The 72,089-nt window shown below is 41.1% G+C and overlaps 1 protein-coding gene and 2 long non-coding RNA genes across 7 annotated transcripts; 2 read left to right on the plus strand and 1 right to left on the minus strand.

The window, feature by feature from the left end:
* Window positions 1-228: 228 nt before the first annotated feature.
* On the minus strand, window positions 229-40,406 carry LOC105480022 (leucine rich glioma inactivated 1). Of its 4 annotated transcripts, none has more exons than XM_024792485.2 (8): window positions 39,810-40,406; window positions 39,338-39,409; window positions 20,612-20,683; window positions 20,445-20,516; window positions 7,873-7,944; window positions 5,134-5,303; window positions 4,687-4,851; window positions 229-637 (listed from the first exon to the last, which is right to left on the minus strand). In XM_024792485.2, the coding sequence occupies exons 1-8, from the start codon at window positions 40,022-40,024 to the stop codon at window positions 600-602; spliced, it is 876 nt and encodes a 291-aa protein (XP_024648253.1). In that variant the 5' UTR covers window positions 40,025-40,406; the 3' UTR covers window positions 229-599. The 4 variants fall into 4 exon arrangements, with proteins under 4 accessions (XP_024648253.1, XP_011736764.1, XP_070925573.1 ...); XM_011738462.3 differs by having other exon boundaries at window positions 229-1,418; window positions 39,810-40,405; XM_071069472.1 differs by lacking the exon at window positions 39,338-39,409 and having other exon boundaries at window positions 229-1,418.
* LOC105480019 (uncharacterized) lies at window positions 8,863-38,752 on the plus strand. 2 transcript variants are annotated; one of them, XR_011607731.1, is made up of 5 exons: window positions 8,863-9,504; window positions 22,013-22,721; window positions 34,248-34,398; window positions 35,012-35,252; window positions 36,489-38,751. It is a non-coding gene; the product is annotated as an uncharacterized lncRNA (long non-coding RNA). The 2 variants fall into 2 exon arrangements; XR_011607730.1 differs by lacking the exon at window positions 8,863-9,504 and having other exon boundaries at window positions 21,534-22,721; window positions 36,489-38,752.
* Window positions 40,407-40,444: 38 nt separating the features above from the next.
* LOC105480054 (uncharacterized) lies at window positions 40,445-47,139 on the plus strand. The gene is made up of 3 exons (XR_986263.3): window positions 40,445-40,689; window positions 40,868-41,021; window positions 42,032-47,139. It is a non-coding gene; the product is annotated as an uncharacterized lncRNA (long non-coding RNA).
* The last annotated feature ends 24,950 nt before the right edge of the window (window positions 47,140-72,089 follow it).

Here is a 72,089-nt window from a genome sequence, read left to right on the forward strand (position 1 = left end):
ATGACCTTTGGAAATACCTTTGAATGTTAAAAATCATCTGATCGAGCCACATATAAACCTGGTCATAAATTATGGGTAATCAATATCAGATTACCCATAATTTTATCTTCATTCATTATTCACACTGTAAATCCTTGATCCAAATACAAAGCTATTATATAAAACTATTTCTTCAACAAACCAACAACAAGAATAAAACAGCTCCTGTAAATAATTACCTTTGGGATATGAAAGAAAATGTAAACATTTTATTTGGCAGTTGTTTCTGAACACATGAATAAATAAATGGAAAAGTACATATTAATATTTCTTTTTGGAGTAACAGATACCATTAAACGCTTATTTACACATCTTCACTGCAAAGAACAGTTACACAATTAAATTTTGTCTTATAAAAGGTAACTTCCCACATCACTGGACTGGACAGTTAAGGATGGAGATACTGGTAGTGCTTGGTTCTAGCAGTCTCAATGTTTGAAAGGCATTCATTTGCAAGTGTAATAAGAAGAGTCATCATGCATTGAGTTCATCCGGGTCATGTACTGTAGAAAATTTCTGATGGCAGCCACAGAATTTGGTGTCTCATGCGCTTAAGTCAACTATGACATGTTTGTAAATCTGTGTATTTCCCTTAAAACTGGAAGCAAAAAGAAAATTACGCTTATTAATGGACACATGTGTGAATGATCTTGGTGCCTGAACATTTAATTCCTGAAATTTCACAAATTTGGCTTTTTCTGCATCCCAGTTATACACTTGAGTAAAGGAGTAATCACTTCCAAGAATTGCATATTGGTAATTATTTATCTGAAGAGGCTGGAACACCATGGATCCTCGCGACGGCATCCTCTGAATATCCTGGAACGAGGAGCCTCCCCATTTCATGACTTTGGAATCACCAATGAATCTTGTCAAGCAAATGTACACGTCCCCTTTCACTGAGAAGTGCTTCACTGCGTACACATCCTCCATGTTAGGAATGTCAGTTTGGTTAGTGAATAATTGTGTTGCTTTGTTCCACTGATAAATTACAGGACGCTGGGAACTACTGGACAGAATTAAATGAGGCGTTCTGAGTGTCTGAGGTGTTCTGACTATTTCTAGATATTCCACATCAGTGTCCCTGTACCACGCATGTAAGGATTGATGGGAGTAGAATCCGTTTCCGTTCCATTTGTAAATGGTAGTAAAACCAGCTTTTGAACTGTCAGCAACAACAAAGTACCAGTTGTTTTCAATCTTGAATGTTTCAATGTCATTGGGTTTTCGGATTTTGAGAATTTCAATATCCTGGATTTTTATGAATTTATTTGCAAAACTGTCTCGCTTATAGATGTGAGAGCCACCAAACAGCTGGGCCACAATAACATAGAGCTGAGTTTCAATGACTATAGGCTTGCATACTACAGTGGATGTGCCTGGGAAAAGACAAAGGAGAGGTTAGTTGTGTGGCCATCCTCTTTTGGAGCATGTAAACATGCAGGCTGGGGCCATACAACTTCCACCCAAATCAGCCTGAAACAAGAGATCTCCTTGGTTGATTAGGCAAGGCTGGTCTCCAAAGCCCAATGGCAGCAGTGTCCTGAAGTTCTGTGCCTTTGTGCCTCGTGGGGCCTTGTTACCAACAATTGAGTTGTTTACGTCATATCCAGCCTGCTCTAGACGTTCAGGACACACAGCTATGGCCCGAGTGTTCTCTTATTTCTTGCAGAAAGAAAGCATTACTTTCCCTGACATATTCTGAGTTAATCATAACTCTAATGAAAACTACTGTTTACTGAGCATCTATTATGTGCTTTCTCAATTTACCTCATTAATTTTCCCAACAATCTTAAGAGATAAATAGTATCTCTTTTTCCACATGAGTAAACTGAAGCTCAGAGAGGCTGTTTTGGTAGCAGAAAGCAGAGTTGGGGATTCAAAGTCAGGCCTACCAGCGTGTCTATGCTTTTAACCCAAGCTGGGGACAAGTTAGCTATTCCAGGACTTCAAATTTGGGTTATCTAAGATCTTAGGTAACCAAAGGCTAGCATTGTGGTCTGGGTAGCCCATGGCTCTACTGTAATTGTTTTGCTCTAAGTCTGAACTGCTTCCTGCTCTAGAATAACTCGCCTTTCTCCTGCAAAGAAAGGAGATGCCACTTTTCACTTTTCTGGAGCTTTAGGTCACTGGTGGCAGGAGTGAAGAGAAGGAAGAGGGATGTTTAAGAAAATCGAAAGATGGGGGCAGCCATGGGCAATGCTCCTGAAAGTTATTTTGGGAAATCACAGAAAATGATGTGAGATCTGTCAGTGGCCTAGCTTGATATCCTTTGGGGAAGAGTTTGATACTTATCTGACCTGTGAGATTCTGATCTCACAGAAGGAGTTTGGCTCTAGAAAATCCAGAGACAGCTGGGCAAATCTGGGCTTTAGGCCTCTTCTGACTACAGCTCTAGTGCGGGGCAGAAAGTTCTACATTAACTCTTTCTACTAATTGGCTTCATCCATAGGCAAGGTAGTCTTCTTTGTGACTCTTTTCAGGGCTAAACTGATTGTATGATCTTAAGGAAATCATTTAACTTCTCTGAGGCTCAGTTTTCTTTTCTGTACAATGAGACTTTAGACTAGATTAAGGATGGCCACCAGATTCCAACACGTACCAATACTGATTGGCTCATTGACTGTGATTGTCTGGGGAACTGTGTTGAGAAGGATTCTGTGGCCGTGTCTGCACTCTACATGAACGATTACCATGATGGATTAGTGATGCCTGTCTAGAGTGAAGGAAGGGATAATGACTGAGCATGGGACACATATTTGTCATCTGCTATGGTTGGAATGTTTGTGTCCCTCCAAAATTTATGTTGTAGTTTAATCCCCAGTGTAATAGTATTAAGAAGTGGGGTGTCTAGGAGGTGATTAGATCATGAGGACTCCACACTCATGAATGGAATTAGTGCCCTTGGAAAAGGGCTTGAACAAGTCTGTTAGATCTTTTTTTGCCCTTCTGCCATGTTAGGACATAGAGAAGGCACCGTCTTGGAAGCAGAGAGTGAGCCCTCACCAGACCCTAAATCTCCTGGTGCCTTGATCATGGAGTTTCCAGCCTCCAGAACTATGAGAAATAAATTTCTGTTCTTATAAATGACCCAGTCAAGGTATTTTTTGTTACAGCAGCAAGAAGGGACTAAGACATCATCCTAGACAAGATGCTCTGAGGTGCCCTCTGAAATTTTGCAGATGTATGATTTATTTCTCTTGTAAGTGCTCATCTAAAGAGCCATTCAAAGAAATTGATGAACCATACACAAGTAAGAAGAGCCTGGTTTTGACTGCACAGAACCCTGCTATAGTCCACTGGAAAACTTATGGGGGACTAGGGAAACATGACCTTCTTCCTTCAGAAAGGAGGATTCTAAAAGAAAGGAGTTTCTTTTAGATTATAAAATGGTCTCAGTTTGGAAGGGATCCCTTTATTTAAGTAACCCCAGCCTTGAGCAAGCCCCAGACCTGTCTTGGTCCTTTGAGCAATGAGGGTGATGGCTACCAGTAAAATCTCTCATGACCCTCCATGCCTTATCTAAAGGCTTACCTTTTATGGGGAGGTGTGAGTGCTCTTGAGAGCAGATTTAATGGTATTAGAAGCTAAAGCTGATATTAAATATTGTAGAGGGAGCCCTATGTTCTAACTAATGACTTATAATTTTAAAAATTATTAAAATGGGAAAGAGACTTAAGAGATCAGCTAAGTAAGGCCAGGCAAGGTGCTTCATTCCTGTAATCCCAGACCTTTGGGAGGCCGAGGCAGGTGGATCACTTGAGGCCAGGAGTTTGAAACCAGCCTGACCAACTTGGCAAAACTCCATCTCTACTAAAACTACAAAAATTATCGGGGCATGGTGGCGCACGCCTGTAGTCCCAGCTACTTGGGAGGCTGAAGGACAAGAATTGCTTGAACCCAGGAGGCTGAGGTTGCAGTGACCCCAGATCATGCCACTGCACTCCAGCCTGGGCAACAGAGTGAGACTCCGTCTCAAAAAAAAAAAAAAAAAAAAGAATTAGATTCCATGGCCAAATTAAGGGTGAAAAATACGGGAAAAATTTCCTCACTGCAGGACTTCTCGGATTCACAGATGCATGTATTATGAATCTACAAGACCAAGATATGGTTCACGAGTTTATTGAACCACAAAATCCTTTTTGTTACAAGGCATACATTAACATTTTGTAGAAGAAATGTTTGTGTAACAAAGTTTGAGACTTAGTGATCTAAAATTACCTTCTTATCTTATAGTTAAGAAAAAGGGGTTGGGGGTATCCGTGAGTATGAGCGGCTCGCCCAAAGAGACTGTGGCAGAACCTGGACTAGAACTCCTGATTCACCATCCAATACTTTTCTTTGAAGAAAAATAATCAAATATTTACTGATTATGTATTATACTAGACCCTATGCTAAGTTTCTTGAATATGTGTTCACATGATCTTATTAACAACCCTGTGAGTTAAGTATTAATATTATTCCCATTTTACAAGTGGGGAAATTATGGCTTAGAGAACAATCCCAGGTCATTTAGCAAATGGTAGAGTTGAAATTCAAATGACGTTAGGTCTGCTAAAGCTTTCCCCTATACCACTCATCTTTCCTTGTTGCCCTTGGCTGAAGTAATTTAACTTCCCACTCAAAATATTATTAGGCTTTTCATACCTGTAATGTTGTCATAATTCCGGAAGGTCTTTTCCACATGGTCCCATTCAAGGAAAATGCATTTTCCAGTAAAAGGCTGAGCGATGACTACATACTCATCATTCAAATAAGAAAAAGTGTCTATGGACAATGATTGATAAGGCAGGTCTTGAGACTTTGCAAATTCTGCAAAAAGAGGAAATGATAAATAACTGTGAGCTAATACCTCTTTCCTTGGCTGGATCTCAAATATTCATAAGGAATACATGTATTTCAGAGAATAGTAAAATGGCCATTTTACTTTTCTTTTAAACGCATAAAGCATTGTCAATGGTTCATAATTTTTTAAAAATTAAATTGCTCAGTTGGTTTTTAAGATATAAAAAATATCAGTTCCTGCATACGGAAAAAAAAAAAAGGTAGCTCTTATTTTAATTTTATGAGATGGAATGATGATGAGTACATTACCTGTAATGATGCAATCGAAATCCTTGGAGGAGAGACTATTGATTTTGCGCTTCTTGTATTCTGGGGGGCCTTCACAGTAGATGTCTTCAACAGTTGCATTGGTGTGGCCAAGCCATTCCACTAGCCATTTCAGTTTACAGTCACAATTAAATGAATTACCCCTCAGGTCCCTGAAAGACAAACTTCAGCTGCTTTTGCTGTACAAGGGCCCTACCCACACAGGAGAGAGTTCTACATGAACAATTAACATGTGCAGAATGACCTTACCCAGCTTTACATCCTGCCCTATAACCCACCTGGAACCTGACTGACCACTCACTTGGGGCTCAGAGACTTAGCACCATGCACTTGAAGACTACCCAGTCAATGGAACCTCATCACTTACTCCCTCTTGGATCCCCAAGTGGCTTAGTCTAGGGCTGTGCTGTCAATAGAAACAGTATATGAACCATAAATGTAATTTAAAATTTTCTATAGCCACATTAAAAAAGTAAAAAGAAGCAGGTATAATTCATTTTAATAATATGTTTTATTTAACCCAGTACATACAAAAGATTATCATTTTGACACATCATCAATATAAACATTATTGAGATATTTTACATTCCTTTTTTATACTAAGTCTTTGAAGTCCAGTGTGTATTTTATACCTATAATATATCTTAATTCAGATGCTAAATTTTACCAGAAATAGGTGATCTATATTTAGATGTCATAAAATTCATAATTGAAAAAAAAGATGTATATACCCAAATTGTTCCAAACATACTTAACATTTTCCAATAATTGAGCTGAGAATCAGCTTTTAAATTTAAATTTAACTGTTAAAAAATTAAGTAAAATTTAAAATTCAGTCTCTCAGTTGTACTAGGAGCACATTTTAGGTGCTCAGTGACCATAGATGTCTGGTGGCTACCCTATTGGACAGCACAGGTCTAAAGGACAGAATGTAGTGATTATTGTAATGTATTTAATTAAATCAAGTGAGCTGTTTGCTTCTGTTCTTCCTCACAGACATAATTAATCCTGATCCTCTTCTGTGGTCTACAAATTCAGTTTAAATAGGAAATGACTTTGACACAGCAAAGTTAGCACAGACATACAATCGCTCATGCCTGTAATAAGTTATACAGCATAGACCATTTACATTTCCACATATGACCCCAACTCACCAAGTTCTCTGTGTATTTGCATTGCTTCTGTTCAGGAATTCCACCTCCTTTCCTGGTCACATAGAATTCTTAAGATAGGTGCTGCCTACTCTTCACACCGCACATAAATAATTTTTAAACGCCCAAACATTTAAAAATGTTTTTTAGAGGATACTTTCAAGAAAGCCAAGAAATCCACTAAAAGGCAAGTTGGCATGGATCCTTGTACTTCTAAGATAATTCTTGATTTGGGCATATTAGAGTAGGTCCAAAAGGCTAAACCCATCTTGGGATTCCCTGGAGAGACTGAGCCAATTTCAATATTTTTTTGTTTTGTTTTTCACTAGTGTAGGGTATAGACTGACACAAAAATGGGGTAAAGGATCCCCAATGAGCTACATCCCACGTCACCCATGGAGTGTGTTCTAACTTCCAAGACACTCCCAGAACTGACCTAGTCTCCCAGGAGAACTCTGACCCACACTAATGAGTGGCAACCTTTCAGGCTAGTGTAAACCAGAGAAGATAACTATGGTCTGTCCAGGACTCTCTTGGAAGAATCCTGATTTGGGCGTTCTCTTGGAATTAAACCGTCATTCAGGAATTGAGGTAATAGACATGGAGGAGGGGCTGGGGAAATACTGCAAGGAACAAAGAAAGTTTTTCATTAGGCTACTGATTTGAAGTTAAATACTGGGCTTGGAAAAAAGTACTTGACTCAGATTTTCTTTTTGTTTGTTATTGGAGAAAAGTTATTTTGAATAGATAGTCTACAGCAAAGTACCTGAATACTTTTTTTAAAAAGCCTTTGTTTTCATATATCCTTTCATTTGTTCCTGTATTCCACCTTATGACATTTAAATACCTTTCTAATGTTCTGGAAGGCAAATAATGAAGCTGAATTGCTTTTGAGAGGTTTAGGCATATATTACTTGCTTTGCTTACAGCAAAATGTACAAATTCCTTGCAAAGATCTTTCACTCGGAGGCTTAAAAGTCAAAGTTTGAAAGCTCTTTTGTTTGAAAAAGGGTCAAAAATAATTAAGTTCATTCCCTTCCTGGGGCTTAAGCCAAATTCCTGGGGATTAAGCTTAGAGTTGTTGTTCAGTCTAATGAGAAAAAAGGCAAACTTTTCTCCCTTCCCCCACTTCCTGCTCCATTTCTCTGTTGACTGACCAACCCAAGGGTGTAACCTTTCATCTTTATTCTGTCAGTTTCCCAGACTCCTTTATGTTTTCCCTTTGTAGCCCTATTTCCTGGACCTCATGAGAAAAAAGGGATCTTGAAATTTCTAGCCGGGTCTCTTCCCACCCTGTCAAAGTCCCTTACCATCGCTCCCTGCCATATAGACACACACTTTGTCAAAGGAATGCCTGGCTGCCACATATTCAGAATTTCCAATGATAAATATCACAGAAGACTCAAATGTTAGTCCATGTAAATTTAAATTTTTAGCCAGTTAAAATTCAGATTTACAAATCCTAATTTTAATTTAAAAGCCAATTAAAAATTCTAATAATCAATACCAGGCTTCCTTGTTAATGACTGCAAATTAATTAATTGTTCATTGATTTCTTAGGTCCTCTTACACATTTGTTAAAGAATCCAGGCCTTTGAAAATATCTTTTGGGAGTGTCTGGAGATTGTTGTTTGCAAGGCTCCTGGAAAAAAAAAAAAAAAGGTGATGTAAACTGTAGTGATAAATTAAACAAAGGCATTTACTGATAAAGTTTAGTTATGAGTCTCTTTTGTCATTTCCAGCCTACTAAATGACTTGTGGTCCTTTTTTTACTTCTGAAATACTACTCAGATTCCTGCTGTTGTCCTTTCAGTTCCTAACCTGTTCACTTCAACACCCACTCTGTATTTATTTATTTTTATTTTTATTTCTTGAGACAAGAGTCTTGCTCTGTCACCTAGGCTGGAGTGAAGTGGTGTGACCTCAGCTCACTGAAACCTCTGCCTCCCGGATTCAAGTGATTTTCCTGCCTTAGCCCCCCTAGCTGGAATTACAGGTGCCCACCACCACACCCGGCTAATTGTCGTATTTTTAGTAGAGACAGGGTTTCATCATGTTGGTCAGGCTGGTCTTGAACTCCTGAGCTTCAGTGATCCGCCTGCCTCGGCCTCCCAAAGTGCTGGGATTACAGGCGCACTCAATATTTAAACAACATTTTATGTTGGTTAAAAACAACAATGATTCCTGGGCATTGATCTTTCCATTTAGAACAGAACACGGGAGAGTCACACTCTCGGACACTCAGTCTAGGGGATATCTCCCAAATGATGACTAACCAAACTGGTGAGTGTCCATCTCCAAAATGCCCCCTCTCCTCCCGCCTGGGCTGCCCCTTCCTCCTCGCTTGCTCCGGAGAGCAGCCAAACCTCCAACCCACAGTGCCAATAGCTCTATCCCTTCCCCAGCACATCCTTTCTCCTTTCCGAAGCCCACGCCGCCTTTTCCTTTCTAGCTCCATTCATTCCACCTCAGAAAAAAGTTTTCTTATAAATACCTATCCAACTATTCTCTTTAATCATCTCCCTCTTTCTCCTTCTTCTGGTTCTTTTCCTGTGACCACAGGAATGATTTTCCCTTTCCCTTTCTATTTGTTCTTCCACAAATCACTAGAATGATTCTAATCAACGTTAATGAGTAAAAAATTGTCCTGATAATGCCAAGAAAAGGGAAATGTGTCCCTAGTACACAAATATAGCACAGTACTAATGCTGTATGACTGGGGAAGGTCACCAGGTAGTGTAATTTTCTATTTTTAACCAGCACCATATATATATATATACACATGTTATAAACTTTTCTTAGAGGTTTTTTTTTTCACAATAAAAATAAAAAACTAAACTAAAAGTAAAGAGCCCATACCATTAGCCTCTAAACCCTTGAAAATTCTCTCGACTTCCCTTTAAAACATTCTCAAAAGTCTATGTCTTCTACCTCCACTAATTAAATATAAGATTTCTCAAGTGCAAACATTCAAGATTTTTAGAACTTATTTTTAAGTTAGTTACGTTGTTTTTCTGGGTTTTAGAAATTACTACTAGTTTGGAAAATGGTTCTCAAAGAACCTTGGAATGTAAGAATAGGAACTGAGTCAGAACGTTCCATGCTCAATGGTGGTCCAATTGTGACAAAGAGCATGGCTTTTGGAGTGATTCTGAGCTACGTTTGAATCCTGACTCCAGCATTTACTGGTTGTGTGACTTTGGTAATGTATCTTCTTGGAAATTCAGTTGTTTCATTTTTAAGTGAAGATAATAATACCTTATCTTATAAGATTATTGGAAAAAGAAAATTAGATAATCAAGGATGGTGCAGGCATCTGTACTACTCTCAGTAGAGTGGCTGGCATCAGAAGAGGAGAATGGCTTCTGTATGTACATTGTCCAGGAAAAAACGTTTAGAAACAGACCATACGAATGAGCTGCTATGGCTGTCCACATACAGCAAAATTAACAAAATACCACTAAGGAGGACTATTCAAGAGAATGTCTCCATAATTCATCTTACTGACTGGTGTTTGAATGAAGAGATTTTCTGATGTCTTGGACCAGTCCAGAGTCACTCCCCATGTTATGTGTCTCAGTTTATTTTCTGGCATAATGTGGCTTAAAGTTATCATACTAACTTCTAAGTGGATGTCCCTTCCTCTGAAGCTGGCAAAAACTGCAACTGGCTGCAGGGCATAAATTTAGAGGAGGTTGAGTCACAGGACAGTGGGCATGCAATGATTAAGCAATCAAATCCTGAATTACTACTGCCAATAGGGCTACACAGGAAAAGGCACTGTGCTTGTCTTACTGTCGGAGGGGAATTCTTTTTTTTTTTTTTTTTTTGAGACAGGGTCTCACTTTGTTGCCCAGGCTGGAATATAGTGGCGCGATCACAGCTCACTGCAGCCTCAACCTCCCTGGCTCAAGTGATCCTCTGGGCTCAGCCTCTCCAGTAGCTGGGACAACAGGTGTGTGCCACCATGCCCAACTGAGTTTTTTTAATTTGTAGAGACAGAGTCTTGCTATGTTGCTCAGGCTTGTCTTCAACTCTTGGGCTCAAGCTATCCTCATGCCTCTTCCTCCCAACGTGCTGGGATTACAGGTTTAAGCCACCTACCCTGTGGGATTCTTTTAAACAATGGGTGAATCTGGAAATTCTACTTCCTGCCCAAAGGAGCAGAGCTTTAGGCCTCACATGATCCATGTGAGATAACCACAGAACAGATGGCAAAACAGAGCTGCAGACTCCGAGCTACCGGGCTTCCGGAATGGAGAGGCAGTATTTTTGCATGACAAGATGGAGGGCTTCTTATTCGCCAGAACTGTGAGATGGGGCTGAGAAAGACAGGCTGGCCCGATGGGCTGTGGGATGAGGCATTACATTTCCTGACAACTTCTTGTGACAGAGGCTCTTGCCTTGGGAACCAAAGGGTTGGGGAGGCAGGGGAGTCAGAGGGAGAAATGGTGGGTGGATTCGCTGAACCCAGTGTCAACCCTTTGCTGCTTCGCTACCAAAACTTCAATGAAATCCTTGCCCACAATGGACTGCTCTTAGAGGAGAAAGGATGAAGCTTCATGTCTAGGTTTGGTGAGTGATGGGCATGAGAAGGCTGCCTGGATTCACTAAGAGAAGCAGAATCAAGAGGAAGTAAGATTCAGACATGACAGCGGGGCTTCCAGACACCCAAAGCCGGGGAGCTGGAGTTCAGATAGCTTCCCTAAGTCTCTGGGAGGTCCCAGTGACATCAGGGTACATTTGGATAAAAGTAAAGCAGGCAGTGGGATTTGGGCAGAGAACGACTTAGGAAAGCAATGTTGACAGAGCCTGAGAATTATTCTGCAAAAAATGTAACAGGTTGCCAGGGTGCGGTGGCTCACGCCTGTAATCCCAGCACTTTGGGAGGCAGCGGTGGGCGGATCACCTGAGGTCAGGAGTTCGAGGCCAGCCTGGGCAACATGGCAAAATCCTGTATCTACAAAATACAAAAATTAGCTGGGAGTGGTGTGTGCCTGTGGTCCTAGCAACTCTGGGAGGCTGAGGTGGGAGGATGGCTTGAGCTCAGAACTTGAGGCTGCAATGAGCCATGATTGCACCACTGCACTCCAGCCTGGGTGACACAGTGAGACCCTGTTCCAAAAAAAAAAAAAGATATATATAAAGGATTGTGTAAATAAACGATGGTCCATATGTAACATGGAATACTTTGTAGGAGACTTTAAAAATGAGGTAGGTCTCTATGATTTAATATGAAGTGATACCTAAGGGTAGAGTGTCATCTCTCTGGAGCAAGAAGGACAGATACATGTCTGTGGATACACAAAGAAAACTCTATCAGAAGATACAAAAACTGTTGATTGAGGTTGTATCTTGGCGTATGGTTACCGGAATCTTTCACTTTCCTATGTAAATACATATTTATGTTGTGCATTTTTATCATCAAGCATGTATTATTATTTTATAATCAGAAGAAACAAAGAATAGAGTTGACTTTTTGAAAGGATCCTGTTACTGAGTACTTGTACATAAATATGGTTCTGTCCAGTGAGGGTTCAGTCATTCAAAATCAATCATTTGGCTGCATTCATCAACTTCCAAAGCTACCTACAGGGTTAGATTAGGAATTACTGTCACGGCCCGAACTCTGGGGCCTGAGTGGTCAGATCATGCAAATGTCTTTCACAAGACCTCCTGCAGGAGGGAGCTGCCTGTTTTCTAAAAAATTCCCATGCAGTTTCAGGCCCTCACCCTTTAGGGAGATTGGGGCTACAAGGCTGTCCAGGCTTGAAGCCATTGCTATGGTTCTTTGCCCCAGCTTAAAGTCAGCTGTGATGAGGGTCAGCTGTGATGAGGGTCTGTTGCCTCCACAAATCATCATGGGCATCTGAGGGCTTCAGGGAGATTCACTGCAGGAGAGAGCTGCTGAGGGCTCTGGGGCCAGGGGCACCAGGAAAAAAAAGGGCAAGTCACGTGACATTCCCTGAAAACTCCTCAGCATTTAATCATAAAAATGGGGTAAATAGCATGAGATCTGGTGGTTATCAGGGAATTTAAACAGCTAGAGAGACTGAGATAGCACTCTGTGGGTCAGAGTTAAGGTTATTTTAGGGTTTATATTAGGATTATTTGATTCTTCAGATTCCACCTCTGCACTGAGTTTTGCTACCAGAAAGCAAAATACCTGGATAAAATTTTTGCAGTTCTGCCTTCATCCCACTCCCAGCTTCACAGAGTAGTGACTTAATATTATTATTAACTTTTCCTCAACAGAAGCTCTCATTGCTATATGTGCTATGTGTTTGTAAAACTGGTTGTAGCTATTCTTTCCTGCATCACTTAGTGTAGTGTAATGGTTTAAGTGCCAACTTCGTCCAAATCCACCAGGGATTAAATTTGAACGTCATCACTCTTTGGAATGTGTCCTTAGCCAACTTAATTTAACCTCTCTGGGTTTCTGTTTTGACATCTGCAGAACTGAGTAAAGGGTATGAATTTCACTTAGTGTGAGAATTAACACATGTAGTTACTAATATTTTTATACACGTATCTTTGTAATGGATTCCAGGAAAAACTGTATCTGCAGGTGAATTTTTAAACCTTATGTGTTAAGACCACAAAACTAATCTTTTTCTTTGTTGTTATAGTCATTAAACAGTGATATTAAATATCTAAACAGGCCGGGCGCGGTGGCTCACGCCTGTAATCTCAGCACTTTGGGAGGCCGAGGCGGGCGGATCACGAGGTCAGGAGATCGAGACCATCCTGGCTAACACGGTGAAACCCCGTCTCTACTAAAAATACAAAAAATTAGCCGGGCGAGGCGGCGGGCGCCTGTAGTCCCAGCTACTCGGGAGGCTGAGGCAGGAGAATGGCGTGAACCTGGGAGGCGGAGCTTGCAGTGAGCCGAGATCGCGCCATTGCACTCCAGCCTGGGCGACTAAGCGAGACTCTGTCTCCAAAAAAATAAATAAATAAATAAATAAATAAATAAATAAATAAATAAATATCTAAACACTTTAAAATATTCACTTCAGGAAGCCGAGATCGTCTATTCTTTCTTCCTCTCTTAGTCAAGGATAATCCTATGCCTTGGTATTCTTAAAAGTTCCATCTTTTACTTTTACTGATACACATATACACATACACACATATATACACATACTACATATGCACATATATATGTGATAATAATTATTTCTTCGCTTCAAGAAAAACTGGAAAGTACAAAAATTATTTTTTGAAAAAGGAGAGAAATAATAATTATCATAGGAGAAGTAACCACTGTTAAGATTTAGTCATGTTTTCTTCTGGCCATTAATGCAGAGCCCATCAAAAGCAAGGGATTCTGGAAAGCCATGTTGCTAGTCCTGCCCTCCAGGGTGTCTAGTCCTTCTCTTACCTCCAGAGTGTCATGACCTGAGAGAGTGTCACCCTGAATTGCGGTAGGGGACCCTCCTTCCTCTGCAAAGATCTGTTAGCCAAGGGTGAGGGTTAAACAGAGCTGAATTTTAACACTAGATGTAAGAATTCTTGATTCTTAGGAATAGGAGGAAGAAAAATTATGAAGGACAGAGAGGCAAGGAGTCCCAGGTAGCCACCAGAGTTGTCAGGAAAAAGACTTTCTATATGGTATGGTTTAAGGAGTACCAGGCTCCTGCATTGGCCGAAGCTGACCCCTTGCCAGTCAGACTCACTTTAGGGCCCAGAACTCAGCCACAGAGTACAGGGGTGAGGTGAACAGGGAAGTGGATATCTGAGTTTGAGCTCTGGCCGTTCCCTTTTCTATAAAGTGAATGATCACTGGGTCAGAACAATCTCCAAGTTCTATTCTTGCTCTTAAATCACATCTTTGTCATTTTCACTGAGAGGCTTATGGCTTCATCTTTAAAATTAATAGATGACACTAGGATAGGTGATACTTTAGGCCACATACTTAGGGGTCAGTGTGTTACAACAGGCTTTTCCAGGAGATGGAGATCGCACTGGGTTGCACCAGAATGTCCGACTGGGGTGGGGTGGAGCTAATTGGGACAGGGGTGAAGACACAGTCAATGAGAGACTTGAGGAAACATTTATTCAATGTTCCTTTATTTCTAGGATAATTCTGCAATGAGCACTGGAAGGATTGTTCTCTTTCCATTATCTGTAGGTCTAGCATAGTGCCTGGCACAAAGTAAGCCCTCAATAGATACTTTTATTTATTTATGTATTTATTTATTTTGAGATGGAGTCTCACTCTGCCACCCAGGCTGGAATGCAGTGGCGCTACCTCGGCCCACTGCAACTTCTGCCTCCCTGGTTCAAGCAATTCTCCTGCCTCAGCCTCTTAAGTAGCTGGGATTACATGCACGTGCCACCATACCCGGCTACTTTATGTGTTTTTAGTAGAGATGGGGTTTCACCATGTTGGCCAGTCTGGTCTCGAACTCCTGACTTCAAGTGATCTGCCCGCCTTGGCCTCCCAAAGTGCTGGGATTACAGGCATGAGCCACCACTCATGGCCTAATAGACACTTTTAAATGAATGAATGAATGAGACAGGCTGGAGTAGATGAGAGGAAGCGTACATATGGAAGCGTACATATCTAGGCAAAGAAAAGAGCAGAGGATGCTCCTTTGAAGTCCCCTGTGCCAAGGCACTGAGGGAGAAAGCTCAAAGCCCCGTGAGTGACTAGTGCAGTCCCCACCAGCTGGTGTGGACCCCCTCAGGAAGGACCCTCCCTCCCCACAGCCCCACTGTGGTAGAAATCCCAAGGCAATGTGGAGGCCCTTTAAAGTGTGCCTTCAACTAACCACCATTCTCTAGGTCCTGATTCACAGTTTACCTAAGAAACATTCTTTAAAACAACTGAGATATTGCACAGCTCAACGTCTAGTTACCTTGAAACTGGCTGAGTAAGGTCAAGTGTTCTCAAAGGCAGATGGCCATTCCTTCTTGACAGAAATGATGACCATTTCCTGCCCTTTGGTGTTTTCATCGTTTACCCAAGAAAACCTCCAATTTTGACTGTGGAAGCCACTGGAAAGTCTTCTCTCTGAGGCAACCAGACTGGCTCAAACACCACATTTGTTTCAGTGCCACCGGGCTCTTCTGCTAAGAGAGCATCGCCCACAGCCATCTGGGGTGCATCCAGCCCCTCTGCAATGCAGATTCTCAGCTTGGGTTTGTGTCTCTCTGAGCCTGAGGCGGTGCAAGTGCAGTTACTTTAATTTCATAGAAAGTGTTTAAAGGGGATATATACACTCTAGCATTTAGAATCTTGATTCAGGACTAATGGAGGTTGTGCAGTGAATTTTAGTTTATTCCTACACAGTGGTGCTTACTACATACCAGACCCTGTTCTAAGCACTTTGCATATATTAACTCACTTAATCTCAAGACCTTAGGCACTAATACTCTTAATTGCCTTGTTATTCCTCATCCCATTTTAAAAGATTTTTATTATAACCCCATTTTACATGCCCAGTCTGTAGCATAGTGAAGCTAAATGGCCTGCCCCAAATTCCACAGCTGTTAAGGTGCAAAGCCGAGGAATTGATCTGAGGTGGAGAAAAGGGCACTTTGAAGCCTAAAGCCTTAAAAAGGAAACCAATGGTTCAGATAAATGCCAGCTTTATTAATAAGCAGTAAATAATGGAAAATAAACTTGACCTATTGAGCTGGCAGAGAGACAGTTGAACCCAGGCAGTCTGGTGGCAGAGATCACCCTCTTAGCTGCTACATTGCACTACCTCTTTACATACATGGCAATGTGAAGGCTAAAACAAAGCATCCTATGCAACTGATTGGGAATACGCAAGCATCCCGAATTTGGGGACTGTTATATAGTTCTTTGTACCCCCTCAGTGCTGAGCAACCATTGGATACTCTACAATACATATAGATTGATGATAATTTTCTCCAAATATTTATATATATGCATGCAAACAACGCTGGTTCCACTGGGCCTTATCCACAGTGACACTTACATGGCACACAAAGCAATCATTACTAAAGACTCGTGGGTATTACTAGAAGCCAATACATAATGTTTGAAGACTTTGTCATCATTGGCCATAAACTAATTTTTATTCAGAAACTAATTTTTTATTCATGTTTTCCTGATTACCAAAATAACATATATTCACCAGAAAAATTTAAATATACAAACGATTGCTAAAATATACAAACCATTAAAACATTAAAGTGAAACATGCATAACATTAGGACAATGATTCAAAATAAAGTAATTGAGAATCTCAGGATTTGACAGGCTTTGAAAGGACTTAACTTTAAGAAGTCTCTCTGTCTTTTTAAGGGTTAATTTGTACGGTTTTAAGAGTTAATTTGCAGGGAAGGGGGGATCTCGCCTGATAGCCAGGTATATATAGTAACTTTTTTATTTTTATTTATTTGTTTATTTTTATTTTTATTTTTTCTTTGAGATGAAGTCTCGCTCTTTTGACCAGGCTGGAGTGCAATGGCGCTATCTCAGCTCACTGCAAGCTCCACCTCCTGGGTTCATGTCATTCTCCTGCCTCAGCCTCCCGAGTAACTAGGACTACAGGCGCCCACCACCACGCCTGGCTAATTTTTTGTATTTTTTTAGTAGAGATGGGGTTTCACCGTGTTAGCCAGGGTGGTCTTAATCTCCTGACCTCGTGACCCGCCCGTCTCAGCCTCCCAAAGTGCTGGGATTACAGGCGTGAGCCACTGCGCCTGGCCTATAATAACTTTTAAGTTGTCCGTAAATGTCTCTTAGAAGAGAAATCTACTGACATCTCTGTATAAGAAGGTGAGAAAGTGCGTTGTTCCTCTAGGCATGAACTAAATTTATATAAATGCACAGGTAAGGGAGTGGCTTTAATGTTAGGCCAGAGTGGGAACCAGCTGGACCTGAAAGTATACGTCTAATCCCAACTATCTGCATTTTGAGATGAAGTATGTGGGTAGGGTTCCTGTTTTCAGGATCTTTTCTTTCTTCTCTAGTCATATTTCCTCCTCAAATCATGTCCCATGGAAGGATCCAGCCAGCTCAATAAAAGCTATCTGGTCCTGCTCTAACTGACACAGTGGAGATAGCACCGGACGTCTCATCAAAGACCGTGGGAGTTATCTGGCTTTACCACTTAGTAACTGGGGAGCAGCTTAAACCCATGGTGTACCTCCACTTGCTCTTTTGTCTGTGAACATAGTGCTACTGCCCTGTCTCTTTCATGGGGTCATCAGGAGACTATGATGAAGCCAAGAATATGAGAAAGCTTTGTAACCTCTTCCTGCAGCACATGCAGGTCAGAGGGTGAGGTGCTAATTCCTCACAGCTCGAATGTTTGCCTTGATTGGGAAGGATTGATCTGAGGTGGAGAAAAGTGCACTTTGAAGCCTAATGTCTTAAAAAGGAAACTAATGGCTCAGACAAATGCCAGATTTATTAATAAGCCATAAATAATGGAAAATGAACCTGACTTACTGAGTCGGCAGAGGGAAATTTGGGTTTCACATCCTCCCTACTCCATCTCTCCTTGAAAGACAGAAAGGAAAGAAGGAAGGAATAAAAGAAGGAAGGAAGGAAGAAAGAAAAGAAAGAAGGAAGGATGGAAGGAAGGAATTGTACAGTGAAGAATAGCATAATTCAAAAGGAGAAGATAACTTGGGGACAAAGGCCCTCAGTGAGAAAATATTTGTCCAATTTCTCTTGCTAGGCTGAGCTTCTCTAAGGTGGGACTAGATCTTACTCATCTTTGTAGGCCCTACTCCTTGTAAAGCATGTGTCACATCCTAGAAACTATTTAAGATGAACCATATGGCATTGCCATTTTTGTAGATAAAAAATAGCCTAACATTGGCAATGCCATATGAGTCAACCCAATAAGTGTTAGCTAAAGATGCAAGAGACCTAAGGGTCATATTCATTTAGCCAACCTTAACCCCTGTTCCCTCATAACACCTTCCCACCTCCAGCAGCAGCTCAGAGACGTGGGACTTCTCTTTCACTGCCTGTAAGAGTCGTGCCTCTCTTTGAGGGCTGCCCTTGGTGTTCCTTGAACCTGAAATTTTCTGGATATTAAGTGTATTCTGTACCAGTCTCTCTCTCTTATGGGCTCCATACTGCTAAAGAAAGGGCATCATTAAGACCCACATTTAAATTCCCATTTCATTTGATAAACATAATAGGTTCCACTAAACAAAATGGGTGTCCTACACTAGGATGTCAAACAGACTTTTTTCTTTGCCTTTTTCCTCTTCCCCTTCCCTTCTTCCTCTCCTTTCCCTTCTTCTCTCCTCTCATCTTCCTTCCTCTTTTTCTTTTTTCCTCCCTCCTTTCCTCTCTCCTCCCTTCCTTCCCTCCCCTCACCTTCTCCCTCCCTTCCTTCCTTCCCTCCTTCCTTCCTTCCAAGACAGGGAAACATTTTTTCCTGTTCTGTGCATGAAGCCTGAGGGAAACCACAGGCTTTTAGGCTGGAGAGGAGACACAGCTGAATGAATTGGGCAAGTGAAGCTCATATCTGGGTTCCTCAAAAGGACACCTGAGTCCTACATCCTCCCTACAGCTCTCATGATGCTAAGCATTGGACAGAGGCCATGTGGATTGGGATGTATGTGAATCTAGTGGATTTCAAGTTGAGGTCATGAACTTCCATTTCTCCTTCCATATATTTGCTTCTTTTGTTTAATTTTGTCTGAAAAATGAGATTTGGCAGTGTTGGGCTCTGTGATAAAACTGCATAACATTTATTCTGTAAACAGCCATCTTTGCATCATATCATGTCATTGACATGAAGAGTCGTATTGCAAACACTGTTTTTTTATTATAATAACTCTGTACAGAAGCCTTGAAAGGTATGATTTTGTAAAATATGTCTGGTCATTAGCTTCTCTTTGCTACAAAACAAGCAGCAGGAGAGAAAGGGGCCTGGTGGAGGCAGAGGGACAACCGCATGGACACGCTGGAAATCAGGCTCAGTCAAAGGACAGGAATTTTTGTCTCCTTTGTTCCCTGCTGCATCCTAGGGCCTACAGCAGAGCTGGGAATGAAGTATGATGAGAGAACAGGTTAAACTTGACAGAATGACTATGACACTTGGATCTCTTGCATCTGTATCTAGAACTGATAAGATACCTATTAGGTAGGTTGAGAAACAGCTGTTGAAAGGATGAAGAGTCACTGCAATTCAACTATTAAGTAGATGTTCTCATAATTCCATAACTGATCAGCTCATGAGGCATCTATCCCCTCCAAGACTGTTTCCTCATTTCTGAAAAGGGGATTATTGTGCCTGTTTGGCAGGATTTTTGAGAGGATTAAATGAAAAGTGATGTAAATGTTAGTGCCTTTTCTTTCTATGTGCTTCCAGTTTCCTTAAAATAATCTATGTGTATGTAAGAGTGTGTATGTGCGTGTGCATGCACGTGTGTGCCTGCGTGTGTGTGTGTGTGTGTGCGAATGTGTCTGTAGAGGGTGAGGGAGGCTAGAAGAAACAAGTTGTTTGGGTCATGTTGTTCAGGGTTTCTCAACCTGCCCACAATGCCACTTTAGGCTGGATAATTCTTTATTGTGAGGGGCTGTCCTATGCAGTAGATGTTTAGAAGAATCCCTGCCTTTTACCCACTAGATGCCAGTTACATCCCCCAGTTGTGACAACCAAACATGTCTCTAGATATTGCCAAATGTTCCCTGGGAGACAAAATTGTTCCCTGTTAAGAACAACCGCTGTTAGCTGTAATCACCCATTGAATAATTAAATATTTCACTGATAAACAAGTTGATCGGGTAGTATGAAGACATCGTCTGTGGCTATATTATGTTTAAATGTATATAAAGTGAGGGCTTATAGAGGAAAAAGAAAAGCTGATATCAAATTACATAGTCAACCCATAATGATCCATGAAGCAAGTAATGATGTAGATAATAAAAAAAGTTACTTCAGGCACACAATTTCCCTGCATTAGATTGCTTTTCTAATTATGGTTGATTTAGGATACAAATATTAATAGTAATCAATTTCTTGAACACCCTCTGACAGATGACAGGGAAAGATGGCAAGTGTGCATGGAGAGAAATCATTTGGGTTTCTTAAATTTTTATGGACACTCATAAAGTAGGTGCATTAACCACAGGTGATCAAACTGCATTGTCCATTAGCAAGCTTAAAAAGTAATAGCAATATTCATACTTACAAGTGAATTAATGACTTTAGTCCCCGGAAAGTATGTCTTGAAATTGACTTGATGTTGTTGTTTTCTATGAATCTGCAATAAGTTATAATATTTTTTGTCAAACAGTTACAGGAACTTGAGAGTACTTGTCCTGAATCATCATGTTTAAAAAAAGCTTTTTTACTTACAAATACTCTAGATGTGGAAGACCAATAAAAGCATCATCACTGATCACATCAAAGGAGTTCGATGTGAATAACCTGCCCAGAAAAAGTACACAATGAAAATGGTGAAACTGACAGATTGTCAATCTTGGCTGCTTTTATCTCTCAGAAAAATGAGTGGGAGTTGTATACAGAAAAATGTCTGCATGGCTGTCTGCTACAGTGTTAGTTATGCAGATAATCTATGCAGCATTCTTTTACTCCTAATCATCTCCTCACCAAAGGCTCATCAAGGGGTGCCTGGTGCCCCACTCCTCACAATGACTGCCACCTGCCCTGGGTGATATTTTGAGATACAATCAGAGCACCCAAAGCAACATTTTACATATTTTCATGACAAAGGCACTAACAATCTTTCTACTTGTTCTAGAAACCTCTGGAGTGTTCTGACTGGCAAAAACAATGGTGCTTGGGGTTTTGAGCCTGGGAAACCTAAAAAAATTAAGCTGCATGCCCAGTTATGCTGTGATATCTCATAATAGACAGGCAGTTGACACTGGCTCCATGAACACCAACCAGCCTCCTCCTTTGCAAACAGACTGAAAATGGGAAACATGAGGTTCGGGAAGAGTCTTAGACCCATTTTATCACCGAATAGTTGAAACTTTTACTTGGACAAATATATTTGCAATTTCAAAATCCACAAGGATTTGGTTTTGAAATTACTGATGAAAAAGAACATCAATCAGCCATCCCACACCCTGTTGAACTCCTTGGAGAACTGAATGAGAGGCTTAAAAGAGGTAGTTTTAAGCTAAACCGTACAGCAATATATTATATTATGTCATAATGTAATAATAATAATAGTAATTCTGTTAGTAAAGCTTATCACTTTTACTTTGAAGCCGGGGATTAAATATAACTACCACGAACTAGCTCACTGAATTCACCTCTGAGCCTGTGAACTAGAGGAATTAAAACTAGGAGATCTCACTTTCTGAACATTTATGAGTCATCTGTTTGTCATCTGGGATTGCTTCAAATAATCAGAGGAGGGGGACAGCAAGGGGTTAGAGAAGAATTGGCACGAGTTGATAATTTTTGAAGCTGAAAGATGGATACATAAAAGTGAATTTTACTATTTTCTCTACATTTATATATACTTAAAATTTTTCATAAAAATGCGGAGAATGGGGGATAGGAATGAACCAACCAAACAAAAGGAGATGATTTCTTGCATTTCTTCCTAAACTATCAATCCTAGAGTGGTGTTGGATTGTCTTCTAATCCCTTATGCCTCTAATGTCATGGCTTTGTACGCAGATAATTCACTAGGTTCTGAAAAGCCAGCACTGATGAATAGTGATACATGTTAGAATTCCATATTACTAAAACAAATTCAAAGCTGTATGATTTCCATCACAGCTTTGGCAATTGTGTCTTTTCTCACTTCATGGTTCTGGAAATCAAGAAGATTCCTCAGCTTGACTCCAAGGTAAGCTAACATCCAAAGGCTTCCTTAGGTTCCAGACTTTCATTGCATTCAGTACAGGCAGCATCAGTGGTGGAGAGAATGGAATAAGGCAGAAATTGGTATATACAAATATTATACCTCTCACACTCACTGATTTGAAAAATGGCCCATGGACCATGCACTTCATAATCTCATACTCCAAGTTGCCAGAAGAAATAGTTTCCATTGCTACTTCCCTTTATGTTAAATCAGATGCAGGACAGAGTGGGAAATGAGTATCAGTGGGCAGAACTTGCCCATGCATGTCACGGGAAGAAAAGAGAGGATTTCTGCTAGATTTTTTGTCTGCTTGTTCATTTCTTATCCCTAGCACCTGTGATACAGCACCTGACCTATAGTAGACATTGAATAAATATTTGTTGAACAAAGAGGAATTCACTTTACTTTAAATTCTGATCCTTACCAAATTACTGGATTAAATGTTTCTTACAGCAGGAATTCGCCCTTATTTGTTTTTGTGTCCCCAGTCCCGAGCACAGTTCCTGGAGGAATAATGTTTGTTGAACTACATTTCAAGGACTAAAACCTCTGGTGAGAACTACAAATGCATATGCAAAACTATGGATGAATATTCGAGGAAAGGAGCCAAAACACAATAAAGTACATCCTATATGATTATACTTATATAAAGTACAAAAGCTAATGTATGCTGCTAGAATCAGGAGAGTGGTTACCCTTGGAGGCAAGGAGCAATTGGGAGGGAACACAAGGGGCATCATTTGGGGTAAAGATAATACTGAATTTCTTGACCTGGGTGCTGTTTACAAGGGTGTTCACTTTGTAAAAAGTCATTGAGATGTACATTTATAACATGTGCACTTTTTCTTTACATATATTATACTTCAATTTAAAAGTTTCTTATAAAAGCTAAAAAAAAAAACCCCTCTGGCTAAGATAATAATGAATACCATAATCTCTCAATTCTAAATTCAATTGTAGTTTCTATGGAAAAAGATGTATAAAATTAGACATACATTCTAAAGATAGTTGAGTGGGCTATCCATTTGATTATCCTACGTATACTTAAAAAGACTCCTACATCATATTCTATACAGAGGATGAAACTCTGACCCTTAATTTGTATGGATTCTTCTAAATATGTTTGATTTCATTATTATAATTTGTTATTGAACCAGATACGTTAAAGTATTCCACAGTCTCTATTAAGGGAAACTGTGCCCAACCCACCCCACCTACACAAAAAACAGAACTGGGGCAGACCACGGTGGCCATGTTTTACACTACACAACCTCTGTCCCTTTCCACAGAGTAGTCAGTCTCTAAACCAACCAGCATCCCATGGCCCAAGCAGCCTGGTTTAAAAAGGTGAGTTGGGCTAAGATGAGACCCTTGTTGGGGATCTGGAATTGGCCGACTGAGAAGTGCAGCCACCTGGTAGAGAAGCTAAAGGATAAAGGATGCCTTAGGGTTGAGTTGGATCCATGGTAGGCAAAAGTATGTGCAACGAATGCTTGGGAGAGTGCAGAATGGTCGTGGAGACCTCACCAAGGGAAGTTTTTTGAAGACTGGTATGGGAGAGATACCTAGATCTGTGTTGGAACCTGAGCCAAGGCTTCTGAATGCTGCTTGCTCTTGGAATCACCTGGACAGCATCAAAAATACTGATGCTTGGTTCCCACTCTCGGGGATTCTGGTAAAATTCTAAACCTGGGGTGTTGCCTGGGTTACTGAAAAGCTCCCTAGGTGACTCATATGCAGCCAGGGTTGCACATGGTAAGCTTCCCAGGTCAGTCAAAACACTGTCCCCTTTACCTGTGGTGACCAAGGGGCCTCTGCTCCTTGCAGCAAGTCTGCCTGGAGCAGTTGCTGTGGGGCGTGGAGGAGCTGTGGACTTTCTTGTCCCTATAACTCCGTGTAGCCTAGAGTCTGCAATAATATGAGTTGGAAGTGACAACTATCCTCACAACAGCAGCAGCATCATGGAGGGGTTTCTGAAACCAACGGACCGTCCAAATGACCTCGTTACTCTGAGCCACAGATCAGTGATCTGGACCCTGCAGGCGTGCCAAGCAGTCAGCCCGTGGGTTTGTGCAGAGGTGGTGCAGAATTTGCCCTCTGCCCCAGTTCCATGGGAACGTTGGAGGTTTCTCCTCTTTTTTTAGGGAAGCATTTTCCTAAGAAGCCAGGCATTTTCCCCTAGAATTTTGGTGGAGGTGGACACAGGGGTGTGCCTGATCTGTCTATACCCTCCCCCAAGGGCTGTGCACTTATTAATTCAGTAAGACAAGGGGCTGTGGGAGGAGAGGGGAGGATTTTTTCTTCAGCAACCACGGGAGTATGTTTCCTTACCAGAAGGGAGATTTAGAAAAATCATTTATATGAACTGTGGATTCCAGGCAGGTACTAGCTTATTCTTTGAATAATGATCTTTGCCTTCATAATAGCCTACATGTCATAGACTCCTGCCTGGATTATCTTATTTGGTCTTTAGAACAACTCTGTGAAAGTAGTAAAGCAGGTAAGATCTATTTGACAGAAGAGGAAACTGAGGCCCAGAAGGCTACTAAACGCTTTCCTTGAGGTCACAAGGCCCAAGACCCCTGGTTCAGTACCCGTTTCCACACACTGGGTGACCTCTCAGCATAGGTCTCAGGTCACATAATGACATAATAACCATGTTCTGGCGAGCAGCCATAATACCACCACTCAGCTCATATGGATTTAAGAGAAGTAATTAAACAATAATGCCTTTCTTAGAGGAATTAATTAATCAGCGTAAGCAGTCTTAAAATCACATCCAGATCATATCAATCTGTGTTTTTCAAGTAGAAAGTTTAAAAATTTTGAACACACTTTGTGAGGTTTTTCCAGTTTTTTTTTTTTTTTTTTTTTTTTTTGACAAAGTCTCGCTCTGTCACCCAGGCTGGAGTGTAGTGGCGCGATCTCGGCTCACTGTAACCTCCGCCTCCCTGGCTCCAGCAATCCTCCCACCTCAACTTCCCAAGTAGCTGGGACCACAGGAGCACAACACCAAGCCTGGCTAATTTTTGTATTTTCTTTTTTTTTTATAGAGACTGAGTTTTGCCATGTTGCCCAGGCTGGTCTTGAACTCCTAGGCTCAAGCGGTCCACCTGCCTCGGCTTCCCAAAGTGCTGAGATTACAGGCATTAGCCACCATACCCAGCCTTGAATACACTTTGGTGAATTCTGTTTATAAATAATATATGCTCATTGTAGAAATTCTGGAAAACACAGAAAAGCTTAAAGAAGAAAATGAAGTGCACCATAATCATACTACCCAAAGACACTGATATGCATATGCATAATACACATATGGTATATACACAAATGTATTTCTAAAATTGACATCATATTATATTATTGTGTGTCCTTTTCATTTGCTTATTATATCATGAACAATTTCTCATGACAATCAAGTTTTCAAAAATACAGTTTCCATAGATTAGTAAGTTTTGTATTATGGATATATCATGATGTAACTTTTTCTTATTATTGATTCCAATGTTCACTATTATAAAAATGATTATAACCATCCTCATATATAAATATTTTTCCTATCTCTACTTGTTTCCTTATGATAGACTTAGGATAGATTTCTAAAAGTACCATTATTAGATTATGGATGGTTTTTAAATCTCTGGTTCTTCACTGCTGACTTGTACCAAATTACATGTCCAACTCTGAGTATGGAAATGCGTATCTGACCATATCCTCACCAACATTTAAAATTATCATTTTTATTTCTTTTTCTATGAAATCATGTCCTTTGACTCCTTTTGTTGCTTTCTAAGCACTTTTTATTTATTAAGGATATTACTTAGTCTTCTCCTAATTCTTTTGATGCTGAAAGTTTTTTCCTACTGATTACTGATTTGCCTTTTCATTAATGATTTTTAACATAGAGAAGTTTAAATTTTTATTTAACAAAATATATCAACTCCTATTATGTATTATTTCTTTGCTTTTAATTTTTTTTTTTTTTTTTTTTTTTTTTTTTTTTTTTTTTTTTTTTTTTTGAGACAGAGTTTCACTCTTGCTGCCCAGGCTGGAGTGCAATGGCATGATCTCGGCTTACTGCAACCTCTGCCTCCCGGGTTCAAGTGATTCTCCTGCCTCAGCCTCCCGAGTAGCTGGGATTACAGGCATGTAATCCATGTAATCCACCATGGCATGTAATCCACCATGCCTGGCTAATTTTTGTATTTTTAGTAGAGACAGGGTTTCTCCATGTTGGTCAGGCTGGTCTCGAACTCCCGACTTCAGGTGACCCACCCTCCTGGGCCTCCCAAAGTGCTGGGATTACAGGCGTGAGCCACCGCTCCCAGCCTGCCTTTATTCTTTTTTTAAAATCTTTTTTTAATCTTTTTTTTAAATCATGAATTTAGGGGGTACAAGGGCAGTTTTGTTACATGGATATATTGTGTAGTGGCGAAGTCTGGGCTTTTGGTATAACCATCACCCGAATAGAGTGCAATACACCCGTTAAGTATTGCATCATCTCTCCCTTCCTCCTACCCCCCACCCTTCTGAGTCTCCAATGTCTATCATTCCACACTTTGTGCCCATGAGTACATATTATTTAGCTCCCACTTATAAGTGAAAACATGCAGTATTTGACTTTCTGAGTTATTTTACTTAAGATAATGGCCTCCAGTCCATCCATGTTGTTGCAAAAGACATGATTTCATTCTTTAAATATCCTTTCCTGTCTTCAGATCAAGGAAATACTGCCTACATCTTCCCCTTAACATTTTCTTTTTAGCTCTTAATACATTTGGGACTTACTTTTATGTATGGTGTGAGGGAAGACACTGCCTTGTTATTTTCTAAATATTTACCCAAATTTACCCAAAGCTTTCTGTTGAATAATTAACAGAATTTACAGAATCTCCCCTACTCAAGTGTGTGATATCCTTCAAATGTCTGCCACTTTGTTTTTTTGTTTGTTTGTTTGTTTTTTGCTTTTTTCTGGCATTTTCCAAGGATCAAATCTTGGATTTATTTTTTATTCCCACTGTTTTCTAATTTATTATTTTATCTTTTCTTTACTGCTTTTCTCCTGATTTCCTTAGGATGCTTACTAAGTTTAGTGCTCAATCATGTACTTTTATTCTTTCTGAATAAAAAACGAAAGTATTTAGAAAATGGAACTTTACCTTGTGTAATGCATCCAGTAAGTTTTGCTCCATACTCATCTCTTAAAATTGCGTATTTCATTTCAATGGGAATTTAGAATAATATTCTTAAAATTCCCTGTAATTGTTTTTTTTTTTAAGCTTTCATAATTTCATTATTAATACTAAACTGGGATCAGAGGATGTGGCCTGTAAAATGCTAACACTAAGCTCTAATTCCTCCAGATTCCGCTGTCTATAGGGATGCGTCATGACTAAGTGACACTTTCACACTAAGGCCATAAAGCTGTTAGGGGATTCCTGGTTGAACGGAGAGGTAGGACACACAGAATTTACTTCAAAAGGAACGGAAAAGTAGGCAGCAGGGTTAGCATGGAGCTCAGAGTTCAGAGGGAACTCAGGGCCAGCAACAGAGAAGTAAATGAAGAAGCAGAAGATCTAAGAACGAGGATATAGCTACAGGGGGTCAAGGTCAAGGCTGCCCAAATTCCAGGTGAGAGGCCAGAGACGGGAATGCATAAGAGCGAAAGGACTGGGCAGGCTCATGTGTTGGTGCTAAGTCTGGTGCGCCACTGAGGTGGTTGCCTGTCCTGGGGCCTCACCTCTCCAGAGGCCAGGGAAGCAGCACACTGAAGAGGGAATCAGGAAGCCTAGGTCCTAATATAAAATAGACCATAAATTCTGTGTCCTAGAGCATACCACTTCTCTCTATGTTGTAAAGCAAGGAGACTAGACTAGATCATTTGTGAGGTCCCTTGTAGCTCTAAAGATGTATGAGTCTATCCTTATAGCACTGCAGCCTTCATTCATGGAAGAGTAGGCATGTGGAGTCTGGGGAGCGGGGAGGCGGGTCTGCAGATGGCTGAATAGTTGGGGGAAGGGTGACTCCTGCTGAGAAAAGTTCCCATTGTCTCAAACTAGACTGCTCATTTGGTCCCGTGCCAGGCACCCTGGCTCTAATGACACGTACTTCTTCAGACCCTCTCCAGTCACCTGTAATATCTTGATTGCCATTAGAATTGTATCTGGCCCATCAGTGGCCTGCATCCCATCTTCCAGCCTAGAGCAGGTTTTCCTGGCTATGGAGGGAGATGATCTAGGGGGCTCTTCCAAATGATTCCCAACTCCGTGAAAACCACTCTGATTAAGAAGGGAGAAGTGAGTAGCCAGCACCTGGTTGTCACTTGGAGAATGAATTGATTGGATTCAGAATAGAGAATCAGGTTTCTAAGCTTGTAACTGCCAGTTACAATTGTATGTTTACACATTAAGTAGGTAAATCTGTTTCATCATCTGTTAAAATAGGATTGAGGATGCAAAAAGACTTCCTGGATGATTTTAAAAATTATGTGAGGTAATGTGTATGAGCATATCTCCAATGCTCCTGCCAAGGAATAGCTAAGCAAAGAGCACAGACATCAAATGTCGGAGCTGGAAGAGCTCTTAGATCTAGGAAAAGGACACGTGTTTTACTGCAAAGGAAACTCAGGTCCCGTGAGGATGTCACCTGCCCCAAGAAGACTCTGATTGACATCTTCTAGGATATTAGGTAGGACATGGACAGTGTGTACAAACACGAGTGTGCACACTCCCAAGTGAACATGGGTTTGTTTGCATATGTATATGTAAATGAAAGAGCACAAGATGCACAGGTTACAGCTGTTAGAAGATATGGAGGGACAGCTGCAGGGGCTTGCCAAGTTGTTTAAAGCTGGCTTTGCTTAAATGATTCAAACCCTTTGGTTTTTACTAATATTCTCCTTTATCCAAAAGAATAGGGCTGGTTAAATGATAATTAATAATAGGCTGATGATTCACTTTAGTTAAATGCACACATTCTAAGTGCATGTGCCATGTGAATAATTTACATTTGAATATTTTAAAATATGCTCCTAATACAGAAAAGCATTAAAATTGGAAGCATCACACAAGTACATTATTTGACAGTTCTTTTTGACTCTCAATCTTGAAAATTCAGCTGATCCTTAATTAGATTACCAACTCTTCAACCTGGATTGATTGGAATGACCTAAATTTGGTTCCACACTAACCTGAGGGTGGGGGGCACTCCAGAGAGATACGTAGTCCAACTCCTCTTTTTACAGATGAGGAGACTGAGGCTGGCAGAGGTTAAGTGACTTAACCAAGGTCACATCTTTTGTCAGTGGTGGGGCTAGGATTAGGATGTGGATTTTAGATTTGCAGGGATGTCCTTGACATGCACACTAGCAAACATTTGAGCATGTGCCCACTCCGTTTTGAGTGGTAACCCCCATTTGGTAATCCCCAATTCTCCTGGGATTATCTCTCATCCCAGGGCAGTGAAAACTCTTCTCTTCTAGGAATTGGCACAACTAGTCAGCAGCCCACCCTCCCCGTGTGTTTATAAAATCACCCTGGATCTCCCCGGTCCTGGAACACCAAGGAGAAGGGCCTACTCCATGCCAGCCCTCATCTTCAACAGTTTGACATCTGATTTTAATCCTCAGATGAACACTAAGATGTAGGTTTTATATTCTCCACGTAAGAGATAAAGAAAACCAAGGTGAGGGAGGTGAAGTGATTTGAAGCTTGGAAGTGGCAGAGCTGGGATTCCAGGCTAAGGCTTGTTCTCTCCCTTCCCGACTTCCCCAGGACTGGTGAGTGGCCATGAGGAAGCCAACTCCCTCTTTTTAGTATCAGCCCTGCCCAGTATCTGCTGGAAACCTACAACAGCCTTGCCCACAGTATATACTCCCAGAGTATATTCCCTGGAACGCACGACCTTCAAGGGGTTAATAGGTTTATGTGCACAAAGACTGGCGGATACATTTAGGAAAAGTGGGTTAAAGAAGTTAATCAGAGTTCTTAACTATGCCTTTTCTATCCTTAAGTAAATTGAGACTCTTCAAAATGAAATTCAATATACAGTTTCCTAATCTCACTGATAATGGGACTCTTTTATCATTGAGCTTCCTACAAAATGAATATTCCATGGAACATACCCAGGGAAATGCTTGTTTAGCCATTTAGAAAAGAGCTGTGATGAGGCCGGGCGCGGTGGCTCACGCCTGTAATCCCAGCACTTTGAGAGGCCGAGGTGGGTGGATCACGAGGTCAGGAGATCAAGACCATCCTGGCTAACACGGTGAAACCCCGTCTCTACTAAAAATACAAAAAATTAGCCGGGCGTGGTGATGGGCGCCTGTAGTCCCAGCTACTCGGGAGGCTGAGGCAGGAGAATGGCGTGAACCCAGGAAGCGGAGCTTGCAGTGAGCTGAGATCGCGCCACTGTACTCCAGCCTGGGCGACAGAGCAAGACTCCGTCTCAAAAAATAATAATAATAAATAAATTAAATAAATAAAAAAAGAAAAGAAAATAGCTGTGATGAAACCTGCTCCAAGTAAAAACAGTGAGAGTATATATTTACACTCAGAAGCCTTTTCCTGTTGAATGAGCTGCAAGCAGTCATCTCCTTCCTCCAAAAGCTGGAGATATAGTGGGAGGTCCCTAAAGAAGGGGTGTGTACTAAACCCCTTGAACAGGTAGAGAGCCTACTGGGGAGGCTGACTCCCAGAGGTCACATCAACAAATCCACACTAACAAAATGGTCTCGAGTTGCTCCTTATGTGGAGACAGACCGTTTAATGTATCCATTATGATGGGATTCTTTCCACCTGCGTATCCTTTGCTATCCAGCCTCTCTAGAATGAGGTGGAGTATAAATAATTAAGCTAAAAATAAAGTGAATTATCATATGCATATATTTCCAAAGTACTGTATGTTCCATAGAACCAATATTCTATGAGATGTTAAGAAAAGTAAACAATTTTGAATAATTTCAGAGATGTTTCCATGCCAAGGTAACTTCATTGTAAATAACCAAGCAGGGATAGAACATGCAGTTTCCCAAATTTATTTGAGCACAGAACCCTTTTCTTTCAGGTCAACTGCTCCACAGGACACAAGTTTAGACAACAGTAGTCTAAGGTGTAACTTTAAAGTAAATAAGTCCTTTTTCTTTTGCTTTTTTCTTTTCTTTCTATTTTTGTTTAAGCGAGGAGATCAGAGCTTACACATATAAATGAGAGTTGCAACCTAGGGAAACTAGCTGCTCTTGCCAGCAACGCGGCCACTCTTTCAAAGGGCTTTTGAAACTCCTTTCAGTCATTGTCTCCAGGAATTAGGGCACATTCTCCTGAATACCCTTGTTAATGGCGAAGGTTGACCCTTTGAGAGGGGATTTGATTTTGGGAACAAAACTATGCAAAGTCAAGCATGATGATTCATGTTCAGGAAGAAGTAGACAGCAGTGGTTAAAAGTGAGGACATGAGTTTAAACCCCAGCTCTGCTACTTAATAGCGGCATGACATTGAGGAGGTTACCTTTTAGGACTCAGTGTTTCATTTGCAAAATGGAGATAATTATATCTACCTCAAAAGGTTACCATGATGATGACATTAAAAATGAGATCTATAAAATGCTTAGCACCAAGCAATACAAAAATAACTAATGCCTCTAATAAAACCTTGCCTGGTTTTATTGCATGGCTTGTAAACTGGAAGTAAAGACAGTTCTCAAAGGAGGGTCCAGAAATCTTTAGCCATGGAAGCACAGTTGGGCAAAATCTATGGCCCTCTATGAAGTCAAGAGTGATTTGTACGTATACATTCTAGTTTGTATTTTTAAAGATCCATTGCCTTTTGATCACATTTTACACATGCAAGCACCTGCCATCTTGCTATGTAAAAATGGGCCTAACAATTTTTTTCCAATCCTTGCTCCATGAGAGGGATACTGAAACATCATTTTATCATCAGCTACCACAGGGAGAGCCTGGTAATGTCCCTTTGGACCTGTTTGGGAGATTGGGAATGACAATTATTGTATTAATAATCTTACAACAGCCAGTTTCATATTATGAGGTTCTTTCAATGAACAACCTAATGTATTGGCTTGTTAGAACTGATTCAATAATCTTTGTCCATTTCTTTTTATCTCTTTCTTTATTTTTTTTTTGAGACGGAGTCTCGCTTTGTCACCCAGGCTGGAGTGCAGTGGCGCAATCTTGGCTCACTGCAAGCTCTGCCTCCTGGGTTCACGCCATTCTCCTGCCTCAGCCTCCTAAGTAGCTGGGACTACAGGTGCCTGTCACCATGCCCGGCTAATTTTTTGTGTTTTTAGTAGAGACGGGGTTTCACCGTGTTAGCCAGGATGTTCTCGATCTCCTGACTTCATGATCCGCCCGCCTTAGCCTCCCAAAGTGCTGGGATTACAGGCGTGAGCCACCACACCCAGCCATCTTTGTCCATTTCTTTAACCATGCCATTTCTTTATTATATTAAAGTAACTGTTTGTAGAATACAACAGAATTTTAAGATAGGAAGAGACCTTAGATGTAATCAAATGCAAGGGTCTCAAAATGCCAACCTATGTTTGTTTGGTTTTTATCCTGTTTAAAAATCTATTTCCAGATTTCCACCTTCCCCTAAAAATTAGGAAGGTAGGGCTCCATATGTATGTACCACATTCCCTTCAGCAATAGTCAGTTGGAGCAGGGGACGTCATTTTTAGGTAAGACATGTCTTCTCTGGTTTACCTCAGTCACCACTACTCCCTATTGTCTTATACTCAACTGCTTCCTTCATTGATCTTACCACCTCAAACCCCACTAGCATTTGAGTTTCAGAACCACAATTTAATCTACCTTTAATATTTTATGCAATAAAAGCTGAGGTCCAGTGATATTTTGTGACCTACCCAAGGTCATGCAGCCCAATAGTGGTCAAACTGAATTTCAAACCCGTATCTCCTGACTTCTCCTTCAGGCCCCTTTCTATGCTACCATAGAACCACTCATCTGAAGACTGCCGATGTTAATTATTTCAAGAAAATCTGGCATGTTTTGCAAAATGTGGTGCCAGTCATTTTACTCATGAGGAAGAAAGGAGAGGGTTATGACTTTTTTTTGAAAGGTAAATAGATCATGTTTCCTGCGAGAAGTATTTAAAGAAAAGGTTTCTCAGCAAGTTCTGCTGGAGAACTGTGTATAGAACCACAAAATGTTTAAAGCTGAGATTATTGGCAAATGCAGATTATACAATCAGACACTAATCTGATGTTACGGTAGTTCCAATTAAAGCGATTTTCAGATACTGTAGTAAAGCTAATGTGTATTGAGTTACAGGAACCTTGCCAAGCATTTTCCATGCACTGTTTTACTTAATCCTTACTGTAAATCTGTGCAATAGGTACTATGGTTCTTCCTCATTTTGTAGAGATAGATATCAAGACTTGATTAAGCTTGCCCCAAATCACACAACTAGTAAGCAGCAGAGTGGGGATTTGAACCCATGCTTATCTGCCCACAAGCCTGTGTTGTCTGCCTCATTGCCAGCTCACCAGGGTCAGCTGTTTTGATATTACAGCTGATGCTGTGAAGCCCTTGCAGACATTTTGTAGCCCATGTTAGCCACAGCATCAACAACCAGCAAGCATCGCCATCATCACTAATCAACTGAATATCATTTTGAACAAAATGAGAACACTTATCAAGACTACATTATAATACATTTAAGCAGGCCAGACAAATACCTGTAATCCCAGCACTTTGGAAGGGTGAGGTGGGAGGATTGTTTGAGACCAGGAGTTCAAGACCAGCCTGGGCAACATAGCAAGACCTCATCTCTACTTACATAAAAATAATTTTTTAAATGAAACCAATGCATTCAAATACAGGCAAAGTATAATTTACCATATCAAGAATCACTACCAGCCTGGAGCTGCCATATCAGGGTGAAAAGTGACAGCGTGTCACTCATCTTTGTGTCCCTCACAAAGCCCAACATTTTACCTGCTACCCAGTAGAGTCTCAAAACATGTCTGCTAAAATGGGAGGCTTTTGTTTTCATTTTGTTGCCGCTTGCAACTATACAATAAATAAATACTTGTTTTGGCTAAGCAGGTACTTAAATAAATCAAAAAGGAAATTATCTTTGTGTTAATGATTTTTCTTTTCATATTAATAGTGCTTAACTAACATTTCCCTCTGGATGTCCTGTCAGACTGGATAAAGGAGTATCTTACCCTTCCCAGGACAGACTAGTTAGCCTCTTCAGTCCAACTAAAAACCAAGGAGGCCAAATGTGAAGTCAGCGTGGGACAAAAGAGATTCAAGCGGTGGGTCTAACGAAAGGCTTAGATGCTTTGTGTTTGAAATCTGGTATGCTGGAAATCTCTGCTGAGGAAGTTTGAATTTACAACTTCATGAGCAAATATCTCCTCGAGGTTTTTTAGTTCGGCTCACTTCCCAGACCTCCACACCATTAGTCCACATGAACTCAGATAGAGTGCACCAAACATCAGAAAGAGTGTGAACATGACCAGCACTATCTGCTGAGAGTAACACAGGAGCCTTCAGCACAAAATCAATGGAAACATAAACTGGATTCAACAAATATATGGGAAGCCATGTCTGGGCTTTTCTCTGGGACCACAGCTTGTGGGTGATCCTCCAAGAAAGACACAAGGCAGATACAAGCACCATAGCTCTAATAAATGGCACACAGTGCCAGACATCAGTAAAGTCTAGAGAATTTGAGAATCAACAGAGGTCATAGAATGAGATCCTGCAGAACTTGTTTGGGCACGTGTGTGTGTGTGTGTGTGTGTGTGTGTGTGTGTGTGTATGTGTGTGTGTAAAGTCAATGGTGTGAGTGATAACCCTGGACAAATAGAAAGGGCCAAATGCTATGGACGGCAGCTCAGGTGTCTGGACTTTCTCTGTTTCTAGGGAGTCATGAAAGCATGGAGAGCTGTGTCTCAGGAAAGGCAACGCTAATGGAGGTGGGTCAGATGGGAACTGCAAGCAAACAGGGAGGCATGGAGGCTCCTGCCACAGCCTGTGAAACAGTGAATGAAATGCAGCCTCAATGAAGGCAATGGTGCTGTGGTGAAGAGGAGGAGGCAGATTCTCATGCTGTTGGACAGGATACGTGTCCAGGGGGAAGTGGACAGTGAAAGAGAGCGGTCAGGTAACTCTGAAATTTCTTGTCTGAATAACTGAAAGGATGAAATACGCTTTCAGAGAAAACATTTGTGGCGAGCGCTAGTTTGTGTAGTTACGAGAATTAATTCGCTTCAAATAACAAACCTGTACGTGGACCCTTGAATCTAAAATAAAACTTAAAATGATTTTTAAGAAAGTAAAAACAAAAAGAAGTAATTAGTTAAAAAGTTAAAGATTAGATCTATGGATCATTGGGCAAATTGTAGACAAAACAGCCTAGATGCTTTTTGGTCCATCATGGGGACACCAGCTTGGTATAAGCCAAAACATGCTCATCTATAACCAGCTAATAATTCCTCCAAAAGCACCCTTGGCTGATAGGTCTGGCTTGAGTGGTCATTGAAGACTGCTAAATTATAGGCTTGTAATATAAGGAGGAATAGAAAAAGGTAGCAATTGCTTTAAAGGTAAAGGAGACCATGGGTATTTTTTCCCGGACAGATCATATTTTGAAGGACTAAATGATAAAGCCTTAGTAAGGATGGACTGATTCCTTTGTTCATGTCTTTTGCTTTTCCATTGTTTTTATTTTTTAATTTCTTATGGATCATGTATTTATGTGTTGACTGTGGATTCATTTTTAAAATAATGCCATTCCCCTCCTTTGACCCTGAAAGATCAAAGATCAATTCTGTCTTTCAAACAAGACCACATCCAGTTGGAATACTAAGAAATTTTTTCTGGTCACATCGGATTCTTACATGCAGTGTTTTTGTTTTGTGTTATTTTATTTGGGTATGATACTAAAACTACCCTGGAAATCACTCCCTGAAAATAGAACACTCTCAGGAATTACAGGGGTTTAGTTAATTAAAATACGTTATAAATGGGTGATGACGTGGCCACATTTTGTCCTCTTAAATTGGAATTTCACTTCCATCATGAGCCCATATCATTGGGGATTTCAGTCTGCAGTTGAGAAGGAACGGGGCTGTAATGTGTGAAAACACATTTCTCTAAATTCCATTCACTAAAAGTACCACTTTCTATCACTAAAAGCAAGCTAGAATGCATAATCATTGTCATTGGTTATGTTTCAAAACTGGCCCTATGTAAAACATGAATGAAATTGCATTTGCTTTGGAAAGGTTTTTGTTGTTACGTTTAAAACCATAAATGAGATTTTTTTAAAAATGTATTTTACAACTAATCTGATGAATTTGTATTGAATAATTTTATTCTTTCTCTCTCCTCTCTACAGAATGTGGGTTTCTGTTTTTCTTGTTCTCCAACACAAACTGCCAGCCACGGCCTACCAGGATCTTTTCCCAAACACTGCATGTAACTGAAGATACCATGTCTGTTTTCCTCAGTACCCCAGACTGACATTTCAACAAGTACTTCTCATCATGGCTTTTGCAGAAGCTCTGAAAAAGCATCTGGGGGCATAACGACATTATCAGATTTTTAGGGTGGATGATGGAAATAGGACATTTGCTTTAACCCTTCCCAACAACAAAGCAAGAAACCAACGAACTGTCTTCCTACATCAATCACGCTGAATTGATTCTGAAATTTATCTCTTCACAGTGTATGAGGGGTGAGTGTGGTAATTCACAATCACAAATGCTGCTGGAATTCATTGCAAACCTCAACGGCTTGTGCAATCTAGGCCTAATCTGGTGGTCCAATGCCGCTGGTCTTCATGTTCCAATGGGGGATTGGCAGATCATATGGGGTTTTCAGGGCACTGGACAGCCCTGTTTCACAGAAGAGACCTTTCTGTCTGGGATCCATGCATTCCCACAATTGTTATGATCGCTTCATAGTTCGTATTCAGAGCCTTCTCGTCTATTTCCTACTCACTGCACATGAGTTTATTAGGCCTTTTCCTGAGGATAGGAGGAAGCAGAGAACATTGGGCAGGAAGGATGGAGAGCAGAGTCTTTAGGCACAGGGTCCTGGAGATTAGGGACAAACTTTGGCCCCTGACAATTTTGCATAAGATCAGCACTGGCACAAGTCTACCATGTTGAGGTTAGCCAATCTGAGTTAACCGAGAACACACAGGGCGAGAATTACTCGCCTTTTGTTATTTCTGAAACCTGAACTGCTTTTAGAAATAAAGGCTGGAATGTTCCATAGGAACTCGGAGCATGGGACACGGGCATGGTACACACTCGGTTGGGCTATTTAAAAACCAGTCCCTTGGCTTCCCTCTGTGATTCTAAATACGTGTAATCACATTACCCTGCAGCAGCCGGTAACTATTTCTATAACATTGTCCAGCATCTGTGCTTGCCGTGACTGGGTCCACCCAACAAAAACAAAGCGGAGATGTGGTAACTGATTAGGTTAATCACTCCAGGCTTTCTGTGCCACAGCTAATGTCCATCTAGTGTCTACTGACACTACTCCTAGAATTTTAAGGACTGATCTATGTAACTATCCTAGGGGAAGGGAGGTGCCTTAGCATATCAAAAGGATGCTTTTTAAATGAGCCATTTATTCATTTAACAAGTGAGCACCATAAACACAATTTATCACTTTCTCAGAAGACAGCAAATTCTTATCCTATGGAAGGATCTCAGCATTAGAGACTCTGCCCCTTTCTGTGGGAAAGAATCTATCTTTTTTGGATTTGTTTGATGTGCTAACTAACACTTCCCCCAGTCACACCACTAGCCATCAATCAAATAGATAAACTCCTTAGGAATATCTAGTCAATTGTTAATCATTTGAAGACATCAGCCAGTAGAAGGACATTAGCCAACAACATTACATAATGTCAAAACAACTGATCAAGTTTGTGAATTCAATTAAACAGTCAAACCAGTTTAGGAATTTCATATAGACAAAACAATAGATTGAGTGACTTTTAGCTTTTTAGCTTGATGCAAATTTTTTAAACCCTGCCATTTATAAAATGTGTAAGCATTCGGCATACCCTATGCCAAGTGTTTTATCTACTTAAACCTTGGAAATATGTGTTCTCACTTCCATTTTAGAGATAAGAAGACTGAGGCTTAGTTAGATTTAGTAATCTGCACAAGACTGCATGCTTAGGTTCTATGAGTGGCAGGGTGAGGTTTAAACACTTGTCTCCAACGTTCACTCCATGCTGTTTGCCTCTGTGTATGTAACTTCAAACAGCCAAAATGGCCAGGTAAGGCAAGAAAATAAAAAAAATAGAAAACAAACAAGTGAAAGGCTTGGCTCCTGAATCATGCAGTTAAGATAGCCAAGACTCAGCTGATCCACAATTGGCTAGTCCTGCCCATATCCCTCCAGCTACAAACCAAGTCTGTGACCTGATACCTAAGTCCTGGGAGACCTCTTGACCCCCATGTGATACCGCTATAAGAAGTAGGACTCTAACTGCCAAACATTACACATCAGAACAAATTTTACGTGTTCCATTATGCCTGTGAACAGATCTGATTTCTTAGTCAAATATTATTTTTTTGAATATTTTCAGGCATAGAGTGAATATGTGGTTCCCTTGTGGCCAACTCAAAACATATAGCAGAGAGTAATCCTTTGCACTATTCTATATTAATATTTTCTTTCCCTCCTTGTAAGGGAACTAGTTATAAATTAGATGAGATTAAAAAACTGTCTCTTGAGAATTGATATTTTAAGGAATTACCTAGAAAGAGCTGAGGTGTTTTCTTCCCCCACATGGTAAATCATACAGAGTAGCAGCCTGCCCCAGATCCCCGGGAGACAACATCTTGAACACATATGTTATGCTGGGTTCTGTATTGACTAATTCAAAAACTCCAGGGCAAAAGAACCAAAGTTCCCAAGTTAAAAATGAAAGTAAAATAGTGGAATGGAATTGGGATCATTGCTGCAACATTCCAACAACTTCATGAATAGCCATTAAAGTAGACAGCACGACAGGTTAACAAATTTACCATTGTAAGACTCAATCTGCACTGTTGGTGTGAAGTCGCAAACAAACCCATCTACCTCTCACTTTACTGATATTCTGTTTTCTCAGAAATAGAATCACATTTGACAAAATTAATATTGAGATCATTTTACTAGAAGGCTTATCCAAATATATGCCATATTAAAAATAGTCATGATATAAATATTTCTCACAAGAGCTGCAGCGATGGTGTGAATAAAAAACTCCCTTCTGAGATTTCAGTAAAACCAGATCTCACAAAGGATCTGAAAGAAAACAAAAAACAGAAAACAAACAAACAGACACACACAAAGAGACACACACACACAGAACAAACCTTATGTTAATCCGGTTTAGCATAACAGTGACTATTTTGACACTATTTTATGAAGTACGATACTATTCCTTCCCGGATGAAGTAAGAGAAATGAATCGGCTACAGGTTTCTCATGATAATGTTCAGGGCTGGAGGTATCTAAGCATGTTCAGTAGCAGCTAAAAAAATCAAAAATTCTAAATGCAGCAAATGTTAGCACTGTCAAATGGCCATGCATGCAAGAGGAATCTCTCTCTCCATGCCCTTCTACAAATACATGCAAAGCCCCAAATCCACCGGCTGGAATTTTTAAATCGTAAATTAGATATCAAAATGCTTACGGGCCTTACAATGAGATAACATCAGGAGGAACGGTGCGTGGAATGGATCTGGCATTCTCACATAAAGCATTATCTTTGGTACAAGTACACACGGCAGGGCATTTTGGCTTCGCTGGTTTCTTCCCCTCAGTCAGCAAAAGCGCAGATAAGAGACATAGGAAATAAGCAATTCTTTTCAGGGGAATGCAGGCATTTCCCATCCTTTTGCTTCTTTCTGATTCCATGCAGTCGAGAAAATATCCCCAACCATGAACAGGGCTTCTGGAATTCAGATGGTGATTGTCTTGCTCTAAGAACAGGTCACATAGGAGTCCACCCTTTTCCTCTGCCTCTGTATCTCTGCTTTTTCAAAACAGAGACCTGCAGCTGATTCGTGAGCTTCTCCTCGCTCCAGCAATGCACTGCTCGGGGGGAAGAGACCTGTGAGGTACTGTGAGATGGGAGGGATCCAACTGCTGGAGGAGAGAGCCGACTTGCATCACCACGAAAACACTGAGCACAGACCAGCCTTCGAAGGCAAAGTGAAGTGATGTCACAGAAAATAAACAGCTTTCTGCTTTCACCGGGAGGCCCTTTAATTGTTACCAAAAATAGGACGGCATTATGTCTTATTAGTGAGTGGGTGGGCGGGTGGGTGGGAGCAGTCATCTTGCATAGGATGTCGGCAATCTCAGAAACCTCTGGGAGTCTGCTTTTCATGTAGCAAACAACCTAGTAAGAAAACTAGCTTTGGAGCCAGCCCTGGCTGGAAAAAAATGAAGTTAAATGAAACTCTCTCCGCAACATTGGGCTAAAACCTTTTGCTGTTTCTTGCTGAGCCTACCTGGCTGGTGCCATCAGTGAAAGACAAATCAGAACAGATGAAGAATGTGACTTTCAGGGGATAAATGTGAGTAAATACTTTTCTGGCATTTATTAACTGTCATGAATGATTGATTTTCCTATCCCCCTGGGTCCCCCACGTAATTCATTCTCTCCTTCCGTGACAAGGAAGGGAAACAGAAGTGCGGACCCTCTCTGTGTATAATCCACCTCCCTCTCTTCTCCTACCCTCCCTTCTTTGGCAGTAGCACCAGAAGCCTGGAAGGAACTCCCTGCCAGCAGGAGGCGGCCAGCTCTAGCTTCCTGGGGCTTTGAAAAAGGCCTGGCTCAGTCCCGAGGCTGTGACATGGTGGAGGAAATGCTGGACTAAGAACCAGACACCTGGCTTTGAGAACGCAGGTCTGCTGTGAACTCACTGAATCTATTCTCCTGTCTGTACAATGGGGATGACAGTAGAGATATTCTGGAATTAAATGAAAATGACCGGCTATGTTACTCATGTACTCGATAGGTGAGGATGGGCTGTTGGAAAAGAAAATTCATTTAAAGAAGCAATCAAGAGGCCCTGGCCTTGGGGTGGGGTAGTTTAGTGCAAGAGAGTAGGAAGACTCTTGGGATGGAGGAAGAGGAGGAAAACAGTCCCGTGGGTTATTTCACTATGGTGAAGGTGGCCATCCTTCAAGCTGGCACGACCAGCCTGGGATATTAGTCCACATTCCTTTCTCCTCTAGCTTCTTAGACTGACAGTATTAAAAGGACTGCTTGAGCAAATGCTATTTTGACATAACCTCATTCTGCATCAGAGCTCAAAGCATTGCCATTCTACCCTTTCGCTCATGCGGCTGGCCCCATGCTAACTTCAATCCCTTGTTCAGTTCTCTGTAAGCTCTTTGCAGGGCACAGTGGCGTTCATGTGCATTCTCACATTTGATAACTGTCTGTTTACCCCAGAAGACTGCAAGGTCCACGAAGTTAGAGACCCTGCTAGGAACCCAGGGCTTATGTAGCATTGTGCATGTAGCAGGCAACCTGGGTGGCTATACCAGCAACAGCAGAGTGTACAGTCCATTCATGGTCATGCCCAGCCAAATAACTTACAGTTATACCTTGCAGTTCTCATAAAGAGATCTAACCTAGTCAAGGAAGTCAGGGGCCAATTCCCTGAAGAAGCAGTGACTGAGCTGAGTTCAGAGGTAAGGAGGAGTAGCAGAGAGGGTTGGTGAGAACACTCCAGGTAGAGGGAACAGCATACATAAAGTCTGGCTCATGATCTGCAGAGCAATGGAACACCTCTGCAGAATCAGGCAGAGGAGTGATATTATCTGGTTTGTGTTTCAAAAGGACCAGTAGGTTATTATCACTAAGTCAGTTTTTGTGGGGTTGTAAATACTGTGTGCTGTTTTTTACAGAAGGGAAAAAGAAAAACTCTTCATTCAAGAGAAGTCATGATTTTAAAGTATATTCTACGAACGCTTCACTGTCAAGGACTCTGTGGAGGAGGGAATGGAGGACAGTGTTTTTAGAAGCTGTGACCTCTGGGCAAGCCTCACTTTAAACAGTGAAAGTGTCGCTTAAAAGTTGGCTGCAAGTCAGGTTTTTGTCCACTAAACCCTGCTTCAAGTGCCCAGTGGAAACTTGCTCCATAAAATAATTACGTGGTAAAAGTTTTATGGAGGATGGTTTTTATTCAAAGTCACCCCCTAAATCAACTGACTTGTAAATGATGTGTTCTGTAACTACAAAATGAAGACCCCAAGAAGCTTCAGGGACCTCAAAGATCCTGGATTCAATACCTGCATATTACAGACAGAGAAACTGAGGTACGGAGAGGACACACAGAGGCCACCACCCTGCATGAGATGAGCCCCATGGCAGAAACTTGGTTACAATGACTAATGTAATCGATCAGGCTAAGTCGCTCCCTACATTTCACTTTCAAATGTTTCAAATCATGAAGATTGCTTGACTAGCTGTTGGCTTTGTGGTATGAAGACACAGCCAAAGAAAGGGTGAGCAGTCTTTTTCTTTTGACTTGGTAAAGCTAGGAAGGCAAATGAAAAGGGAAAGAAATCATATCCATATTATTCACTTTGCAGCTGTATTTATCTGGCAGTTCAGTTTGTCAGTTCAAGGGGGAAAAGGACCATTGGGGAGGGGAGGGGAGGGGAGGAGAAACTCTAAGGACAAATTACAATGGGCATTCTGAAAAGACAGTAACTTTTTATTTTTCTATGGCATTTAAGACCCAGACTTGAATTCTTTATTCAATTAAAAACACCCACTAAGGTCAGGCAAAATTTAACCATGTAATGCAGGATGCTGGTGGCCTTTTTGGGAGCAGAAACCACTTCCTGGCTCCAGAACTGGATCTGAGGAGAGACTCAGGGAGATGAGGGCAGGTTGCTGCATTGAAGTCTTGAGAGGACTGAAGAGGGGGCTCCATTGCTGATAAAGCTTCCCATCCTACTGCTCCAGGAAGCCCCAGGGAGCGCAGAGATGATGTGGGAAGCAGGAGGTGGAAGCTTAGGGGTTTCCACCATCTTGGAGGCCTTCAGATAAGGTGTAACCACCCACCTGTGGATCACAATAGGGACCCTGGGGAGAGGGGCTTGGAAAGGATTAAAGCAGAGTTGGAAGGAGGCCCAGGGAAGCCAGGAGGCCGAGCTGAGGCAGGCTCAACGCCCAGTCTGAGCTATAGAGGAGTAGCTGAGCTCTGCACTTTGCCAGCCATATGACCATGGACCGATTTACCCTGCCTAAGTCACAGTTTTCTCCTGTGTAAAATGAGGATAATAATAGTATGTATCACATAGAGTTGTTGAGAAAATGAAATATGATAATGTATCTAAAAGTGCTTCTTGTGCAGTCTGATATGTGTGAAAGATTTATTATCATCATCACCATCATTCTCATCATGGTTGCAATAGGACTTGCATTCTGAACATGTGACTCCTGGGACCTGGGAAGCAAAGCTCTCAAATAAAAATGAGGTTAGCTGAAGCGTAGATTCACTCTGGGAAGCAGACACTTCTGAGCAGAATGACACACCGTGGCCTTGTCAAGGCTTCTGCCATGGGAAGGAACTAAGTTGCCTCCTGGAAAAAAAAAAAAAATCTCACCAGTTTGGGTGAGAGTAGGAGCACCCACGCTTGGCCCAAGGACAAGGTCCAGAAGTGGAGATTTAAGGTGGTTGTGAATACAGGATGAAGACTTTTATCAGCCTACTGCCCGTGAGCATATGTAAGTTAAAAGGGAGTAAGAGGAATCTCTTTTGGGATCCCTGTAACAAAATGGGACTTCTCTCTAGTGTGGTGGGCACCACTGCGTGGCATGCAGGTGCTATAAGGAACTATGCACAATCGTGACACCAGGAGCTGCTGAAGAGATAAGATAAATAATGCTGCCATCCAGGCCTGGGGATCAGACTAAAGTCATGGAATTTTTCACCAGGAGCAGCTAAGCCTTAGTGGCCCAGCAGCAGCTCAGCCTTGATGGCCAAGGAGCAGTGACAGCCCTGCAGACATCAAAGGCACTGGGAAAGGATCCCAACAGGGAGGCAGAGCAGAAGAGAAGGAAAATGAGGGACAAGAAATAATATTTGGGAGCAAATGTACAGTGTTCCCTGGGCATCCTCAGAAAGACTGGAAGGGGGTTCCTGTCTGGGGGCTTCTGGTGGTTCTGGAAGAGCTGTTGAAAGCAGAGTGAGACAGGAACAGCATGTGCCTGGTTATGATCCCAGTTTTCCCCTCAGGCTGGTGTGGCCTAGGAAACACACATTGTGCAAGTAAACAAATCACTATTAGGAGCTTAAAAGATCAAGCTTGGCCTTGCCTCCTTTTACAAACACTCAGACATGCAAACTGGTGTCATTTTAAGCAGCTTTCTCCACAGAGCAGGGTTTGCAAAGCTGCATGTCAGATATGATAGTGAATCGGGACATCAATATCAATCTAGTGAGTAAAAGTAGAATTTGAAAAATAAAATCATTTCGAATACAAAATCAGAGCATATTGCACCAGTAAGGATAACTATTGCCTTGTGAAGGCTTTCTTTCCATTCTTTGTGTATGTATGTAGGCAGAGTTGTGATAGAAATTGTGCTTCTTTCAGTTTACAACGAAAAAAAAAAAAAAAAAAGAAGAAGAAGAACAAGAGAAAACAAAAAGAAAGGGAAAAAGAAAAACTGCATGAGAGGATGCTAAAGATCCTTTCCCAACCCAGGAGTCCAAAATGGCAGGGAAATGATGTTGACTCCAATAAATTTCACTTACTGGTTGAAGTTAGCAATTAGACCTGTTGGAATATTGTTTCTGTTCTTCACTGGCTGTGTGAACTTAGGAAAGTTGCTTAGCTTCTCTGTGCCTCATCTGCAACAATGAAGTAAAAATAACAATACTATGTCTGCATTGTTGATATTAGGATTAGTGATGATGTACATGGAGAGAATGTTGCTAAAAAGGCATTGGACTACTGGTAGTTCCCCTGGAAATAAGTGGGAAGTGGGCAGCGGGCCAGATCTTTAAGATTACTTAGCAGTAGTGTGCCATTAGGATTCTTTGGTAGCAAGTGACAGACACTGACTCTACCAACATAAGCGTAATCTTGTTGCCATGGTGATAGAGTGACTCACAGAATCCAAGGAAGGGTTGACCAAGCAGGATTTAGAATGAAGGAACTTGTGAAAGCTTGGGAATCTATGTGGCAGGAGCTAATGGATGATGCCCTCTGGCAAATTCAGTCCAACCTGTTCTTATCCTCATGTTCCTCCCCAAAGGATAGAGTATGATGGACTGAGCTTGTGTCAGGCGCCCTGCCCATTGCCCTGGGAAAGTAAGGCACCTTGACTGGCAATCTCACCAAAAGTGCACATGGTGGGAGAGAGGTGGTTCCACAAAAGCAAGTTGGGTACTGCTGTCAGAGCAGAGAGAACAGGCTGGGCAGGTGAAACTCAGGGATGCTCATTTGGGTAGAAGTGCTGGGCTCTGATACCTAATATCATTGGCCCTTGCTCCTAACTCAATCTCATGGTTTTAAAGAGAAATGACCAGAAGACAATTTAGACAAACAGATATGAATACTTTCTCCAAGGACAGCTAAACTTGCCTGTTCTAACTGTGGAATCCGGATTTTCACCTCTTAGAGTCCATGAGAATAAAACTTGGGCCAAGAAAGGGGTTGAGAAGTAATAATGAAAGCTGACTCCTATAAAATGCGTATTATGTGCCAGCTGCCATTCTAAAGCATTTTACGCATATTAACTCACTTAATCCTCATAATAATCCCATAGGCTAGATAGATATTACCGTTATTTCCCCTATATTAGCAGAAAAGGAAACAGAGGGTCAATAGGTTAAGTCATGTGCCCAGGGTCCTGTAGCTAGTGAAAGGTGGTGCTGGGATGGAAACCAGGTGTCCTGGCTCTGATGTCCACAGCATTAGTCACTGCTGGTCACTGCCTCTCTGATGGGCTGTGTAGAATGAGGGATACTGTGAGCTGCTTCAAAGCTGGTAGTGCCTCACTGGCTGGGCGCTACTATTGTACTACAATTCCCAGCATGCAACTGGGCTGGCTATCATCTTAACCCCTTCTTCACCAAAAGTTCCTCACTGTCTTGGGTAAAATCTTTTTTACTGGCAAAATCTGATCTCCCTCATGGATAATTATGCAATTGAGGCATAAATGTAGATATAAGTGGCAGTAGATAGTGGAGAGGGTAAGATTCTAAGTTAAAATACCCTCCGCATTTTTTAGTATTTGAAGGAAGACATTGGAGATTACTATGGGAAAGATTTTTTTAACTTAGAAATGTGTACTATGAAAACGTCGATGGGGATGTTTTAAAGCACCCATTCTCAAACTTGGCTACACTTTAGAATCACCTGGGGAATTAAAAAAAATACTTAAAGTTTGGGTCACATTTCTAGAGGTTCTGATTTAATTGTTCTGGGGTGTGACTGTTAAAAGCTCCCTGTGAAATTCTACAGAGTTCCCCATGGGTATAAAACAGGAGGCACAGCTTGTCATGCAGTGGGGGCATATGGGGAAGCATCAGGGCTGGTCAGGGGCCCGAGGGAGCAAAGGGAAAATGCAGACAAGAGCCTTTATTGCGATTTCTGCAGGAATGGTAATGCGAGACAGAGTAAACAGGCTCAGGATTGGCTCCTTTGAATAAGTTCAGTGAGCTTTGGGGCATACGGGCTGTCCCTAGTTGTCTGTTACCTGGCCCTGGGGTGATTGGAGCAGGTGGATGGTGGCCCTGAGAGACAGCCCAATAAAGGAAATGGTTGGGGGTATGGACGCTGGCTTGGTTGGTTTGCATTGGAAAGGTGTGCTCTCCCACCTGAGTCATTTACTGTCTCTCGGAATTGGCTAACCCCGGGAGGGGCAGTCCCTCCAAGGTCAGCACAGCTCCAGTTGTCAAAGCATCAGGATACAGAAAATTTAAAAACATGCTTAATATACCCTTCCACTCTTCAGCAGAAAGCAGCTAACTGGGCTTAAAGAGAATTGGCAACAGCTTGAAGCCTGGGGAACCATCCCATTAGGAGTGGTGTTCTGCAGCGAAGGAAGCAGGGGGGCCAGTGAAACCAGGAGGATTTCAGCCCCGGCCCTATTTAGCTGACCAAGATCCCAAACCTGTCCCGGAATGACACCCAGGCGAATGGGAAGAAAGGCGGCAAGTTCTGCTTTAAAAAGCCTCCTTGTAGAGACATCTGCACTCCCATGTTTATTGTAGCACTCTTCGCAATAATCAAGATATGGAATCAAATTAGATGTCCAACAACAGATGAATGGAGAGAGAAAATGTAGCATATATACACTATGGAATACTATTTAGCCATAAAAAAAAAATGAAGTCCTGTCATTCATGGCAACACGGATGTTGGAACTGGAGGACATTATGTTAACTGAAATAAGCCAAAAACAGAAAGTTAAACACCACATGTTCTCATTCATACATGGTAGCTTAAAAAAGTTGATCTCATAGAAGTAAAAAGTAGAACAGGGGATACTAGAGTCTGGGAAGGGTAGGGGGAGGTGGGGGACATACAGAGAGTTTTGTTAAAGGATATAAAATTACAGCTAGAAAGGAGGAATAAGTTCTAGTGTTCTGTACCAGTGTAGAATGACCATAGTTAACAATAATATAGAGTTTCAAGTAGCTGTAACTAGAAAGAGGATATTGAATGTTCCCAACACAAAGAAATGATAAATATCTGAGATGATGGATATGCTGATTATCCTGATGTATCAAAACATCACTATGTATCCCATGCATATGTACACTTATTATTTGTCAATTAAAAAATAAATTTTTAAGAAAGCCTCCTTGAAGCAGTACCCACAAATTATTTATCTTTCTATACCCTTGACTAAATGATCATTACCTGGGAGAAACGGTTAAAATGGTCTTGTAAAAGAGAAAAGTTAGTTTAGAGATGTGGGCTGGTACTTTACTCTTGAAAAATAGAGTTTTTCTTAATTTTTGTTACCAAAGTTAAGTATGCTGAATTTATACATTTCTATGCCTATCTTCAAACTCGAGCAGAACCTGAATTACCCATTGATTGGAGTTTATTGCTTATGTCCCCAAGGGAAGTGCCTCCTCTGGCTCATGCTGGTGGGAGAAATTGAACCAGCCCTGCTTTCTCTCCCGGGGTTTAATTCCCAGCAAAGGAAAAACAATGTAATTCATAATGATGACAATGACAATGACGACAACAACAATAACCAACCTTTAACACATCCTTATAATGTGCCAGACCCTGTTGTAGGTGCATTAGAATCATTACCTCATTTAATCATTGTAACATAGTTTGGTTAATTTGCCCCCATTTTTCATATGAGCAAACTGAGGCATGGAGAGGCTAGGCAGCATGGCCAAGAATAAGAGGCTGCGCTGGCTTAAAAGTGAGGCATTCAGATATTAGCGTCCATGCTCTTAATTGCTCCACAGCACCATCTCCTTGGATCGCAGTGATTTCCTGGAGCAAAGGTAATCTGATCTTACACAGGAGCAGGCAATAACTGCCTGAGTATAGAACTCCTATGAGGCGATTGGTATTGGAACTCTGAGCTAGTCTAGTTACATAACCAGCATAACCCTTGGAAAAGCTGTCGCACAAGGGAAGGCTGCCTCTGGGACTAGAAGAAAGAATATGCCAAGATCTGGTTCTGCAGTAGATGAGCTGTTTGACCTTGGGCCCAACTCTTCACATTTAGGCTCTGATTTTCAAAGGAAGTTATTGGGCTGGGTAATCTCTGGAGATCCTGTCCTGTAAGCAGCCCCTGCCAGCACTCCTACTGGGGAGTGATTACCATAAAGACAAGGAAAGTGTTAAGCAGGTTCTTGCACCTCCCAAAGTAAGTAGCAAATAGCTGTTTGGGTGTCCTGAGGAGTTCTGAAAACATTGGGCCTAGTTGCCTCCTGCTTCATCTTGCACCATATGCCTGAAGCTAGTGAATGAATAAACATCACTCATGGCTATTTCTGGATGCTCAAGAAACTTTGAAAAAAAGAAAGGAATGATTATTTCGTGAGGAGAGTATACAGAAGACCCAGGGGAAGACAGGGTAGGGAGGAGAGTGAGGATTCTCTTTGTTTTGATCCTAGAATTCCCATTAGGTGGACTGGAAATGCTAGACTTCCCATTGTTGAACTGGAAACGCTAACATCCTGAAACTCTTAGGACCTCTGCAGGAAGAATTGTCCTGCCCCAAATGCTCTTAGCACCCCCACTGAGAAGGAGTAAAAGAGTTTCTCACAGTGGAAACTCTCACTGCGAACCTCTGTGCATTTTTCTGAACATCAATCAATAATCCATTAACTCGGGGAAGCTGAATGCTCTTCATACAGGAATCCAAAATAAATTACAGATATTCTCTAGGAAGAACTGTAGAAAGGTTCTGCGAGCTTGAACAAGGCATTTCATTTCCTTGGGCCTCAGTTTATTTATCTTTATAGCACTAATATTCTATAACTTCCTAATTTCTCTCCCCAGAAAGGAGAAATAACTTGTAAACACAGAGGCTTAGAAAGAGTTTGTTTTTCCCACTCGGGGCATGCTAGGTGCATGTACTGCAGTTAACCAAAATGCACATGGTAAAGTTTAAGCCAAAAGAATGCAGAATCAGGCCGGGTGCGGTGGCTCACGCCTGTAATCCCAGCACTTTGGGAGGCCGAGGCAGGTCGATCAAGGTCAGAATATTGAGACCATCCTGGCTAACACAGTGAAACCCCGTCTCTACTAAAAAGACAAAAAAAATTAGCCGGGCGTGGTCGCTGGCGCCTGTAGTCCCGGCTACTCCGGACGCTGAGGCAGGAGAATGGCGTGAACCCAGGAGGCGGAGCTTGCAGTGAGCCGAGATCATGCCACTGCACTCCAGCCTGGGCAACACAGCGAGACTCCGTATCAAAAAAAGAAAAAAGAAAAAGAAAAAGAAAAAAGAAAAAAGAATCAAATTATCCCAGAATATTTTTAATGAGGTATGATTTTAATGATTTAGCGTTTTTTTCTGGAAATATATTTGAATTTTATCAGACCTAAGCACCAAAAATTTAGGTAAGGTCATGGAAGGCCACCCTTTCTAGACTTGAATAGAAATCTACTCAAGAAAAGAAGTTTTTTAGGGGATTAAAAAAAGAATATTCTAAGTCATGGGCAAGGTGAAAATAATCTAGCCAGAAAATATATTTGGGGGTGGTACTAAGGAAAAGCAGTGGCTCTAAGAGGTATTGCCCTAGAGTGGGGTGTGGTTATTGTAATATAAAGTTGAAAATATGATTACTTTTCTATCTTTCTCTGCTTCTTTATGCCTGAATCACTCCCAAGACAGTTCTTGGAGGTTTTCTTTTGTTTTGTTTTTCAACATTTTTATTTTTGAGACAGAGTCTCACTGTGTCCCCCAGGCTGGAGTGCGTGGCGCGATCTCAACTCACTGCAACCTGCGCCTCCTGGGTTCAAGCGATTCTCCTGCCTCAGCCTCCTGAGTAGCTGGGACTACACGCCCCCGCCATCATGCCTGGCTAACATACATATATATAGTGTTTTTAGTAGAGACGGGGTTTCGCTATGTTGGCCAGGCTGGTCTGCAGTTATTTTTTTTAAAAAAAGATCCTTCTTCATTCTTTCGAGGAAACTATTAACTACTTTTGTTTTGTTTTAGTTTATTGGTTTAAGATTCTGAAGTTAAGAGGAAAATCATGCAACTAATCTGTTCATGCTTTGGAAACTTGAACTTCATGATGTTGGATTTCAGCCTTTTTGCTTTTTCCTTATCCCTTTAGAAGGGATCTGTTTTGTTTTGTTTGGCTTTATACTCTCGTTCTGGAAAAACTCAGAGCTTTCCATTGCTGCTCGTGACTTATGGCCTGCGTTACACCCATTGGTTTCTGTAGGAATGATGACCCAAGAAGCGAAGAATTTGACCGCAGAAAATAGCAAAGCAATGACGAAACTGGTTATGACCACAGGATTAGTGCCCTGAGGGTCCAGGGCAGAAATGGGTGTTAATAGCAGGGAAGCACCAGGCTTCTGCACCAGCCTACTGCTGGCTCACATTCAGCGCTGCCCCTATTGCTCCCAGCAGTGCAACAAAGAAGGCAAAGGAACCCAGGCTTGCTGAGCCCCCTGCCGGCCAGGTGCTTCCCATACATTTTCTCTGTTGATCATTTCACCTGCCCTGTGAGCAAGGCATTATCCCCACTGAAGCTTACAGAGGTTAGACTTGTCCAAGACTATATATTTTGGCTTCAAACTGACTTCTGTCTGTTTCCAAAAATATTTTTCATGTGACTTCTTATTTTTTGATGTATATGAACTTATGGACAGTTCTTATTTTGTCTATGTGAAGCACATATTGTGTGATGTATTTGCATGGGGCCAGGCATGGTGGCTCATGCTTGTAATCCAGCACTTTGAGAGGCTGAGGCGAGTGGATTACCTGAGGTCAGGAGTTCGAGACCAGTCTGGCCAACATGACAAAACCCCATCTCTACGGAAAATATAAAAATTAGCCAAGTGTGGTGGCAGGTGCCTATAATCCCAGCTACTCAGGAGGCCGAGGCAGGAGAATCATTTGAACCTGGGAGGCGGAGGCTGCACTGAGTTGAGAGTGCACTACTGCACTGCAGCCTGGGAAACAGAGAGAGACTCTGTCAAAAAAAAATGTCTGCATGGTATTGTTTGCTTATATGATGTTTAGAGCAAGGAAATGACTGAGGCTGACCACACTCTGGCTCTGGAGGCTTTCTGGGGATACCTGGAGGACTCTTCTGGTCATACCAATCCACTAGGATGCAGCCTAATGTGAAGATTACAACTCAAGTCTTGGCTTTGCTATTTAGCAGCTGAGTAACCTTGGGCAAGTTTTCCTACTCTCTCAGCCTCAGTTTCCTCATATATGGCATGGAAATAATACTAGTGCTTCTCTTACAGGATCACTGTGAAAAGAACATGAGATGCCCTTTGCAGGCATATGGATGGAGCTGGAAGTCATTATCTTCAGCAAACTAACACAGGAACAGAAAACCAAACACCGCATGTTCTCACTCATAAGTGGAAGCTGAACGATGAGAACATGGACACGGGGGGAACAACGCATACTGGGGCCAGTGGGGAGCAGACGGGGAGAGGAAGAGCATCAGGATAAATAGCTAATGCATGCTGGGCTTAATACCTAGGTCATGGATTGATAGGTGCAGCAAACCACCATGGCACACATTTACCTATGCAACAAACCTGCACCTCCCGCACATGTACCCCAAAACTTAAATAAAATAAAATTTTAAAAGGACACGAGATAATGTAAGAAAGTAGTTAGCACATAGAAAGCTGTCACTATTCCAGTATGTCTCCTACTACCCACGGTGCCCCTTATATAAGAGCGCCCTCCTGAGGCTGTCAGAATAACTGGGGGCAAGACAGGGACTGAAAGGGGACACCAGGCCTGAAGAGTGGGGAGAACAGACTGGAATGGATTCCTGACCGAAACTACACCCGCTCAACCCCAGGCCTGTGTAATAGGCACTTCCACTTTAGTGTAAGGGTAGATCCCAGAACCCTGAAGAAACACAGCCCAGAGCTGGCATCCTTCTGGCCATTTGCTAGAGTGGAGCCAGATTTCAGAGGGCTCTCTCAAATGACAATGTCAGCACTAGGAGCTGATGGTTAAAGCTTTGCAAGAAAACAGCATCCAGTCTCTTCTTTTGCTACTCTCATGGGCCAACATGAAAGTGAGTAATGATGGACACAGGCCTTGCTTAAGTGGTGAATCTACTGTCCAACCTTTGACTATAATTATGTTGCTCAGATTAGAACTAAGTAAACACTGGATTTGTTTTGTTTTTTTACTACGAGCAAGTGAATCTTATTTCTTACTCAGCATAGTTGTCCAAGTTTGTTTATTCAACAAATGTTTAAGCGTGTTCTCTATGTGTGGCACACGTGGCACTGGGCATTCAGTAGAAAGCTAGAGGCCGGGTGTGGTGGCTTATGCCTGTAATCCCAGCACTTTGGGAGGCCGAGGCAGGTGGATCACCTGAAGTCAGGAGTTCGAGACCAGCCTGGCCAATTTGGTGAAACCCTGTCTCTACTAAAAATACAAAAATTAGCTGGGCATGGTGTCACATGCTTGCAATCCCAGCTACTTGGGAGGCTGAGGCAGGAGAATCACTTGAACCTGGGAGCCGCAGGTTGTAGTGAGCTGAGATCGTGCCATTGCACTCCAGCCTGGGCAACAAGAGTGGGACTGTCTCAAAACAAAACAAAAAAACAAAAAAGAAAGCTACGCTCACAGAGTTCCTGCCTTCTACTGGAGGAGACGAGCAATTTAACAAGAGAAAACAAGTGCGGTGAGGGCGATGTGCAGGCTGGCAGAGAAGCAATAGTCGCACAGAATCCTGACTACGGTGTAGGGACGGTTTGAACTAAACCCAAAGGGCCCTGACTCTGCCTTGATCCCTCCAGAAAGCCTCCTAGGGCCCCAACTTCCCTGTGCATGTCAGGTGACCACAGCGGTGGGCAGCGTCCCACCTCAGCCTCTTCTCCCAGTGAGATCTGGGAAACCTCCTCCTTCGTTTGCCTCTGAATCCTCACAAACATGACCAAGGGTTTTGAGGCATAGTTTTTAGGAAAAAAACCAGGGAACAAGGAGAATAATAATAAACAAGAAAAAAAGTACAAGAAGTAAAAGGTATCATGCCTTACTGGGCCTTGCTTAGGTGGTGAACATTGTACTAAGAATCTTTCTATGTATATTACACTGTGTCATTCATTTCTCTGCGGTTGGTACTGTTGATATGACCATTTTTCCAGATAAGGCAACTGAGGGTAAAGAGGAGAAAGAAATAGGTCATAAACCTAACCAAAGGCAGAGCTATGATTTGAACCCAAGAAAATGTGAAAGTAAATTGATCATTTCTTAAGGGCAATTTTATTTTATTTTATTTATTTTTTGCAGGGGCAGTAGAGGGAGACATTGCTGTTCCCAGAAAGGGGACTTTAGGGAGAATAAAGAAAGGAATCATTGATAGGAGTGCTAAATCCTCCAGTACGTGGTAGTGCTGGCCACAGAAGGAGCTCAGTAACTATTGAATAAGGCAGTGAGGGAGGGCATGAGGAAGGGAGTGAGGGAATGAGTGAGGCCCCTCCCAGCCTACCAGGACATTGTACGGCTTTTCTCTCATGAATCCCAGTCACAGGCCGGCTGCCTGCATCCTCTTTTCTTCCATCTTGCAGCTGCCAGGCATTCGGGGTAGCTTGGTAGTTGGTGTCCACCACTCTCCTCAGTCCCTGAAATCCTCATTCTTATAACACTGCTGTACCTGGGACTTGGTCTCCATGGCTTCTCCAGATGTTACTGCCCTGGAAGGCAATCCTACAGGACCATTTTATTTTAAGGGTGAGAGGGCTATAGTAGTTTAAGACCCCTGGTGGATGCCTGAAACCATGGATAGTACTGAACCCTATATATATTATACTAAATTTTGATTTTTTGTTTGTTTGTTTTTGAGACAGGATCTTGCTATGTTGCCCAGGCTGGAGTGCAGTAGCTATTCACAGCCATGATGGTAGCTGACTGCAGCCTCAATCTCCTAGGCTCAAGGGATCCTCCCACCTCAGCCTCCTGAGTAGCTGGGACCACAGCAGCATACTATCTTTTTGATCTGATACCTGAAATGGCTACTAAGTGACTAATGGATTGGTAGCGTAGACATCGTGGATACACTGGATAAAAGGATGATCCACATCTGAGGGTGAAGTGGGAGAGCGCAAGATTTCATCACGCTACTCAGAATGGTGCTCAAATTAAAACTTACAAATTATTTATTTTTGGAACTTTCCACTTAATATTTTTGGACCTCAGTTCACCAAGGGTAACTGAAACTTCAAAAAGTGAAACTACAGGTAAGAGGGAACCACTGTACGACAAACAGTAAATATAAGGAAGTTGTAGAGGTTTTGTAACCATCCCAACCACTCCATGAATGACCTACTTTTAGCTCTGACTGTCTATCATATGGTCTCCCCAGAGTCAGAGGTGGTGGTGATCTTTAGCAGGTTATTTCATCTCCCTAACCATATCTGTAAAATGGCCCCCATCTGCTCAGGTTGGAGTGAGCGTTCAAGATCGTTCTGTACTTGAAAGCTCTTAGTACGAGGAAAATGCTAAATAAATGTTGTCAAGGACTGAATTTTGTCCCCCCAAAATTCATATTGAAGCCCTAACCTCCAATGTGACTATATTTGGCGATAGCGCCTTTAGAAGGTAATTAAGGTCAAATGAGGTCAAAAAGGGTAGAGCCCTAATGCAATAGGATTTCTGTCCTTAGGAAAAAGGGGGCCGGGCGAGGTGGCTCACACCTGTAATCCTAGCACTTTGGGATGCCAAGGCAAGCAGATGGCTTGAGATCATGAGTTTGAGGCCAGCTGGGCAACATGGTGAAACCCCATCTCTATAAAAAATACAAAAATTAACCTGGCATGGTGATGCACACCTGTAGTCCAGCTACTTGGGAGGCTGAGGTGGGTGGATGGTTTGAGCCTTGGGGGCGGAGATTGCAGTGAGCCGAGATGTGCCTCTGCACTGCAGCCTGGGCAAGAGAGCCAGACCTTGTCTAAAAAAAAAGGAAGAAAGAAAGAAAAGAAAAGAAAAATGGAAGAGACACCAGAGGTGCACATGCACAGAGGGGAAAGGCCATATGGGGACACAGAGAGAGAGTGACTGTCTGCAAGAGACCTCAAGAAAAACCAACCCTGCCAACATGTTGATTCTGGACTTCCAGTCTCTGGAACACTGAGAAAATAGATTTCTGGGCCGGGCGCGGTGGCTCAAGCCTGTAATCCCAGCACTTTGGGAGGCCGAGACGGGCGGATCACAAGGTCAGGAGATCGAGACCAGCCTGGCTAATACGGTGAAACCCTGTCTCTACTAAAAAATACAAAAAACTAGCCGGGTGAGGTGGCGGGCGCCTGTAGTCCCAGCTACTCGGGAGGCTGAGGCAGGAGAATGGCATAGACCCGGGAGGCGGAGCTTGCAGTGAGCTGAGATGCGGCCACTGCACTCCAGCCTGGGCGACAGAGCGAGACTCCGTCTCAAAAAAAAAAAAAAAAAAAAGAAAATAGATTTCTGTTGTCTATGCCACCCAGTCTGTGGTATTTTGTTATGGCGACCTGAGCAGACTAATACACATATTCTGTCTACTTCCTTTGCTTTCCTTGTTGTTTGAACACATTTGCCAAGTGAAGTGTCAGAGCTCCTGTATCAGAAAGTGGTCAGTGTGTGGGTTGGTAAGAAGAATTTACCGAAAACAGTATAGATTTGAAAAAGGAAAGTTTTAGAAAGAAAGAACGCTGCAAAAGCGTGCAGCAGGGGGCCTCAGTGAGAGAGGGCTGAGCGCACTGTTGTGGATTTTCGTTAGTAGCATTTATGGACCTTACAGCGGGAGCTTAAGGGTAATTTTGGCCATATTAGCCAGGTAGGTCATGATACATGATTACATCTGCGGACATTTTGGTGCCTTAATGTCAGCAAGGGTTGCACAATGAATTTTGACATGCATGCATCCTGGAGATGTACAGAAATTCTAGTTACTTATGACGTTTTTGAAAGAGATCTAGATGCTGACTTTAGATACTAGGGAAGTTTAATTACTTCTAAATTCCTCAGATAAGGAGTTTTTGTCCTGGAGACTGCTCGATGGTCACCAGGTGATTTTCCTCTCCTCATTTGCTCCCTGACAAATATCTTGGTAAAATCTTTGACCCTTTATATTCCCCCATGTTCATGTCTACCTGCTGCCTACTGGGGTCTCAAGAAAGGGAAAATGGCTCAGTGAAGAGGGGTGATGAATCTGTCTGGCTACTTCCTGCTGAAAGGGGGCTTTAAGGGGTAAGTTGCGTCTTTCCCTTTTTTGCTCTGTGTCATAGAAGGAATGAAGGGTCATGAAAAACACATTCACGGGGGATGGGGACTGGCTTCTATCAAAAGGCCCTATATAGATGGAAGTTGCTGTTGCAGGCCAGTGTTGAGATTGCATAGTCATCTGTAGGTGGAATCGTTGTATTCTGGAAGATACAAACTTATTGAGACCTTTAAAAAGGCAGGGAGCAAATATTAAAATGAAAATGACAATGAATAAAGGTTCAAGGAATGGGAGAAGCCCAGTCCTGGTTACTGTGGGAAAGTGTGTGCAACCATATGACTTGTTTGAAAATTTACTGGACATTAGTTTCCACTTCTCCAGACAACAGATTTTGTTGATGACCGCACAGACTCCTCCTTGTTCAGGTGGAGGTAATCAAGAACCCATCTATTATCAAAAACCGTCTCTGCCAGTGAGTCTAAAGACTTTTCTAGTGCTGATAGACTTGTGCCAGTTTTTTCTAAGGCTATTTAAAAGGAGGTGGTAAGTTATTGTAGTGTGATTTCATGGTAAGTAAAACCTCCCCAAAGAGTGACAGTTGCGATAGTTTCCACAACTCCGGCCCCAGTAAGGCCCTTTTTCTTCTGGAATGGAATTCTGAATTGGAAGTTATACTCAAGACAGTGATTTGAGTGGGAGCTATTGTTCCTAGAGCACAATCACCAGAATGAAGAGAATTATCAAGGTGGAATAGGGCCAAAGCTTGAAAAGGGTTTAAATAATTATTGGCAGAGCCATAAAGCCATGAGTCCACGAGGGGCAGGTATTACAGTGTGATGAGCTTATGAATGCATAAAACATATGTAGATACAAATCTATTTTATCATATGTTCAAAACATACACAAATCTATTATATAAAGTTAAAATTTATCAAATCTTACCCAAACACTTATGGACCATACGTGGCGCCATTTGCAGTCAACAGAAACGCAGCCAAGCATGGTGGCACATGCTTGTGGTCCTAGCTGCTTGGGAGGCTGAGACAGGAGGATTGCTTGAACCCAGGAATTGAAGGCTACGGTGAGTCATGATCACACCACTGCACTCCACCCTGGGTGACAGAATGAGACCCTGTTTCAAAACAAACAAACAAACAAACAATACCCAAAAACATAAAGATGTGGTATTAAGTCATAATTGCATAAAATTAACTGTAGTTATACTATGCTACTGTAATAGTCTTGTAGCCACCTCCTGTTGCTATTGCAGTGAGCTCAAATGTTGGGCATATTCACTTAAAACACCGTGTAACACTCTCATCTCCATGTGAGCCATTCGCCTCTCTAGTAAATTGCATATCATGGTAAAAATAATTTCCTGAGGTTCGTGTGCATTTTTTCATCATGTTTAGTACAATGCTATCAACCTTGAATAACACCACGGGACCCATACAAAGTTCCGCTAGTGATGCTGGAAGTGCTCCCAGGAAGCAGAGAAAAAGTCATGATGTTATTTTTTTAAAAAGGTGAACTGCTCATTGTGTAACAGATTGAGATCTGCCGCTGTGCTTGCCCACCATTTCAAGATAAATGAATTCAGTGTAAAGACCATTGTAAAAGAAGAAAAGGAAATTCATGAAGCTATCGCTGCAGCAACACCAGCAGGCACGACAACCTTGCAATTTTTGCAAAAATTTTTTGTATTGATGCATAATAGATGCACGTAGTTCTAGGGTGTATGTGACAATTTAGTACATTCATGTATTTTGTAAAGATCACATCGGTGTACTTGGGATATCCAACACATTAAATATTTGTCTTTTTTTGTTATACTAGAATTGTTTGAATTCATCTAACTATTTTTGAAGGTTCAAGATGTCATTCTAAACTATGGCTCCCTACTAAGATATCTAACCTTATTTCTTCTATCAAACCATATATTTGTACCCAATTTTCTGCTTTTCTTCATCCCCCTAACTCTTTCCCTTCCCAGCCTCTAGTATCCACTAATCTACTTCCTATCTTCATGAGATCCACTTTTTTTAGTTCCCACATTTGAGTGAGAACATGTGATATTTGTCTTCCTATGATTGACTTATTTCACTTAACATAATGTCCTCCAGTTCTATCCATGTTGCTGCAAATGACAGGATTTCGTTCTTTTTTATGGCTGAATAATATTCCAGTGCAGTATATGTACCACATTTTCTTTATCTATTCATTCACTGATGGGCACTTAGGTTGATTCCATATTCTGGCTATTGTAAACAGTGCTACAATAAACATGGGAGTACAGGTATTTCTCATATATATTAATTTCCTTTCTTTTGGATATCTACCCAGCAGTGGAATTGCTGGATCATGTGGAAGTTCTATTTTTAGTGTTCTGAAGAACTTCCATACTGTTTGCCATAGTAGCTATACTAATTCACATTCCCACCAAACAGTGTATAAGAGTTCCCTTTTCTCCACATCCTTGCCAGCATCTGTTATTGCCTGTCTTTTTGATAAAAGCTGTTTTAACTGAGGTGAGATGATATCTTAGTCTGGTTTTGATTTGCATTTCTCTGATGATTAATGATGTTGAGAATTTTGCATATACTTGTTTGCCATTTGTATGTCTTCTTTTGAAAAATATTTACTCAGATCTTTTGCCATTTTAATATCTGATTATTGTGGGTTTGTCTTTTGTTTTTGCTTGTTTGTTTGTTTGTTTGGTATTGAGTTGGTTTGAGCTCCTTATGTCTTCTGGTTGTTAATTCCTTGTCAGATGGGTAGTTTGCAAATACTTTCCCTCATTCTGCGGGTTGTGTCTTCATTTTGTTGATTGTTTCCTTTGCTGTGCAGAAACCTTTTAGCTTGATGTAATCCCATTTGTCTATCTTTCCTTTGCTTGCCTGTGCTTTTGAGGTCTTACACAAAACAATCTTTGCCCAGACCAATGTCCTGGAGTAGTTTCCCAATGTTTACTTCTAGTAGTTTCATAATTTCTTAGATGTAAATCTTTAATCCATTTCAATATAATTTTTGTGTATGGGGAGAATAGGGGTCTACTTTCTTTCTTCCACATATGGATATCTAGTTTTCCCTGCATCAGTTATTGAAGAGAATGTCCTTTCTCCATTACATGTTCTTGGCATCTTCATTGAAGATGTGTTGGCTGTAAACACATGGATTTGTATCTTGGTTTTTTATTGTGTTCCATTGGTCTGTGTGTTTGCTTTTATGCCAGTACCATGCTGATTTGGTTGTAGTAAATTTTGAAGTCAGATAGTGTGATGCCCCCATCTTTGTAGTAAATTTTGAAGTCAAATAGTGTGATGCCCCCAGTTTTGTTCTTTTTGCTCAAGATTACTTTGACTATTTGAGGTGGTTTGGGGTTCCATATAAATTTTAGGATTTTTAAAATATTTCTGTGAAGAATGTCATTGGTATCTTAATAGGGATTGCATTGAATCTGTAAATTGCTTTGGGCAGCATTATCATTTGGACAATATTAATTCTTCCAATTCATGAGCAAAAAATATCTTTCCATTCTTTTTGTATTCTCTTCCATTTCTTTCAACAGTATTTTATAGTTTTTCTTGTATAGGTCTTTCACTTCTTTGGTTAAATTGAATCCTAGGTATTTTATATTCTTAGTAGCTATTGTAAATGGCATTGCTTTCTTGTTTGTTTGTTTTTTTTTTTTTTCAGATTGTTTGCTGTTGGTCTATATAAATGCTACTAATTTTTATATATTGATTTTCTATCACACAACTTTACCTAATTCATTTATCAGTTCTAACAGTCTCTTTGTGGATTCTTTAGATTTTTCTAAGAATAAGATTATACCATCTGTAAACAAGGGTAATTTGGCTTCTTTCTTTCCAATTTGGATGCTCTTTATTTCTTTCACTTACCTAACTGCTCTGACCAGGACTTCCAGTATTATATCATCTTGTTCCAGATCTTAGAGTAAAGGCCTTCAATTTTTCCTTGTTCAGTATGATGTTAGCTGTGGGTTTGTCATATATGGTCTTTATTATCTTGAGGTATGTTTTTTCTATAGCTAATTGATGAGGATTTTTTATCATCAAGGGATGGTGAATTTTAGTGAATGCCTTTTTTGGCACCTATTTAAATAATCATTTGGTTTTAGTTTTTGCTTCTGTTAATGTGATGTATCCCGTTTATGGATTTGCATATGTTGAACCATCCTTGCATCCCTGGGATGAATCCCACTTGAACATAATGAATGATCTTTTTAATGTGTTGTTAAATTCAATTTGCTACTATTTTGTTGAGAATTTTTGCACCTATGTTCATCAGTGATACTGGCCTGTAATTTTCTTTTTTTTGTTGTTGTTGTATCTTTGTCTGGTTTTAGTATCAGGGTAATGGTGGCTTTGTAGAATATGTTTAGAAGTATTCCCTCATCTTCAATTTTTTTGGAAGAGTTTGAGTAAAACTGGTATTAGTTCTTTTCTAAATGTTTGGCAGAATTCAGCAGTAAAACCCTCAGGTCCTGGGCTTTTCTTTTAAGGGAGACATTACAGCTTCAGTCTCGTTACACATTATTGGTTTACTGAGTTTTCTATTATTTTCATGGTTCAATCTTGGTAGGTTTTAAGTGTTCAGGATTTTAGCCATTTCTTCTAGGTTTTCCAATTTCTTGGTGTATAGTTGTTCATAATATTACATAATGATTCATTGTATTTCTGTGGTCCTAGTGGTTATGTCTCTTTTTTTTTGTTTCTAATGTTATTTAATCAGTCTTCCCTCTCTCTCTCTCTCTTTTTTTTTAGTCTAGCCAAAGATTTATTGATTTTGTTTGTCTTTTCAAAAAAAACCAAACTTTTTGTTTCATTGATCTTCTGTACTGTTTTTAGTCTCAATGCCGTTTATTTCTGCTCTGATATTTATTCTTTCTTTCCTACTACTAATCTTGGGTTTGGCTTGTTCTTGCTTTTCTAGTTCCTTGAGCTGCATCATTAAGTTATTTACTGAAAGTCTACTTTTTAAAATATAAATGTTTGTTGTTATAAGCTTTCCCTTTAGTACTGCTTTTTCCATATCCCATAGATTTTGGCATGTTGTATTTCCATCTTCATTTGTTTCAAGAAGTGTTTAAATTTACTTCTTAATTTCTTCATTGATCCATTGGTCATAATTTAATTCAGAAACTATACAAACACATGGAAATTAAACAACATGCTCCTGAATGAGTTTCCTCTTGTTGTTGATTTCTGATTTTATTCCATTGCGATCAGAAAAGATACTTGATATGATTTCTACATTTTTGCATTTGTTCAGACTTGTTTTACGGCCTAAGATGTGGTCTATTCTCAAGAATGTTCTGTGTGCTAATGAAAAGAATGTGTGTTCTACAGCAGGTAGGTAACATATTCTATGAATGTCAGTTAGACCTATTAGGTCTTGTGTGTAGTTTAACTCTGCTATTTCTTTGTTGGTTTTCTGTCTGGATGATCCATCCATTACTGAGAGTGAAGTATTAAAGTCCCTTGCTACTATTGTATTGTATTGTATTGTATTGTATTGTATTGTATTGCAGTCTGTCTCTCCCTTGAGATCTATTAATGTTTGCTTTATATACTTGGGAGCTCCAGCATTGGGTTGCAAATATATTTATAATTGTTATATCCTCTTGCTGGATTGACCCCTTTATAATTATATAGTGACCTTCTTTGTCTCTTTTTACAGTCTTTGATTTGTAGTCTATTTTATCTAAGTATACCTACTCCTGGTCTTCTTTCGGTTTCCAGTTGCATGGAGCATCTTTTTTACCCCTTCCCATTCAGTCTATATTTGTCTTTATAGGTGAGGTGGGTTTCTTGTAGACAGCACATATTTAGGTCTTTTAAAAAAAAATCTACTCTGCTGTTCTATGCCTTTTAATTGGAGAATTGAGTCCATTTACATTCAGTGTTATTACTGATAAGCAAGGACTTACTATTGTCATTTCGTTGCTTATTTTCTGATTGTTTTGTAACTCTTTGCTTCTTTTCTTACTGTCTTCCTTTGTGGTTAAGAGATTTTCTCTGGTAGTATGTTTTAATTTGTTGCTTTTTATTTTTAGTGAATCTATTATAGGTTTTTGCATTGTGGTTACCATGAGGCTTACAAGAAATATAGATATAAAAAGTTATTTTAAAGAGAGCATAACTTATCTTGGATCATAAAGAATAGAAACAAAAAAATGAAAAAAACTATGCTTTAACTCCATCCCCTCCACGTTAGACTTTTAGTTATCTCATTTACACATTTTTATATTACCTATCTCTTAACAGGTTGCAGTAGTTTTTTAATATAGATTTGTTTTTTGGGCTTCATACTATAGTTATAAGTAGATTGCACACCACAATTATTACAATATTAGAGTATTCTGGGTTTGTCCATGTATTTAATTTTACCAGTGGGTTTTATACTTTCAAATGTTGTTGTTTTTGCATGTTAACTTTTTTTTCAGATTGAAAAACTCCTTTTAGCATTTTTTAAAAGACAAGTCTGGTGGTAGTGAATTTTCCCAGCTTTCATTTGTCCAGACAAGTCTTTATCTCTCTTTCATATATTTTTCATTTGGTTAGTTTTTTATTGTGGTATAATATTCATAATATAAAATTCTAATTTTAACAATTATTAACTATTCACTTCAGTGGCATCAAATGCATGAACAATATTGCAAAATCATTATTATTTATTTTTATAACTTTTTCATCATCCCAAACAAAAACTCTTTTTCTTCCTCTCTTGTTCATATTTGAAGAATAACTGCTGGATACAGTACTTTTGGATAGCAGGTTTTTTTCTTTTAGTACTTTGAAAATGTCATTTCACTCCCTCTTGGCCTGTATGGTTTTCACTGAGAAGTCTGTTGCCAGACAAATTGGAGTTCCTTTATATGTTATTTGCTTTTCTTTTGCTGCTTTTAGAATTTTCTCTTGTCCTTGACTTTTGAGAGTTTGATTATTATGTGACTTGGGTAGTTTTATTTGGGTCAAACCTGTTTGGTATTCCCTGAGCTTCCTGTATCTTAATATTAATATCGTTCTCAAGTTTGGAAAGTTTCTGTTATTATTTCTTTGAATAAGCTTTCTAACCCTTGCTATTGTTCAACTCCCTCTTGATCACCAATAATTCTTGAATTTGGCCTTTTGAGGTAGTTTCCTATATCTTGTAGGCAATCATTGTTTTTCATTCCTTTTTCTCCTTTGTGTATTTTTAAATAGCCTGTCTTCTAGTTCACCAATTCTTTCCACCACTTGATCTATTCTGCTGTTGAAAGCCTCTAATGAATTTTTCAGTATAGCAAACGTATTTCTCAGTTCCAAGATTTGTTTTTAAAAAATTATTTCAATATCTTTGTTAAAATCCTCTGATAAATTTCTGAATTGCCTTTCTGTGTTATCTTGGAGATCACTGAGTTTCCTTAAAACTGCTATTTTGAATTCTTCATCAGATAGCTCACATATCACCATCTCATTAGGGTCTGTTACTGGTTTCTTTGCTTTGTCTGTTTTGGAGAGTTCATGTTTCTGTTTGCTGTTGTTTCTTGTGGACGTACATCTGTGTCTTTGCATTGGAAGATCAGTTATATATTTCTCCTCTGTCTGACTTGTTTTAGTTTTTATTGGATATGTTTGCTTGAAGCTTCTTTACTGCTAGGTCACAGCCTCCTTTTTGGCTGTAGGTTGTGCCTTAAGCCCAGGTTCACTTTGGCTCCAGTAAACGATTATAGCGCTGTCCTTTCCAAATAGGGGAGGTCCCAAAGGGGATGTAATGGTAATGTGGGAAGGCTGCCTAGAGGTTTGTGCCCAGGGCACCTGTAGGGTGAATCTCCTATAATGTGGCAGTGCAGAAAAGCTGCTCTGCTTTGGTGTCTCCTTTGGCTGAGTGAAAGAGCATAGTTTCCAGGGCTGTAAATGGCAGTCTTACCTCCCCTCTTTATCTCTGCCTGTTGTAGGGAATATTTCTCCCTTCAGGTGCTCATGATGCTTCCCACGGGTTAAGACAGGGAGAGGTCTCCTGCCAGGGAAACCAAAACGTTGGAGAAACTTGTTGTCCACCTCAATTTCACTTTTTTGGGGGGGAAATCTTTCTGTTTGGTGCTGGGAAGAATGGGAGGAGGGGCATTGCAGATGTGGGAGTCTGACTATATTACCATCTGCTTAGAGTTTATTTATTTTTATTTTTTTAACTTTGCTGTGGCCCAAGAAACTCTCTCATGTTGATATTTGAGCTCTGGGATATTTCTGGTTATGATCTCAGAGCTGTATATTTGTTTTTGGTTTTCTGTTGGGAAGAGTGAAGCAAGCTTGTTTCTACATTACCATTTTGGAATCAAAAGTTGAAATACCCTTTAATCTTGTATTGGAAATACAGCTTTTATGTGGATGCCGGACTGCTATAAGAAAGGCATACCCATAGACTCTAATATGATTAGTGAAAAAACAAAGTCCTTATATAACAAAGCATAAGGAAGGTGAAGGATCTAAAACTGGAGCATTTAATGTCAACAAAGGATGGTTTGACAATTTTAGAAAGAGCTTTGGCTTTAAAAAGGTCAATGTAAGAGAATAAGCAGCTCCTACCAACCAAGAGACAGCAGATAAATTCTTGGACACTATTAGGAAAATCACTGAGGGCTAAGTGCAGTGACTCACACCTGTAATTCCAGCACTTTGGGAGGCCAAGACAGGCAGATCACTTGAGGCCAGGAATTCGAGACCAGCCTGCCCAACATGGTGAAACCCCACCTGTACCAAAAACACACACACACACACACACACACACAAATTAGCCAGGAATGGTGGTGTGTACCTGTAATCCCAGCTACTCAGGAAGCTGAGGCAGAAGAATCACTTGAACCCAGGAGGTGGAGGTTGCAGTGAACCAAGATCATGCCATGGCACCCCGGCCTGGGTGACACAGAAAGAGGGAAATTGAAAGTTTTCAACATGATCTTGGAGAAATTTAAGAGCTAACAAACACCACACCAAAGACAGCAGAAGACAATTTGATGGAGATGAGTGATTTCAAACTAATGCCGGATGAAGAAGATGTACAGAAAGCAGTTCCAGAAAACAAATTGACATTAGACAATCTAGCAGAGTGATTCTGATCATTCATGACTGCTTTGGACTTTTTTTCTATCAAGGACCCTACTAAGATATAGGCACTGAAACTAAACCAAATGGTGAAAAAAAGGATTGGTACCATATAGAAAAATTTTTAGAGAAATGAAAAAGCAAAAATCAAACAGAAATTATAATGTATTGCTGTAAAGTTACACTGAGTGTGCCTGGCTATTCCACCTTCTCTTCCACCTTCTCCATCTTTTCTGCCTCTGCCACCCATGAGACAGCAAAAACAACCCCTCTTCTTCCTCTTCCTCCTAAGCCTACTCAACATGAAGATGATGAGGATGAAGATCTTTATGATGATCTACTTCCGTTTAATGAGTAGTAAATATACTTTCTCTTCCTGATGATTTCCTTAATGGCACGTTTTTCTCTAGCTCACTTTATTATAAGAATACAGTACATAGTAAATATATCATACAAAATATGTGTTAATCAACTATGTCATTGGTAAGTCTTCTGGTCAACAGTAGGCTATTAGTAATTGAGTTTTTGGGAAGTCAAAAGTTATGCGCAGATTTTTGACTCTGCAAGGGGTTAGCACCCCAGCCCCTGCATTGTTCAAGGCTCAACTGTAAAGTAACATGTGATTGTGAAGGGTTTTTACTAACAATTTTAGGCATTGTTGTCATGTAATGGAGATGTTTGAGGGCCATAGGGAGAACCCCTAGAACTTTCCAAATCATGCCGATTAAGTGGCCACCTAGTCACATGGTTATTGATTTTTACCTTAGTGTAAGAGCACTTACTCCCTTGTTACCTTAAATTCCTTTTGCCACCCATCTGGTTCTCCAGTTTCTAATTAAAATGTGGAAGTTTCATGAAAATTCGGCAGGAACAGTTTTAATGAAATGTTCGCTGCAGTGGAGCAGATTGTGCTGCTCGTCCGAGGCAGTTCTCAAACTAATTTAACTCTCAGCTCTGTAGACTTCATACAGAAAGGCAGGGGAAGCAAAAATGGAGCTGTGATGAATGATGCCAGTTGAAATGCCTCATGCTTCTGACTCATTTCAGAACCATTATCATTTCGATAGAAACATTCCCTCTACCCTCCATATTTTTGCGAGGAAACGTTATTAGAAAAGCAAGGTCCAGAGAGAAGCAATGCATTAATATTGTGATTAGGCTTAAAGACAAAGCAGCACCGGCCATCCAGAATTGTCTTGGTCACTGGATCAAAGGGAAGAAATAGCATTGGAAAAGACGGGAAGGGAAAAGTCTACATACCTAAAGCAGGGCAGACACCGTATAGTAATAAATAGCTGTTACTTACTAAATCTTTACTCTGTGCATGACATTGTGATTATAAATAAATGTTCTCTTTTGATTCTCAGAATTGCTGAATTAATCAGGTGAGGCTAACAGCCATAACAAGCATCCCCAAATCTCAGTGGCTTGATATTGTAAAGGCTTATTTTTTTTTTTTTTTTTTTTTTTTTTTTTGAGACGGAGTCTCGCTCTGTCGCTCAGCCTGGAGTGCAGTGGCGCGATCTCGGCTCGCTGCAAGCTCCGCCTCCCGGGTTCAAGCCATTCTCCTGCTTCAGCCTCCGGAGGAGCTGGGACTACAGGCGCCTGCCACCGCGCCCGGCTTATTTTTTGTATTTTTTAGTAGAGACGGGGTTTCACTGTGTTAGCCAGGATAGTCTCAATCTCCTGACCTCGTGATCCGCCCGCCTCGGCCTCCCAAAGTGCTGGGATTACAGGCGTGAGCCACCGCGCCCGGCCTTGTAAAGGCTGATTTTTACTCATGGCATAGTATGGGCAGAAGGAGGGGGAGGGACTCAGGCTCCTTCCTGAGTAAACTCACCCTCCCTAGGACCCTGAAGTTCTTCACTGGATCTCCTGCATCTCACTGGCAGATGAGGGTAGAGGGAGCAAGTTCACATGGCAGGGACCCCATGGGAAGGTTCTTAAGGTCTAGGCCTGGATATAGCATGCATCACTCCTGCCAACATTCCATTGGCCAGAATGCAATCACATGGCCTGCCTACCTGCAAGAAAGGTTGGGAAATGTGCACTAGGAGTGCCACCAGGAGGAAAAGGAAAGTTTGAGGAACACATAGTCTCTGACCTAAGTACTTATCATTACCCCGATATTACAGATGAAGCTGAGTTTTAGACAGGTAAAGCAACTTGCCCAATAGCGCGTAGCAAGTAAATGGCAGAATCAGGATAGGTCTTTGGCATGGTAAGTTCTTGGAAGAGCCCAAGAACCTGAGTAGAAATTATTGAGCTTTGCAAGTAGAGCAGAAACTGTCACATCTACTGAGCACATTCTCCAAACCTGGGCTTTTTTTTTTTTTTTTTTTTTTTTTTGAATTTGTGACATTTTAGTGAAATATGTAGACATTACAGTTTTCAACACTATAATGGAAAGATAATAGTGGGAACAGAGTGAGGACAAGGTAATCTAGAGGTGGTACCTCTTTAAGTACTTGATTCCCCCAAAGGTTCAGGTCTGGTCCCCTGGCTTGCTCCCCAGGTGTTAGATGATAGAACTGAGCTCATCTGCTGCTGCACCCAAACCTGCACCCTTAACCACTGCAGCCTCTCTCAAAGATTTCTTTAAGATTCACTTGTTTAACAGCACCTACTTTGATATGGCTACAGGGACACCACCACATTTTAGACTCGGGTGCAAGGCATTAGATCTTACCCCACCACTTCCCTGTCCCACAGAGCAGTGGTAGTCCCAGTGTGTCACCTGAGGCCTAAGGTGATGAATTTATTTCCCTATGCTGTGTTCAAGCCATGTAGAACTATCAATATCCACATAAACTCACCATGTTCTCTTGACTCCAGGCCTTTGTATTCATTGTCCCCCCAGCCCCAACGAGTCTAGAATCACTGATGTGTACCTAGATGTCGGCAATTTTCTTTAGCTACTCAGGTGGTTCTATTTTATGGCCAGGGTTGAAATCCAATGATCTTGTCTAAGCCAATCATGGCCAATCACATTCTCCTTGGCCAGATCAGTGAATGAACATACTCCTTATCAATCAACATAGATAGGATTCTGGGGAGTCAATTTTCATGACATGATTACCATCAGTTCTCTGATTGTCATAGACTGTCTTGAGTGTATTTTCAAGGGCCCCTTGTATTGGTCATTTCTCATACTGCTGTAAAGAAAAACCTGACACTGGGTAATTTATAAAGAAAAGAGGTTAAATTAGCTCACAGTTCTGAAGGCTGTAGAGGAAGCATGGCAGCATCTGCTTCATGGGAGGCCTCATGGAGCTTTTACTCATGGCAGAAGGCAAAGTGGGAGCAGGCTTCTTACATGGCAGGAACAGGACCAAGAAAGAGAAGGGGGAGGTGCTACATACTTTTAAACAACCAGATCTCATGATAACTCACGCACTCGCTATCACAAGAACAGGACTGAGGAGATGCTGCTAACTCATTCATGAGAACTCCGCCACTATGATCCAATCACCTCCCATCAGGCACCACCTCCAACACTGGGGATTACAATATGACATGAGATTTGGTGGGGACACAGATCCAAACCATATCACTCCTATAACACTTTTGGTTTGTTCCTATCGTATAATTATTCTTTGTTATGCAATAGGCCAGCCTGGGAGCTGCTGTCCTAATGATTTGGAAGACTGTCTACTCCTATATGCCATTGTAGCTCAGTAGGGCACCCTAGGGTCACTGCCACTCTGCAGGACACAGAAGTGGTGGCAGTGGGTTCCAGTTCTCTGCACCAAGTCTAAAATGTGGTAGAAAGGGGAACTTTCAAAGGCATTTTGGTCAAGTTCTGAGGAAAGAATGACTGTCGCTTTAAATCTTGACCCCTGTGTACACCATTTGGCCCTCAGTATAAAATCCGTAAATAACCCTGCCTTTCTACGTCTCCCAGCTCCCCGCCCTGCATGGATTCTGTGTCCAGACAAGTGAAAGTTTCTTGTGGCTGACCCTGAGTTTCCTGTTACTCTGTCTTTGGTCACACTGTTTGCTTTCCTAGTATGCTCATCTCTTCCCCTTCCAAACCTCCTCAAACATTACCACCTTAAACTAAAGCTAAGGGTTTCTAGGTTCTCCATGGGAGAGCGCAGTCAAGAAAAGGGTTCTAGGAAAATTTTAGGGTGTGGATGCTGCATCTGTTGATCCAGCCACCTAGGCACCATAGATGTACCTTAGGGACAAAGTGGCTCTGTGTGTGTAAACTGGAAGTTCGGCACCCCACAGGTGCTGTAACATCAGAAGCTCAGACCTGATTAGTGCAGGTGTTCCAAGGGTGGGCACAGTCCCAGAGCAAGAAAGAAAAAGAGAGAGAGAGAGGGAGAGACAGAGAGAGACATACACAGAGAGACCATTTCTCACCTAAAAATCTCTAAGAATCTTTTAGGACTGTCAATAGTTATCTGTCTTGATACTGTAGTAATGTTAAAGCAAATAGAGTCTCATTCTAGATAACTGAACTTTATGGTTTTTGCACTGGTGTAAAGCAACACAAACAGCAGACAACAGAGCTCTTTGGTGGACTCACCAGACTTTCTGGTTTCTTCTATGAGGCAATATTAACTAATTAACAATGAATAAGTTAATCACTTTGGACTATCTGCTCCTGGTACTTCTATCAGGATACTTCATGGGACAAGTACCCTGCAGGAGTAGGATGGACTCCCCTGATCAATAAGATGGACTTCAGTCATTACGGTTTGAGCACTGTATTAGTCCATTTTCATGCTGCTGATAAAGACATATGCGAGACTGGGCAATTTATAAAGAAAAAGAAGTTTAATGGGCTCATAGTTCCACATAGCTAGGGAGCCCTCACAATCATGGTGGAAGGCAAAAGGCATGTCTTACATGGTGGCAGGCAAGACACAGAATGAGAGCCAATTGAAAGGGGTTTCCCCTTACAAAACCATCAGATTTGTGGGACTTATTCACTACCACAAGAACAGTATGGGGGAAATCGCCCCCATGATTTACTTATCTCCCACAGGGTCCCTCTCACAACACCTGGAAATTTTTGGGAGTTACAATTCAAGATGAGATTTGGGTGGGGACACATCCAAACCATATCAAGCACTAAAACAAATGAGACCTTACGTTGCACCAAAGGTAGATGAAGCAGGACATGCCAATCAAATTGATGAAATAAACCACCTTTAATTTTGTGTTTCATTTACTTCCTCATATTTCTGATGTACTGAAATGATTCAGTAAGTGCATATTAAGGGCTTGTCGTGTGCTGGGCACTCTTGAAAGTGCTGGGGTGTGGCAGGGAACTGCCATTCAGGGAACAGAATGGTCCCTAACCTCAAGGAGCTTCTGGTCTGTACCTAGAAGTTCTTGCTCTGTTTGCAGAATCTCTCTTTTGCTGGTATCTGGCTGTGATAGAGGGAATTCAAAAGCAGCTTTAAAATGTTTCCTGCAGAAGAACAGAGCAGTAGTTATCAGCATGAGAAGAGGAGAATTGCTACTTTGACACCTACAAATTGAAGGATGGATGCCTTTGTTTCACATCTGTTTTCTCCATGTGAGAAGCAGCCAGCTCCACCAATTGTGTACTTGTTGAGGGTGACCAATTCATTTTTCTCTCCGGGAAACATGTAATTTAATGTGAAGCATCTATTGATGAACTGCAAGTATGAAGAATTCTCAGGATAATGTACTTGATTTTCCCCTTGAAATGCAATTCACATTTATTAAATATCTTTTCTATATGAGGCATGGAACAAGGTGCTCCACGCACATAATCTCATTTAAGCCTCACAGTTGCCTCTGAGGTAGGTGCATCATTAGCCAGCTTTTATAGACAGGATAAAAGGAAAAAGAGGAAATGGTAGCCCAGGGTTCCAAAAAGTGCAAATTCATTTCCAGTGGATGAATACGCTTATGATCTTTTTTCTCTTAGATGGGTTATGATAAACATCTTTAATATTAATACCTGCCTTACATTTGCATAATTCTTTCAACTTTTCAAAGCACCCCTTTTAT

The sequence above is a fragment of the Macaca nemestrina genome, chromosome 9 (assembly GCF_043159975.1).
Source record: "Macaca nemestrina isolate mMacNem1 chromosome 9, mMacNem.hap1, whole genome shotgun sequence".
Lineage (NCBI taxonomy): Eukaryota > Metazoa > Chordata > Mammalia > Primates > Cercopithecidae > Macaca > Macaca nemestrina.

Excerpts from the sequence above, each read along its gene's own strand:
- LOC105480022 (XM_011738462.3), bottom strand. The coding sequence starts at position 40,024 with ATGGAATCAGAAAGAAGCAAAAGGATGGGAAATGCCTGCATTCCCCTG. Across the intron at positions 20,517-20,611 it reads CTTCCACATCTAGAGTATTT|ATTCATAGAAAACAACAACA; the intron begins GTAAGTAAAAAA and ends AACTTATTGCAG. Across the intron at positions 4,852-5,133 it reads TTTCGATTGCATCATTACAG|AATTTGCAAAGTCTCAAGAC; the intron begins GTAATGTACTCA and ends CTCTTTTTGCAG.